This window comes from Capra hircus, chromosome 8, assembly GCF_001704415.2.
Source record: "Capra hircus breed San Clemente chromosome 8, ASM170441v1, whole genome shotgun sequence".
NCBI classification, from domain to species: Eukaryota; Metazoa; Chordata; class Mammalia; order Artiodactyla; family Bovidae; genus Capra; species Capra hircus.
Genome location: NC_030815.1, coordinates 86,156,468 through 86,228,556, shown reverse-complemented (window position 1 = coordinate 86,228,556; position 72,089 = coordinate 86,156,468). Strand labels below are relative to the sequence as shown.

Below are 72,089 nucleotides of genomic sequence, written 5' to 3'. Positions count from 1 at the left end.
GAGATCTCTTCAAGAAAATTAGAGATACCAAGGGAACATTTCATGCAAAGATGGGCTTGATAAAGGACAGAAATGGTCTGGACCTAACAGAAGCAGAAGATATTAAGAAGAGGTGGCAAGAATACACGGAAGAACTGTACAAAAAAGATCTTCATGACCCAGATAATCATGATGATGTGATCACTAATCTAGAACCAGACATCTTGGAATGTGAAGTCAAGTGGGCCTTGGAAAGCATCACTACGAACAAAGCTAGTGGAGGTGATGGAATTCCAGTTGAGCTGTTTCAATCCTGAAAGATGGTGCTGTGAAAGTGCTGCACTCAGTATGCCAGCAACTTTGGAAAACAGCAGTGGCCACAGGACTGGAAAAGATCAGTTTTCATTCCAATCTCAAACAAAGGCAATGCAAGAAAATGCTCAAACTACCACACAATTGTACTCATCTCACATACTAGTAAAGTAATGCTCAAAATTCTCCAAGCCAGGCTTCAGCAATATGTGAACCGTGAACTCCCTGATGTTCAAGCTGGTTTTAGAAAAGGCAGAGGAACCAGAGATCAAATTGCCAACATCCGCTGGATCATGGAAAAAGCAAGAGAGTTCCAGAAACACATCTATTTCTGCTTTATTGACTATGCCAAAGCCTTTGACTGTGTGGATCACAATAAACCCTGGAAAATTCTGAAGGAGATGGGAAGACCAGACCACCTGACCTGCCTCTTGAGAAATCTGTATGCAAGTCAGGAAGCAACAATTAGAACTGGACATGGAACAACAGACTGGTTCCAAATAGGAAAAGGAGTATGTCAAGGCTGTATATTGTCACCCTGCTTATTTAACTTCTATGCAGAGTACATCATGAGAAACGCTGGACTGGAAGAAACACAAGTTGGAATCAAGATTGCCGGGAGAAATATCAATAACCTCAGATATGCAGATGATACTACCCTTGTGGCAGAAAGTGAAGAGGAGCTCAAAAGCCTCTTGATGAAAGTGAAAGAGGAGAGTGAAAAAGTTGGCTTAAAGCTCAACATTCAGAAAACAAGGATCATGGCATCTGGTCCCATCACTTCATGGGAAATAGAGGGGGAAACAGTGGAAACAGTGTCAGACTTTATTTTGGGGGGCTCCAAAATCACCGCAGATGGTGACTGCAGCCATGAAATTAAAAGACGCTTACTCTTTGGAAGGAATGATGCTAAAGCTAAAGTTCCAGTACTTTGTCCACCTCATGCGAAGAGTTGACTCATTGGAAAATACTCTGATGCTGGGAGGGATTGGGGGCAGGAGGAGAAGGGGACGACACAGGATGAGATGTCTGGATGGTATCACAGACTCGATGGACGTGAGTCTGAGTGAACTCTGGGAGATGGTGATGGACAGGGAGGCCTGGCCTGCTGCGATTCATGAGGTCGCAAAGAGTTGGTCACGACTGAGCGACTGAACTGAACTGAACTCCTTGGAAGGAAAGTTGTGACCAACCTAGATAGCATATTCAAAAGCAGAGACATTACTTTGCCGACTAAGGTTCATCTAGTCAAGGCTATGGTTTTTCCTGTGGTCATGTATGGATGTGAGTGTTGGACTGTGAAGAAAGCTGAGCGCCGAAGAATTGATGCTTTTGAACTGTGGTTTTGGAGAAGACTCTTGAGAGTCCCTTGGACTGCAAGGAGATCCAGCCAGTCCATTCTGAAGGAGATCAACCCTGGGATTTCTTTGGAAGAAATGATACTAAAGCTGAAGCTCCTATGCTTTGGCCACCTCCTGCGAAGAGTTGACTCTTTGGAAAAGACTCTGATGCTGGGAGGGATTGGGGGCAGGAGTTGAAGGGGGCGACCGAGGATGAGATGGCTGGATGGCATCATGGACTCGATGGACATAAGTCTGAGTGAACTCCGGGAGATGGTGATGGACTGGGAGGCCTGGTGTGGTGCGATTCATGGGGTCGCAGAGTCGAACACAACTGAGTGACAGAACTAACTAACTAATTACATGATACTTAGAGATTCTTCTTTATATTTCTCTTTTGAAAAATTTAAAATCTACAGAAAAGTTGAAAGAAGAGTACAACAAAGACTTGAATATGCCGTTTACCAGGTAAAAGATATGTTCACCAGTTTTTTGCATTTGTTTTTCTAGGTAAATTACAGACATCATGACTCTTCATTGCTAAATGTTTCAACATGTATTCCTTAAGAATGAGAAAATTCTGTCTCCATATGTATACTCACTATCACATCTCAAACCTAAATACTGGTCCAAAGGATCATTTATACTTAGAATTTCTGAGAATGTCATCCATAGCTTTTTCCTACTTAAAATTCCTGTATTGCACTGGTGATTCCTCTTTCAGTTCAGTTCCGTTCAGTCGCTCAGTCATGTCCAACTCTTTGAGACCCCACGAATCACAGTACTCTAGGCCTCCCTGTCCATCACCAACTCCCAGAGTTCACCCAAACTCATGTGCATTGAGCCAGTGATGCCATCCAGCCATCTCATCCTCTGTCGTCCCCTTGTCTTCCTGCCCTCAATCCCTCCCAGGATCAGGGTCTTTTCCAATGAGTCAACTGTTGGCATGAGATGGCCAAAGTATTGGAGTTTCAGATGCCTCTTTAGTCTCTTTTAATTTAGAACATTATTGACTTTTTTAAAAGAGTTTGCCAGGCCAGTTGTCTTGTAGAATGTCTGGATTTCAGGTTTCACTGATTATTTCCTGAGGGTGAGGTCCAGGCCACATATTCACATCACATCAGAATTTCACTCTGCCTCATTCTGTTAACTGCTGTTTGATCACTTGACTATGGGAGGTTTGTACTTGCTTTTTTGTTGTGCTGCTAGATTGGCGTTCTTTTGATAGAAATGTAAACATTTCTGGTTGTTAAAACACTGGGATATAAAGAAAATAAGACAGCAGTACCATCAAGGGACAAAGATAGCAAATGTAGCTTCATTGAGAGGAGGCTGTATTTGCCACCTCCTGCTAGGTTGGGGGCAGGAAAGTGAGGAAGGGAGATGTGAGGATGTGGGATCTGCTGCTCCTGCCCACGGCATTGACACCTCCAAGATACCTGTGTTGAGTGACAGTGACTTGAGTAATGAGTATGCTGTGTGCTAAATAGCTTCAGTTGTGTCTGACTTTGAGACCCTATAGACTGTAGCCTGCCAGGCTCCTCTTGTCCATGGGATTCTCCAGGCAAGAACACTGGAGTGGGTTGCTCAACCCTCCTCTGGGAGGTCTTCTAGACCCAGGGATTGAACCCACATCTCTTATGTCTCCTGCATTGGTAGGTGGGCTCTCTACCACTAGCACCACCTGGTAATGAGAACACAAAGTAAAGTGAAAGTTGCTCGGTTATGTCCAAGCCCATGGACTGTATAGTCCATGGAATTCTCCAGGCCTGAATACTGGAGTGGCTAACTGTTCCCTTCTCCACGGGATCTTTCCAACCCAGGGACTGAACCCAGGTCCCCTGCATTGCAGGCAGATTCTTTACTAGCTGAGCTACCAGGGAAGCCCAATGAGAACATGTTCCAAATCAACTTGTCTTTCTCTTAATTTCATCCTCTGCATTGTCATAGCATCCAACAGATCATGGTAGTCCAACAGGCTTTCATATTCATTCTCTGGTGTGATACTCCAGTCATCACTGTGGTGGTCCAAGGGCACAGCATCCTTTTTCTCTTTCCTACAATATTGCTGCTTACGGCTCTCCCTACCAATCTCTTGCCCTTAACCACCACTCTAGTTTATCCCATGGGCTTGTATGGCTGGATCACTTCACTCTTCTGCTTAAAAGTCTTCACCAGCTCCTCATTTCTTACAGGGCAAATTCAAATATTTTCTTGGGACACAAACTTCCCATCCTGTTTTTCAGTGTAATGTCTTTATCAATAAACTTTGTTAGTTGAAATATAACACATGTACAGGAAAGTGCAGAATAATAAGTACACAGTTTGATCAGTCTTCACAAAGTGACCTGCCTGGTCAGGAAACAGAGCTTTGGCAACATCCCAGAAGCCCTCCTCAATTCTTCTCCCAGCTACCTCTCCCTCCCTAAAATTTACCAATATGCTCCTGACTTCTAACACTATAGGGTAGTTTTGCCCCTTTCAAAAAAACTGTATGCAAATAGAATTATATAGTGTGTATTTTTTAAGTCTGGTTTCTTTTGTGCAATATTATATTTGTAAATTTTACCCAGGTTGTTCATTGTCTTCATTGTGTGACTATACCAAGATTAATTGATCAATTAATTGATCTATTCTACTGTTGATGGATATTTGGGTTATTTTCAGTTTTTAGGTGTTAGGAGTAACATTGCTATACAAACATTTGTGTACAGGTTTTTTGGGTGGATGATGTCTTCATTTCCATAGGGGATGTATCTAGAAGCACAATTGCTGGTTATAAGGTACGCATATATCTATCTTTATCAGTAACTGACAAGTTGATTTCAAAGTAATTGTACTAATTTACAGTCCTACCAACAATGTATGAACATTTCACTTGCTCCATATCCTTGTCCAAACTTGGTATTTTAAGCTTTAAAGTTTTAGCCATTCTGGTGAGTATATAGTGTCCATTGTGGTTTTAATTTGTGTTTCTCATATAACTAAGAACATGAGCCAATTGGATATCCTCATTTGTGAAGTCTGTTCTTTTTCTTACAGATTTATACAAGTTCTTACAGATTTATACAACACATTTTATGACTCTCTTGTTGGTTATGCTGATAGAAATCCAATGTATTGTCAGTCCCTAGCTGTGGGTTGACAATACATTCACCTGGTATATTTTGATGAAGAGACCTTTCTCCTTTCAACATAGTCCAATTGCTGGGAAACTCTTCTTTTGGATGTCAGAGGATGTCTGTGGTTTTCTTGGCCCTCCCTCTGGGCCTGGCAGCCTCATGAGACTTTATCTAATGATAGAGAAAACCATTTGTAGACAGCTTTCCTCTTAGCAGGAGAAGAAACAGATCACTCTCAGCAGTATAAGTGAATTCCCTTATATTATGCTTACAAATCAGGTCACATCTCCCCTGCTAGCTGCAAGGGAGTCCACGAAAGTGAGCATCTATTTTGTTCCTATTTCTATATTCTGAGAAGGCCAGAGGGAAGGAATTAGAAATAGTTGTTAAGAGTCCAATGGGCAAGGTCTACACAAGAAAAGAATTGAGTGCTAGGGCTTTCTGCTATTATTGGCAAGTGGAAGTCATGTTATTTGCCCCTCCCCTCATTGAAAGGTGTTGATTATCTGTCAAGTTGAGTCGTTAAATGAATTCCACTGAAATTGCATTATGAAACTGGGATATTAAGATGGGTGACATGACTGATAAAAGTGAAATGGGTATGAAAATACCTCCATATGGAATCTCCATATGTGCATCTGTTTTAGTGTAAATTTTCACATCCAAGCCTTTTTAATATGAAAAAATACAAACTTAACATTGGTCATCTTAAGAGGATCACATTAGAAGAGGGAAGCCTTAAAATTTTTCTTCCTGTACTTCTATATTTCTCTTATATTTTTATAACTTGAAAAATATTGTGAAAATTGATACATTTGTATCATGTTAGAATCAAATCCCATTTACCAAGGATAAACTGTTTTGGTTCACCACTGTTAATTTAACATTGCCTTCATTTCTGAAATTACCCAGTGTTGTAAAAAAATTAGAAACAGACTTCCCTGGTGATCCAGCCTTTAAGAATATGCGTGCCAATGCAGGGGACACAGGTTTGATCCCTGGTCAGGGTAGATTCCGGAGAAGGCAATAGCAACCCACTGCAGTACTCTTGCCTGGAAAATAACATGGACAGAGTAGCCTGGAAGGCTGCAGTCCATGGGGTCACTGAGGGTTGGACACGACTGAGCGACTTTACTTTCACTTTTCACTTTCCTGCATTGGAGAAGGAAATGGCAACCCACTCCAGTGTTCTTGCCTGGAGAATCCCAGGGACGGTGGAGCCTGGTGGGCTGCTGTCTATGGGGTCGTACAGAGTCGGACACGACTGAAGTGACTTAGCAGTAGCAGTAGCAGTAGCAGTAGCAGGATAGATTCCACATGCCACCGGGCAACTAAGCCCACTCATCACAAATGTTGAGCCTGTGCCCTAGGGCCCATGCTCCACAATAAGAGAAGCCACCATAATGAGAATCCCATGCACAACTAGGGAGTAAGCCTTCCTTGCTGTTACTAGAGAAAGTGCATGTGCAGCAACCAAGACCCAGCACAGCCAAAAATAAATAAATAAAATTTTAAAAAAACTAGCAGGTTTTTGGAGTGGATAAACCACATAGGAGATACCTTAGCTTTATTCTTACTATGCAAAGTTAAATAATTACTTATAGGCTGAATGGTCTCATGTGCATATGCTGACGTTCTAACTCCTGACACCTCAGAATGTGACTGCGTTTGGAGATAGGACTTTTATAGAGGAAACAAGGTTAAAATGAGGTTATTAGAGTGAATGTGAATCCAATTAGTAATGGTTAGTAACTGGTTTCCCTACCTGAAAAGGAAATTAGGACACAGACATGGACAGAGAGAACCATGTGAAGCTGCAGGGAGAAGATGCCACCCATAAGCCAAGGAGAAGGGCCTCAGAAGAAACCAACCTTGCTGGCATCTTGACTCAGACTTCTAGCACCTAAAACTGTGAGAGAATAAATTTCTACTGTTCAGTCCACTCATGCTTTAGTATTTGTTATGCAACCTGCCCTAGTAACTAATGCAGTTACCTAATATTCATATATGGTATACTTTCAGTCCTTTATTTCCATCTTTACTGAGTTATGAAAGAAAGTGAAGTCGCTCAGTCGTGCCTGACTCTTTGAGACCCCATGGATAGTAGCCTGCACCAAGCTCCTCTGTCCATGGGATTTTCAAGGCAAGAGTACTGGAGTGGGTTGCCATTTCCTTCTCCAGGGAATCTTCCCAATCCAGGGGTCAGACCCAGGTCTCTCACATTGTAGACAGATGCTTTACCATCTGAGCCACCAGGGAAGTCCAATTGACAAAATTATAATATATTTAAAGTATGCAATGTAATGATTTGATATTCACATACATTTTAAAAGGATTCCCACCATCAAGTTCATTAACACACCCATCACCTTTCATATATACCTTTTTTTTTTGGTGAGAACACTTAAGTTCTACTCTCTTAGCAAATGTCAATTATACATTATAGTATTTTCAACTGTAGTTAAAATTATTAACTATTCTAATCAATCACATTATTCATTAGATCCTCAGACTTTATTCCTCTTATAACTGAAAGCATGTTCCCTTTTATCAGCCTCTATCTATATCTCCCAGCCTTCATCCCCAAACAACTACTTTTCTACTCTCTGTTTCTGTGCATTCAACTTTGGTATGTCTTCATTCTAGTGGGATGATAAAAGAGAAAGTATGGCCTCATACTTACACCTAATCTTTTGTTTAAGGTTTTAGCTTTCAACTTGATAAACTCTTTCATAAGTCCTTTCACTGTCAGGATAAATCAGTGAAGTAAAGTAAAGCAAGTGTTCTTGCCTTACAAATAAAGAAACTGAGACACCTACCAAATAAGACTCAGCCGAAGTCACATAATATGTGAGGGGCAAACTGAGACCAGATTTGGAGATTTAGTCATCTAGACCAGTAGCCCTTTCCATTGACTGTTTTCATTCTATCAAATAGAATATTTAATGATAACTATTTCAAACAGGGCTTACTTCCAAGTATGTCAAAGCCACTCAACAAATGCATATTGAGCATGTATGTGTGTGTGTGTGTGTGTGTGTGTGTGTCTTTCTCAGGAGCTGAGAAGACAGTGATAGAATGTGGTGTCTGTTTTTGAGGAGCATGCTGTCTAGATGTGTTGACTGACATCTAAACGAGCAATATTTTATGCAATGTGAAAAGCACTATAATAACAGTGTGAGCAAAGCATCATAGCAACACCCTTGAGGAGGACTTCACAGGTATAGACTTTGTGCTGGGCTTGAAGAAAGTAAAGAACTTGTCAGATGGAGGTCTGGTTTCCAGCAAAGGAACTTCACTCAAGGAGTCCAGAGCTGTGGGAGGTGAAGACTAAAACCTGGTGGCTGGAGAACTAAACGGAGGACAATGGTGGGGGATGGGGGCTGGAGGAGGGGTGACAGTTCTAAAGAGCATGTGAGGGACTTTGGCCTTTGCCATAGCAGATATTCTCAGATGATTGCATTTCTTTTACAAGGTAAAGAGTTAATAGCTGTCATAAGACTGTTGAATATTTTACTAAGTAAAATCCAAACTGCTATCATTTGAAATTAACATCATTTTTATAAGGAATAATGCCAAGAATGTAGGTGGGTCATATATCTACTAAAAAAAAAAAGCTGAATACATTAAGCTTTATGAAAAACTCACCATATTCTCCACTTTTCACTAATTTCAACACAACAGAGTTTGGTGGAGGCCACCCTACAGATCACATTTCTCAGACTTTAATGGGGATATGTGAATCACCTGAGGATCTTGTTAGAAGGCAGATTCTAATTCTGGGTGGAGCTAAGAGTCCATGATTCTAGAAGCTTTTATGTCAAGTCCTTGCTGCTGGAGTCTTGAACACACTTGAGTAGCAAAGGTTAGTCTACACAGCAAGATTGGCTCGACTGCATTTGTATTTTATAAAGTTAAACCAGAAAACTATGTGTGAAATTGGTTGCAAATGAATTGCTACTACAGTTAATCATACAACAAAAGTTCTGCAGACATTTGTCCCATACATTATGAAAAATTACTGTAACTTAGCTTTCTGGTCCCCTGATTCATTGCAGGAATTCTTCAAATGGCAAGAACTCCTCAAAGACTTGCAAAAAATTACATTCTTTGAATGCACTATATATGTTTCCCCTATTTAATAGTTTGGTCTTACTATAGAAATGGAATTTAGCAAAATTCTTATATGTTGTATATTTCAAGAAGAGAGCATCTACAGCCAAAAATAAAATGATTTTAAAATAGCATAAATTGAAACAGCAGTAGTTGATTTAGTGCCATCTTTTCTCAGGGATTCCAGCAATGATTGAGTCCTGTACACGGAGAACAGATTGTTCCATGTGAGGCCTATTAGAAGTTAACTCCAAAACAGATGTTTTTGAAGATTCTGTTACCATTATAGACAAGCTGTTCTCATTTTGCAGAAAAACAAATATGTAATAATAAATTATCATACTTACCTTAATGACTTAATAATGATTCTTTAGTAAACATTCACAAAAGGGGATAGGAAGTTTAAAAATGTACTATTTAAAATAATATTTTTATTACATTAGAAGCATAACATATAGTGAGCAATAACAGATGATGAATCTTACAAATATCTTACACTTATTGGGAAGGCTGCTGGAACCCAAGGCAGAAAACAGCAAAAGAGAATGACTTTGGGGTCAGTTGTCATTTTCAAGAAGCTCTAAGTTCAGAGACCAGATGGTATTCTTTAAAAGATTAATTTGCAAATGCTCCCCATAAAATCTTTAATAGGTGATTATTTTTCCAAAGCTATTTGAACTCTAGCCCTCAGAGAACTTACAATTTTTAAAGGGGGTCTTAATATTCTTTGGGCTTCCCTTATAGCTCAGTTGGTAAAGAATCTGCCTGCAATGCAGGAGACTCTGGTTCAATTCCTGGGTCAGGAAGGTCCCCTGGAGATGGGATAGGCTACTCAGTAGCCTATCCAGTCCAGTATTCTTGGGCTTCCCTTGTGGCTCAGCTGGTAAAGAATCAGCCGGCAATGCGGGAGACCTGAGTTCGATCCCTGGGTTGGGATCCTCTGGAGAAGGGAAAGGCTACCCACCTCCGTACTGTGGCCTGGAGAATTCCATGGTCTGTATAGTCCATGGGGTCACAAAGAGTCAGACATGACTAAATGACTTTCACTTAATATTCTTTGGTCTTTTGTCCCATAATTGGATACCCAGTACTTGAATAAACACAACTCCTGATGGATTCAAAGCTCAATGTTATGTAGTTCCCAATGCCTCAATAAATTTCGCTTAGTGATACAGCCTTTCCCTGAGCCCTGGGAGAGACTTAGGCAGGCCCATGACTCTCCTGCTCAGTTTAGTAACAGACAGTATTGGGCACCTTGTGAAACTAACCCAGCCTCAGTTCTGAAATATAGTATAGGCATTCAAAATCAGTTCAGTTCAGTCGCTCAGTCGTGTCCGACTCTTTGTGACCCCATGAATCACAGCACCCCAGACCTCCCTGTCCATCACCAACTCCCAGAGTTCACTCAGACTCACGTCCATCAAGTCAGTGATGCCATCCAGCCATCTCATTCTCTGTCGTCCCCTTCTCCTCCTGCCCCCAATCCCTCCCAGCATCAGAGTCTTTTCCAATGAGTCAACTCTTCGCATGAGGTGGCCAAAGTACTGGAGTTTCAGCTTTAGCATCATTCCTTCCAAAGAATTCCCAGGGCTGATCTCCTTCAGAATGGACTGGTTGGATCTCCTTGCAGTCCAAGGGACTCTCAAGAGTCTTCTCCAACACCACAGTTCAAAAGCATCAATTCTTCGGCGCTCAGCCTTCTTCACAGTCTAACTCTCACATCCATACATGACCACAGGAAAAACCATAGCCTTGACTAGACGGACCTTAGTCGGCAAAGTAATGTCTCTGCTTTTGAATATGCTATCTAGGTTGGTCATAACTTTTCTTCCAAGGAGTAAGCGTCTTTTAATTTCATGGCTGCAATCACCATCTGCAGTGATTTTGGAGCCCCCCAAAATAAAGTCTGACACTGTTAAAATAGTTGAAAATTTTAAAATATTTATATTACCTATAAATATTATGCACTAAAATCTTGGCTAGTGAGAAGAAATAGGAGGAATAAATAGGGATGTGTGTATATCTTTATAATTCAAAAATACTGAGGAGCTTTAAACTGAGGTCCTAAAATACACCTTAAACAAAATTACAAAGAAAGTCCCAATTGGTTCATCAAGTATATGAAGAGCAGTTATACCTCTACCTCTGTGCCCCCTATACAGAGCAGTGGTCTTTATGTGGGGTCATCATGTCCAGGATGTTACAAGATTATCCTCCTTGAAAAGGGAACCCTCTTACACTGTTGGTGGGAATGCAACCTAGTACAGCCACTATGGAGAACAGTGTGGAGATTCCTTAAAAAACTGGAAATAGAACTGCCTTACGACCCAGCGATCCCACTGTTGGGCATATACACTGAAGAAACCAGAACTGAAAGAGACACATGTACCCCAATGTTCATCACAGCATGTTTATAATAGCCAGGACATGGAAGCAACCTAGATGTCCATCAGCAGACGAATGAATAAGATAGCTGTGGTACATATACACAATGGAGTATTACTCAGCCATTAAAAAGAATACATTTGAATCAGTTCTAATGAAGTGGATGAAACTGGAGCCTATTATACAGAGTGAAGTAAACCAGAAAGAAAAACACCAATACAGTATACTAATGCATATATGTGGAATTTAGAAAGATGGTAACGATAACCCTGTATGCGAGACAGCAAAAGAGACACAGATGTATAGAACAGTCTTTTGGACTCTGTGGGAGAGGGCGAGGGTGGGATGATTTGGGAGAATGGCACTGAAACATATATATTATCATATGTGAAACGAATCTCCAGTCCAGGTTTGATGCATGATACAGGATGCTCGGGGCTGCACCGGGATGACCCAGAGGGATGGTATGGGGAGGAAGGAAGGAGGGGAGTTCAGGGTGGGGAATACATGTACACCCATGGTGGATTCATGTTGATGTATGGCAAAACCAATACAATATTGTAAAGTAATTAGTAATTAGTTATAAAATAACTTTATATTAAAAAAATAAAAAATAAAAAGAATGTATATATATATACACACACACACATACCTATCACTGAATAACTTTGCTGTACAGCAGAAATTAACACACTGTAAATCAACTATTCTTCAATAAAAAAATATTGATAAAGAGTGAAAAAAAAAGATTATCCTTCTTGATGCAGGGAAAATATTGGAATTTCTTTTTACATTTATTTCTCTAAAATCAGTACATAAAACCTCATTATCATTTAATGCTTTGACTCTAGTACACATACTGAGTGTGAGTGTGAGAACTGGGTGATGTGGATGGAGAGACAGATAAATGGATGGATGGATGTACTTTTTCTTGGTATAGCTAGAACTGTGTGATAAACAAATGAAAGTTGGAAATCTTTGGTCTAAAATACTAGAACAGTTTTCCTTTGCATTTTCAGAGACTCGTCAGGTGACTTAATTTATTCAAATTGTCCGTGAGGGGTGTAATATCAAATAATCTTTATCTTTTTTTACATAAAATTTATTTCTATTGAGATATAATTGACATATATCATTGTATTAGTTTTAAATGTACAATGTGAGAACAATTTTTAGATGGAAAAATCAGAAACATTATTTCTATTGAGATATAATTGACATATATCATTGTATTAGTTTTAAATGTACAATGTGAGAACAATTTTTAGATGGAAAAATCAGAAACACTAGTAATAATACATGGTGGTACTTTAGTTGCTAAGTCATGTCTGAGTCTCTGCCTCAAATCTGTGGGTAAAAGATAAGCCTGGAAAAATCAGTATTGGCCAAAATGTTGAGTGCCAAATAAAGGAGTTCGGCTTTTATTATTTATTAACAAGAGAACCTACTGAGGTTTTAAAAAAGTGAGTGGAGGTCATATATGTGGGCTTAGTCCCTCAGTTGTGTCCAGCTCTTTGTGATCCCATGGACAGTAGTCTGCCAGGCTCCTCTGTCCCTGGGGGTTCTCTAGGCAAGAATACTGGAGTGGGTTGCCATGCCCTCCTCCAGGGGATCTTCCCAACCCAGGGATCGAACCCAGGTCTCCTGCATTGCTGGCAGATTCTTAACCATTTGAGCCACCAGGGAAGCCCTTGTGTGTGTGTGTATATATATATAATATAATATACTATATATAGTACATACACAACACACACATACATGTGTATGTTTTTATTGAGATATAATTGACATATAATATTGTATTAGTTTTAAATATATAACAGAACAATTTTTAGATGGAAAATCAGAAATACCAGTAATAATACATGATGGTGGTTTAGTGTGTTAATACAAACACACACACATATACATATAGATGTATATACACAGACATATGTGTGTGTGGTGTGTGTGTATGTATACTGTATATAGCATAATATGTAATATAAGCACAAAGTAAAGAAGATTTGGGAGTTAAGGGACTGCTGTAGCATCCCACAGACATGAGGCAAATAGGCCTAAACCAAGAGGATAATATACTTATTGTCCTTTTTCTTTTTTTCTTTCTTCTTTCTGCTTTTTAAAGCACCGTTAGTTTGAATAAAAGGCAGTGTGGACCATAGTCAGGAACACGGCTCCTGAAATCACATCCTGACTCTGCTACCTGCCAGTTCTGTGAGCTTAGGCAGGTGTGATGGTTAATTTTATGTGTCGACTGACTGGCCACGGGGTGCCTAGATTAAACATGATTCTGGCTGTATTTGTGAGGGTATTTCTGGAGGAGATTAACATTTGAATCCATGGACTGAGTAAAGCAGGTTGCCCTTCCCAATGGGCAGGGCCTCATCCAATTTGAGGTGCTGACTAGAACAAAAGGTAGAGGAAGGGAGAATTCTCTCTCTCTCTCTCTCTCTCTCTGCCTTATTGCTTGAGCTGGGACATCTCCTCATTTTTTTCTGCCCTCGGACTGAGATTTGCACCATCTGCTCTCCTGGTTCTCAGGCCTTTGCACTCAGATGGTTATACAACTGGCTTGGCTTTCCTGGCTCTGCAGCTTACAGAAGCAGATTGTGGGCCTCTCAGGCCCCATATTTACATGAGCCAATTCCTCATAATAAATCTCAATCTCTCTCTCTCAATAGATGGAGAAGTAGATATAGATATCCTTAAATGCTATTGGTTTTGTTTCTCTAAACACACTTGACTAATACAGCTGGTTAAGTTCACACTTCCCTGACGGACACAAGAGCTCTCAGAAGTATAGACAGTACTGTTCACACTGTTGAAACTCAGCGCTCCCACATCCTTACACTGACCAGCTATATTTCCTAAGGCAAACAATTTCTGGCACTACAGGCAGAATATTCCTCTGAATGAAGTTTCAGAATCTGCTGTCACCAAACCCTGGTTTCCCCATCACTTTGTTCTCCAGTCATGTGGGAGTGAGGAAGTGGGGCGGGGATGAGAAAAGAGGGTGCAGAGGAAATGCTGCCTGTGTTCCCGACTTGATATACACAATAATTTTATATGTTTAAAGCCTTGAGTTCTTATAAAGGCATGCTCAGGAATATGACCTGTTATTAGTTCTCTATTATGCTTTCATCAAAAACATATATTACTGTATTTTTAAGGCAGACTTCAATTTTGGCACCCTGTTCATGTTTTTTAGGCATCAGAGAAATTGGCAAAAATGTTAGGCAGTGACAAACAAAAAGTAGTAGGTTCTAGTAATTGCTTGTATTTCCTTCTGCTTAGCCATTGTTTATTGCTTTCATCAGTTATTATATTACACTTTTCTCCATCACTGAACATTTTGGCCTCAAGTTAATTTACCTTCAAATTCAGTGAACACAAGAGTGACACTTTCTGCATTTCTGCTTTATTGCATGACTCTAAAGAGGTGCTAAGATGATTCCTTCTACCTAGCGAAAACACACTTTCTGAGTGTTTTGCAAGCTTTAGGCCTAATTTGCATATTCATAGCAAGGCAATTATCTTGATTTTTTTGAAAAAGATGTTCATTTACAGTATCAAAAATTTCAGAATCCTTTCACTTGAATTATCAAAATAATTATCACAATTTTGCACAGCAGTGATCTAGATGTGATCTCAGTTGCCACTTGGCCTACAGTACAAAAGCAACTACAAATCAAAGAAGCAAAACATCATTTACTGTGACATTTATCCTACTTTGTAGAAGACTAAGAATACGTTCACTCCAATCCACCTTCTCAGGAACCCTGGTTGGCTCAATTCATTACTGGTGAAGCGTCCAGAAAATGCTGATGCATGCCGGCATGTCAGAGCTTTTCAGCTAAATTTCACACCTGTATTTTTCATATTGTATGGTGACATGATTTTAAGGAGAGAAAAGAAGCAATCTTATGCACTGTCTGCTGGAAAAGGCTGGTTGTATGGCAACTTAGCAGTTCTCGGTAAGTTCCGAGAAGGAAAACTGCTGCATGACCTCTCTGATTCTGTGCCCAGGTGAGCCAGCCTCCTGTCCCATCAACTTCCTGGAGTTGCCCCCTTCTCCTGCCAGGAGCCTCCCTGTGGGTTTCTTCTTAGCAGGTTCAGTTCAGCACTGCCATGTTTTCTAACCTTTCTCCCCATCCTCTTTTCTGGAGAATTCAGTGCACGCCTGGACAGGTCTAGGGGACCTGCTGGGAGAAGCTCTGAGTCCAGACTTCAAGAGTAAGTGGAAGTGGGTGACTCCAGAGCACCCTTAGGAAATTTCCAACCTGGCAACATGGATGCGTGAAGATGCTCTGTCGCTTTTAATCTGCACCCAGGCCAGGCACAAGGGCGGCTCACGGCTATAGCGGAGGTCAGTGTCAGTGACTGTCCGGGCACAAGGAGAGCGCACACTGTCTGCTCACATTTGCCCAGTGGGTTGTGGGGCTCCTGGGATGAGCCCACACCCCAGCCCCACATGACTTCAACCCAGCCCCCCTCCCCAAAACTCTGGAGACCTCTGCTCGTGTGTCCACCCACAGCATCCTTTTCTGTTCACCCTTTGCACTCTGACCATGAATCTCTCTCCCTGATTCATCCCGGCCTTCCGCAAATCTTTCCCTTCACCCTTGCCCACCTGCTCTCCTGATCACACACTTGAATTTGTTTTTCAGCAGGCAGTTAGGAGACTGAGACTGTGTTTTCCTCTAGCCATTCCTAAATGAATCAGGGGTAATTTTTCAAACCAGGAACTCAAAGTTCTTAGACAACAGGTTCTACACTTACTTTTGAATTTTATTTCTTACCAATCTTCTGTCTTTTCAAATTTATTTTTAATTGGAAGATAATTGCTTTACAATATTGTTTTTGGTTTCTGCCATACATCAACCAAATACAGCATCATAAAGCAATTCTCCTCCAATTAAAAAAGAAGCAACCTAGATGTTCACTGGCATATGAATGGATAAGGAAGTTGTGGAACATACACACAGTCGATTATTATTTAGCTATAAGACGGAATGCATTTGAATCAGTTCTAATGAGGTGGATGAACCTGGAACCTATTATACAGAGTGAAGTAAGTCAGAAAGAGAAAGACAAATACTGTATATTAACTGCATATACATGGAATTTAGAAAGATGGTAGCAACAATCCTACATGCAGGGCAGCAAAGAAGACACATGTAAAGAAAATACTTTTGGACTCAGTGGGAGATGAGGATGGGATGATTTGAGAGAATAGCACTGAAACATGTACATTACCGTTTGTAAAACAGATGACCAGAGCAAGTTTGATGCATGAAGCAGGGCACCAAAGCCGGTGCTCTGGGACAACCCAGAGGAATAGGGTAGAGAGAGAAGGGAGGGGAGTTCAGGATGCGGTTGAGGGGAACACATGTATACCTGTGGCTGATGCATGTTGATGTGTGGCAAAAACCATCATAATATTATAAAGTAATTATCCCCCAATTAAAATAAATTAATTGGGAAAAAGAAAAGGTTTCTGCCATACATCAACGGGCTTCCCAGGTGGCACTAGTTGTAAAGATCCCATCTGCCAATGCAGGATACATAAGAGATACCAGATCAATCCCTGGGTTGGGAAGATCACTTGGAGGACAGCATCGCAACCCACTCCAGTATTCTTGCCTGGAGAATCCCATGAATAGAGAAGCCTGGCAGGCTATAGTTCATACGGTTGCACAGAGTCACACACGACTGAAGCAACTAATACGCTTGCATCCGTCAATATGAATCAGCCACAGGTATGTATATGTCCCCTCCCTCTTGAATCTTCCTCCCACCTCCCACTCATCCCACCCCTCTAGGTTGTCAGAGGGCACCAGGTGTGAGCTCCCTGCATCATATAGCAAATTCACACTGGCTATCTACTTTATATATGGCTTATCAATCTTCTAAATGAATTCACTTCTTCAGGGATCGAGAATACCTGCACTGCTCCTCAGCTCCTCTGTGAGGTCCAAGTGCTAATGCCCCTTGCAGCCCATTCTTTTCTTGCTGGAATGTCCCCCAGGTCCTTGCTACGGCTGCAGTCCACTCTTCATCTTCTCTTGCAGGCACACTTTTCCCCATACATTCTACCTCTTGGTAATGTCTACTGGCTGTTTCCACTTTTAGTGTCTTGGTCTTTCCATCACAAGCAAATTCAAAACTCTTCAAGAGGAGAGACTGTCCTTTTTTGCTGTTTCCTCCATAGCACACAGCACAAAGGCATCTAGAGGCAATTCTTAATAATGGGCAGGGCTTCCCTAAGCCCCCAAGATCCAGCTAAGGTGGTCTCCTAGCCTCAGTTACATGGGTGGTCAAGGTCCAGATGTGCATCTAGATTCTGCAGTTTCCTCTGGGTGCCAACCCTCACCACCCCTGCTCCCAGGCGAGTTGCCTTGCTCTGCCGAATGCCGACCCAGAGTCAGCAAACAAAAACCCACTCACAAAGCAGCTGAGCACCTTGTAGGACGTACCGAAAATTTGAGGAAATGTTATTAATGTATTTGCCACATACTCATTAGTGGCCTGCTTGGGCCTCCTCTCTCCTGTCTCTCTCCTCTTTTCTCTCTACCCTCATCCTTTCAAAAGTACCCTCCTGAACACAGCACAAACCACCCCACCCTCTTCTGCTCTCATTTTCTCTGCAAAGTAACCTACCTCTTTCTTATGGTGCCCAGCACCTGCTGACATCATTGTTTTCAGGGCTTCCCTTGTGACCCCAGTAGTACATCAAAGTTATTTTCTAAAAAAACAAAAGTCCCTTCTCATGGTATATCTGGTATATCTGTTAGAATAACTTTATTATTTTTTTTTTATTAACTGGGTCTTTTGTTGTTGTTGTTGTTGTTTAGTCACTCAGTCATGTCCAATTCTCTACGACCCCATAGACTATAGCTCGCCAAGTTCCTTCATCCTTGGGATTTCCTGGGCAAGAATGCCGGAGTGGGTTGGCATTTCCTTCTTCAGGGGATCTTCCTGACTCAGGAATTGAACCTGTGGTTCCTGCATCTTTTCCATTGTAGGCAGATTCTCTACCACTGAGCCACAAGGGAAGCCCCAGAATAACTTTTGGGAAGACTTGTTACATTGAAATATCTGCTCACTTCAAGGACGGTTCATTCTGAGGCTTCTGCTAGTCTCCCTTTGGTTAAATCACCATGTATTGTTACCAAATGATCTTCCTCTCTTTTCCTATCTTCAGAATTTTGTTCGTGTGCACTTTCAAGTGGGTCTTAATCTTGACTTCCAGAACCTTGGACTTTATTGAAGCACTTTCCCCAAAGTAACCTTTTCCTCCTCACGTGGCAAGGCTGACAAAATGGAAATATAAAAAATGGCAGTGGTATCTGTCTGGGTTGCTTCCCTTAGTTTACTTTATGAAGTACTTCTGTTTGTTGCCCGTAACACTATCAATGCTCAACAACAGCAATCACGCCTTGGCAATCTCCATCATGACTCAATGGAGATAGTGGCATGCCCTCCTGACTTTTAAGAAATGTTCTTTGTCACCGTCTAATGTTACCTGCTCTCCTTTGCCAAGACTGCTCCCACTTACCTCCACTAGCTCTTGAATTATTTTTTCCCTTATATTCATTAGAATCAGGAAAAGCTAGCTCTGCAGAAAATGCTGCCAAAGTCTTTAAACCAGTCATATTTTACTTCACCCTCCCATAAGACATCCTAGTTTACGTTTCTAACTCAACTGCAACTCATAATTCTAAAGTCTCTTTATTTCTCTATCTTCACTGGAAACTTGAGTATTCCTTATTTAAATTTTCCTGGTGTGAGTAGTTTGTGGACACCATAATGTCACTCCAGTGGTTGTACTACTTCCTAAACAAGCCCTAGCACCTGCCCCATGAAGTGCATGAACGCACATGCACACACATACACACACACATAAATGGGTGCTGCTAGTGATTCTCACTTTTGAGAAATAATTTTTAGTTTTCAAAAATAAGCTCAATAGCTACCATTAAAAAAAACTAACATGGTTTTTTAGACCTACCCAGATGTTAGTGGTTTTTATTTGGGACTATTCGCTCCTTGAAGATGAAAATGAGTCATTACACAACTATGATGTCACTCAAAAGGAGATGCTTACATAGCACTTCCACTAATTTGCAAAGAAAGGGTACTTATAGCTTGGACACCTCCTTAGAGTCCCCCCTTCTTTGCTGCAGATTAGAGAGACTGTCTAGTCTCATCTCCCTGGATTATTTTAGGGGAAAACTAAAGTGTCAGATGATACTTGTCTGGCCTGCCTTGTCCTGGTCCTGTGGGGCCTGGGTTCTGGCTGCTGTGAGAAATCTTGGCAAGTTAACCTCTGAGAGTCCAGGTATTTTCCTTTATAAAGTGGGCACAATAATAATGAGATACTGCTGAACACAGGAGGGATGTGCTAACAGGGGACACGTATCTGTGTTCTATACATTGGCCCCGCGACACTGCCTGTCTGTCTTGACTTCCCCACCCACCCACCACATTCCTTGCTCACCTCGTCCTGGGGCAGGTAGAGGGGAAATCCAGTTGTTTCTGCTGCAGCCTCCCTCTTAGCTCCACTGCTGACCATTCAGGTTTCCCTCTCTCTGCTCGTGGCCAGTGACTGACATGGGGCCTCTGTGTTTTCCTGGCTGCCACTTTCTGCCTGATAGCCATCTTTCTGGGAATTCCTAAGAATTTTGGTGCTCTGAGGCTTCCCTCTCTTACTTTTTGAGTGTAGTTAGAGAATTATTTGGCTTCCCAGGTGGCACCAGTGGTAAAGAACCCACCTGCCAATGCAGAAGACATAAGAGATCCCTGGGTTTGATCCCCTGGATGGGGAAGATCCCCCTGGAGTAGGAAACAGCAACCCACTCTAGTATTCTTGCCTGGAGAATCCCATGGACAGAGGAGCCTGGTGGGCTAGTCTATAGGGTCACAAAGAGTCAGACACGACTGAAGCGACTTAGTACACTCAGATTCATTTGGCTTTAAACACATTTTATACCACTGTTTTGAACCTTGTGAGTGGGACAGAGAAGCGGTAGCATTTCCTCAGCTGACACTGTAGAGCAAAAGTATCACAGTGTTATCTGACTTGATCTCTCTTTGGTTCCTAGTGAGTCTGGAATTCCTTATTTCAACTTTTATTTCTTTTAAGCTTTTTATTTTGTTTTGGGGTATAGCCAATTAGGGGTTCCCTGGTAGCTGAGCTGGTAAAGAATCCGCCTGCAATGCAGGAGACTCTGGTTCGATTCCTGGGTCAGGAAGATCCCTAGAGAAGATACAGGCTATCCACTCCAGTATTCTTGACCTTCCCTGGTGGCTCAGATGATAAAGAACTCCCCATGTAATGTGGGAGACCTGGGTTCAGTCCCTGGGTTGGGAAGATCCCCTGGAGGAGGGCATGACAACCCACTTCTGTAATATTGCCCAGAGAATCCCATGGACAGCGGAGCCTGGCTTGCTACAGTCCATGGGGTCGCAAAGAGTTGACACAACTGAATGACTAAGCATAACACATAGCTGATTAACAGTGTGACAATTTCAGGTGAAAAGTGAAGGGACTCATCCACACATATACATACATCCATTCTCCCCCAAACTCCCCTCCCATCTATGTTAACATTGAGCAGAGTTCCATGTGCTATACAATAGGTCCTTGTTGTCCTCCTCTATGCTTAAGAAGTACCATTTTAAATATCCTAGCCATGTCTTCAGTTCAGTCGCTCAGTCGTGTCCAACTCTTTAGGACCCCATGGACTGCAGCATGCCAGTCTTCCCTGTCCATCACCAAACTCACGTCCATCGAATCTTAGATGCTTGAAATTATAAGACAAAATGACTAGGGAGGGGGGCGTCCAGATGCAATATAGTTACCACAATAGCTAACGTTAGCAATTCACAGGGGAGGTAACACAGCCTCAAGTAGGCAGGGTGCTTTGCTCCTGATCTGACAGTCATATTTCAATTCTTCCTGAAAACAACTCAAGATTTACCTTTTTTGCTATTATCCACTTGGACACTTACATAGTAAATACCACACAGTCTATGGTTCATCCCTTTTGGGGGCAATTTATCAACAGGTTTCTTAATATTTTCTATTTCATAGCTGCAAAATCTCCCTGGGAGCCTACTACTGACTCTCTTGGCAGGCATGCCCCCAGGACAGCAGGGCCGCTGTCCCTTTGTCTGGACACTGCGTTGACACAGCCCAGCACTCCACTGGGCGTGCTGAAGGGAACTAGAGCTTTTTTTCTTCCATGTGGAGTTATTGTTTTCTCCCCAGTTGTGAACTTGGACAGCCTTTTGTTTTCCCACTTAACACAGGAACCTGACTTTACACCCTGTCCTATTTTGATTCATGTTGTTATAGTCATTCCATCCATTCTAGGCTGTGAAATGCTTTTGGAGGTCGACTACCATCCAGTATCTTAACCCTCCTCTGCCCTGTAACATTTGCAGATGATATAGGTGTCCCTCTGGGCCTCATTCAGTCACTAAAAACTGCTGAAAAGACAAGTCCAAGGGCTGAGACTGGCAACACATTCCCTAAGCGTCAGGAGATTTCAGAGCAAACTGGTCACTGTGTCCAAGGGGACAAAGTGGATGGCCTGTGTATGTGTCCCAGCATTCCCTTTAACTCAAAGGATCTCTTTTTAAAATATAAAAGTGTAGGAAGTTTAAAATACTAAAAATCAGGCAGTCAAAAGAGCAGGGGCCCTCTAAACTGGGATGTTATAATTGGGAGATATGCGTAACAGAGTGAGGGCTAAGTCATCCTTCACATGTATTATGAAGCCTCAAGACCCCCTCCCTATGCCCCCGGCATACACACATAATTCTAGGATGAAAAAGAAGGCAGCATGGGAACAGTTCTGGAGAGGCTTTGGTGAGGAGAACAGCTCTGGAGGAAGCTGTTCTTAACCAACATCCACTCACCCCTTCCAGCCTACCCAGAAGCCAGTCCCACCTTGCAACAGAAAACACACTTGTCTGTATTTAAGGACACTTACTTCTATGGGACGATTGAGGATCCTGGACCAATCATCAGTCATGATCTTGTCATTGGTTTACTTAGTATGATGCTTTCTTCTGGATGTCTATATTATAATTTCCAAACTGGAGCTATTATTTATAGTCATCATTAACAAACTGTAAAAAGCCAAGTCATTACATATATTCAGGTTGAATATGATGAAATGTGATCATTGATGTGTTCTTTGAAATTTTGGAAACTAAATAAAAACAGTATTTCACTAGCTTAATTTCCTAGACTGTTATACTCTGGAACTGTTAAGATTTACAATAACATAAAAATGACTTCATCCTTAGTCTTTAATCCACTCTTTTAATAGAACCTCTAAATAACAAAGTGGGTCAATGACTCAACTATTCACTTCCATGTGTCATACTTAAAAGAGATGACTAAAGACATGCTGATGCTAAACAACTTGGGTTTTTCTACTTAAAAACAAAAAGGATATAGAAAATGAAACCTTAAAGAAAAATATATAACAGGGAGTAATTTAGTAAATTACTAGGCTCAAATGCAAGAAAATGCATTCCCCACCCCCTTTTCTCTACTGTCCTCCTATGGAAGGTTTTCAAACTTACCATACCCTGGACCAAACTAGAAAAAGAAAATTATGTGTTGAACTTATGTTTTAGTTTTCCCTCAGACAGTAAAGAATCCACCTGCAGTGTGGAAGACCTGGGTTCGATCCCTGGGTTGGGAAGATCCCCTGAAGGGAACAGCTACTCACTTCAATGTTCTGGCCTGGAGAATTCCATTGACAGAGGAGCTTGTTAGGTTACAGTCCATGGGGTCACAAAGAGTGACTTTCATTTACTACAGGTGGGAGAAAACTCTTCCAAATAAGTAAAATGCAGAGTATCTTAACACAGTATCCACTTTGTTATTTAAATTGCTTTCTTTCCCATAAAACTAAGTGCAATGGAGCAAAAGTTCTGTGTTTGTCACCAATCCTTTATTGAAACTGGTAACTTACACACTTTATAATAGAACAACAAAAATAATGTTCAATATATACAGCCTTTGCGATGGACTATTTGACTATACACAAGGCAGAGTGATAACACAGTCTAATCTTCATAATAATTTGTGCACAAAAAGACACCCAACAGACAACATGTGAATGTTATACAGTGAAATGACATCACAGGTCCAGTGAAAATTCAGCCTAATACAAAACGTACTCATCTATTGCAAATGACATCTCTAAAGGCCCAGAGCTTGTTCAGTAGTAATTTTACCCAGAGTCTGAAGCAGAGATTTGGTGTGTGGCTATAAGTCTTTTAAGTGAGACCACCTCTGCAGACAAGTTTGCTATCCCCTGCTTCAGAAACAAATTCTCTGGGTCAGAGACTTTGTAACCACTGTCTTTCACTTCCACCACTCCAGTTTTGAAACTATTCTGAATTTTGCCATTAAGTTCTTTTTGATGCCAGTGTTCAGATTTGAGAGACCAATCTTGAATGTTAGTCACTTGGACTGAAAAGGGAGTGAGAGAAGAATGTACCAGGTTGGGGGTGGTATGCTTCTCGAGTTCGAAATGTCTCTTCGACGTCATGTCAACAGGAGAGGAAAGTTTTTGCGTGCCCTCAAATTCATGATCGAAGGCTTCCACTTTTATCTGCATGGCTTTGCCTTTAATCCGAAGCTTGTGTGGCAAGGCAGAGGAATTCACTTCTGGAACTTTAACCACTGTGGCGTGGACACGCTGAAGTTCGACGGGAGAGTGGATCGGGCCCTTGGGAACCTGCTGCTCATCTTCTCCATCGGATGACTTTCCTACTGCACCTTCATCAGTTTCCGATGTCCTCGGAGAGTTACTGGAGGACCGGTTGACCTGCAGCAGAGGGGGAGAGTGCGAGTATCCGGGAAAGGAATTCCCCATGTAGTTCTGATACACGGCCCCCCGGTAGGCACCCCGGTCATCTCTGGGTTCCCTGGCATAGCTCTCCAGTTCCATTGGCTCTTGCTTGATGACCTGGAACTTGCTTTCTGGGCTTCTGCAGCCACTCTGCACAGGGCCCTCCTGTGAATGTTCTAGCGAGGATACTTCTGAAACATCAGACAGAGAACTCTGAGGAGAGTGCTTGATGACAGAAATGCAACTGCTGGCCACCATCGAGGGCTCATGCTCATCCACAAAGGCGCTCACAGTGGATTTGGAAGTCTGGTAGTCTTGAAAGTACACAGCTGTAGAATTACTGAGTTTCTGAATCTCCTGGGCGTAGGCTGTTGAGCTAATTAAACCAAACTTTAATTTTAGGGAAAGCAGTTCAGCTTTTAAAGTGGCGTTTTCTTCTCCCAGTGCAATGAGTTTGTTCTCCAAAACCAGGTCATTCAGTCGACGTTTCTCCCGGGACCTCTTGGCAGCTTCGTTATTTTTCCGCCGCTTTTCCCAATACATGGCATCTTTCTTCTCGTCGGGAATGAATTCCCGTTTCCTCCGACATGCTGAGGACTTGTTTTTCCCCACACTTCCTTCACTGAGAAGGAGTTCTTCCCCTGTCGTCAAGTCTTCGGAGACTTCGGTCAAGGCAGAATTAAGCACCATCATCTTGTCCACACTGGTACCAGCATCAAGAGATGCCTGCTCCTTCTTGATGCTCTGCATTTTTCTCAGCTGCATCAGCTGCACCTTAACGTATATATGCAGTGCAGGAGAAGAAGTTATTTCCTCAGTATTCTCAAGTGCTTTAAAAACTGCAGTTTAAAATCCATCAATATTCTTCCTTTTGTTCTACCATCCAGAATAAATCTCTCCCGCTCCTCTCGCTGAATGAAGTAGGGGTCTTCTAGATGACCTGCAATACACAAAGAGAAATAGTTATCTATTTGGTAAATATTTATTACCAGCTATGTACAAGAAACTACACGAAGCATTGAGGGGCAATAGTTCTGTCCTTCAAAGAGTTTACAAGTTTGAAAAGAAAGTAAGTACCCAAATACCTATACTGTAAAGTTGTAAAGGACAAGTCCCCACTGAGAACGGTCAGCAGGGGAATATGTGGTCCAGGGGAGTGAGAAAAAAGAACAGATCTGCCCTGGGGAGAAATAGAAGGCGGCTGTGTTTCAGGAGAAAAAACAGTGGGGTGGGGCATGTGGGGATAGGACATTACAGGAAGGAAATGACAGATCACCTCTGGTTAGTACATTTTTAAATAGTACTTGCATCTTGTGGGGCTTCTGAATACCTTTAGATAGCATTTATATGACTGCCAAGCAAACCAGTTCACCTCATAAAAGGAACTTTTCCAAGAAAACCCTTTTAATGTCAGTAGACAGATTCTGTAATTATATGGAAAACAGAAATGGAGCTAGATTTTTATTTCCACAGAAACAAAAATAAAAGTCACACAAACAACTGAGTTGTAGTTGTTTAATTCTTATGTGGTTTATGTCACGGTCATTCTGCCAAGTGACTCAGCACACCTGAAAAGGACTCTTCTCAATAAAGCTGTCTCTTTGACACATTTGTGCTATGAGAAAATGCTTTACTCCCCCCTGGTTCCCTCAAATTCATTTATCACACATTCACTTAAAGTTGTAGCATCTACAATGCCTTTTTTGATCCCGATAATTCTGTCATAATAGATTTCACTGATATAGTAGTTTCAGCCTAAAACAAATGGTTACTATTCAAAGGGATTTTTTTTTTTTTTAAGTACAGTGCCTTCTTGAAACTTAAAATTATTTTAAACTGAGAGCATTTAATTATGGAAAGAATTTCTTTCCATTTTACCAATTAGTTTCAAACAAGATATAAGAACTCGAAAACAGGACTATCAACTAGCTTCCTTTTCCACTGATGACAAATTTATAATCTGAATTTGGCCTGACAGGAGATAATAAATCCATATTAGGCTCCAATAACAATCTTTTCATGGTGGTTTCGGATCTGTGTTTCTGGACAGGGTTTCTCTGCCTAGTTTTCCAGTAGGTTATACTTTCATGAAGGAGATATGGTAAAAAACTGTTTATTCAGCACTATCTGTATATAGCACTCTCTCCTGCCCCATTAGAAAAGATTTAATGTTTTCATGTCCCTCTTTCTTTCTTGTGCATAGTTTTATATTGACTAATGAAGTTTAATTTTATCAGTTGGAAAAGCCTGCCAGCTTCTTGTGTCTTTTCAAGAAGGAATAGAAGGAATGATGTAATCACTTCAGGATCATCAAGGATAAGGTTTAATGCCACATTTTCGTCCATCAAACTGAGCCAATGCAAACAGTGAGTTGCAATTCAGCAAAACTTAATGGTTATGAATACTGAGCTTCTGTTTGTCTTTGATAATATCTTTTAGCGGGAAATGAAGGCAACAAGTCTGCCACAGCAGGCAGTGATGGTGTGAGAAAGGGAGCTTCCTAGTTATCACTTAGTAAACAACACTACTTCCTATATTTGCACTTAACACTTCTTGGTCTGACATGAAAACTCCTTTTCCTTCTACATACTGAATGGATTATTTTCTTCTGTCAATAATTTGTATTTCTTAAATCTGTTAAGTCCTCCCCACTAAAATCAAATCAATGCTGAAGCAAGAGTAAAAATTCCAACTCCAGGAAGATAACTATATTGAAATTTTCCAAGATACATTTCAAATCTCCACTGTACCCCCAGGTACTACTATTTATTTCCTTGTACACTATGATTCTAAGTATTGTTTTCACTTGACAATCTTTCTCTTCCATGCATTTTTAAATTTATCCTTTCCTTGGAAAAAAATTAAATTCCTTCTACATTTCATCTAACCTATGAACTGTTACAGTTATGCTTTTGAAATGCCCCACCATTCTGTCTGTATTACTCTTTCTAAACTTTTTGTTCTTTCATCATTTCATATCCGTTTCATCATTTCAAACCTACGTTGAGTGAGTTGAGGCTCTGATTTCAATCTCTTGTTCCAAAGAATCACGCTGAGTCTAGTGTGAGTGAGGGCAGGCAGGCAGCCCTTGCCACACCACATAGAGAAAATAATCCTACTTCTGTTTAACAAAAATATCTCACTCACTCGAAAATCTCTTAACCCACTTCCATGTGTCTAAGTACTGTATGTCCATTTTTTCATCTCTATAACTTTGTTTGGTATGTTCAAAACCTGCAGAAAAATCTCATTTCTTTTCAGTTAATCTTCTTCCAATTTCAATTTCACTAGGTATACTAGAATCTGGATTCTTCCCTCATCTGCACATAATAACTGCCTCTATGATTCCACCAGCAAATCACCACATACTACATAAGGATATTTTCTATAATATTATTTATCAAATAACTTTGCTGTATTGAAAAGAATTTATTAGCAGTTCAAGATACTATAGAGAGAGGTGCTGATTTTGTACAATGTTTATCTTCCTACATGTTTGTTTTGTATGCCCAACTAGAATACCGATTAGTTCAGGGAGCAAATTAATATATTTGTATCCTAGCAACAAACTGAACCTCTTAGGTGCTCGTCATTTGACTGACACTTATTTGCCTTACGTAAGAGAGCTTTGTAACAAAAACTTGCTGATACATTCTTTTAAATTTGATATTATTACATAAATTATAAAAGTTTGTTTTACTTGTTAAGAGAGAACTTCTCTTATTCATTACTTGTCTTATGCAACAGATATGGAGCACCTACTGTATATCTGGCACTGAGCCAGACTTGGGGCAGATAAAGATGGAAAGAAGAATCAAACTCCCAAGAATCAAGGGACCCCTTAAGTCTTTGGTGAGAGGCAGGCTCATGAATACAGATGAGCACTGTACTCACGCGTGGGTGTGGCAAGAACGTTGCCAACATGGGGAGTCAGTGTACGTATCACGTTGTTTCTAGCCACGCGGATTTTTTCTTGGTATGGTGACAATAAAAACAATCATTACAGGTGCCATTTACTCAATACTGACTATGCAACAGGCACCCTGAGCCTGGCCTGTCATTATTTCACTGCCCTCATAATAATAACCACTTTCAGATGAGAAAACTAAGGCTGGGAGAAGTTAAGCAACTTGCCCAGTGTCACACAGCTAGTTAGGTGGAAGAGCTAAGATTCTCAGTTCTGTTCTTCTCATTTCTGTGTAATATATACCCATTTACTAAGTGATTTGGGGGCAGCAAAGCACTATTAGATGTCGCCAGAACTTCTTTCAGACAACAAAAGTACCATCTGGAACTTTTCTCCATCTTCCTCAAAGTTGTTCTATATCCTGTGATTATTTAGTGAATTGAGAAAGCATTCTAAATTTTCATCTCTCTCTAAAATTTTAATCTCCTGGCAGTCCTATATGCTAAAATAAATGAGAAGAAAAGAAAAGTCACAGCTGTTGGCATTGTCATCTGCGATTTTTTTTTTCCCACAAACCCAAAATATATCAATTTTCAACATGGGGATAGGGTACAGTTAAAACAAAGACGACTGAGCGACTTCCCCAAGATCATGAAGCACTAGAAGGCAGAGATGTTGAGGGGAGAGAGCTATCTGTGCCTCAACAATAAATTTAAAGAGCATGCAAAGGTGGATTGCAGTGCTTTCTAAAAACATCAGTATTTATGTTCAACTAATACCTTTATTTCAGATTCCAGTGTTTTCCCTTATGATTAATTTAACAGTCATTTCACCTCTGCCTCAAGTTTTCAGATCACCACTAACGCTGTGTTGTATCAGTCACCGCTAGTTTCCTTTCTAGTGAGTAACTGACATTAAATGCCAATTCTATGATGCTGGTGTGTTCAGCACGATCGGTTTCATTACACCCATTAGATAATATGGCTGCTTCTTAAAAACACAAATAAAAGAGAAATTAAGAGCAGGAGTCATCACATTCCAATGACACATTTTCCCACACCTAACACGGACGTGCCATTGCTAATTAATGCTTTTTCATAGTACATCACAAGATTTCTATAGCCAGGAGTTGTTTCGTAAGCCCAGATTTAAAATTCTACTTAAGTCAGATGACCTAAATATTGTTTTTAATTAAGATTAAATTTGGTTTAGAAAATTCTCTAAACAAATAAAGCTTTACAACACAAATTCTAGCCCTAGCTTCTTTTTGAGGAGGGACCTTATGACTTATGTTTACAGTAACAGACCTTTATCTTCCCTGGCCTCCAACACATCTCTCAGGGAAATACTAGTGGACAATTTAAACTTATTTCAAAACAAGAAAAGAAACATTTTGTTTCAAGCATCTAAAATCTGACTAATAGCTTAGACATTAAAACCTACTTTGAAAAAATTTTATTATCTCTTTAAAGAGACTGCAAATTGCTTCTACTCTATACTCTGATTTTAACATTCTGTCAATACAAGATGAAATACTATTTGGTATGCCCAATGATTTGGAAATATTTTGACAGAATTACCTCATTTTTCCTCTACTCTCTGAATGTACTATTTACACTCTCAGAGATATAGTATAGATACCATTAAAGAAAAAAAATCTTTTATGTTAAACTACATCTCTCCACTAGGAAGACAACGGCTTAGTCTTGAGATAAGTGCCATTTTAGTGAAAAAAGATAAAGTTAATGAATCAATTCACAGTTCTTTAAACTAGTAATACTAGCAAATATTAACCTACATTTTCTTCCTGTGGGTAAAATTCATGACGTGATTGTTTCAATAAAATGCTTTACTTTCTTTTCCTGGATGAAAATAAACTCTGGGGGGAGGGATGAAAAAACTAAGGAAACACTGAAGTTGCACGAGGATCTTCTAATCAGGCTGAAAAATAAAATGTTTTTTTCAATTAAGAAAACTATGTTAACCCTCATAAATGCCTCCCATTAATAATATAATTCTGTCTCTAGTAACATAGACTTCAACCCTGAAGTCAGAGAGAAATGTATACTTGATCAAGATATGAATACACACATAAACAGATTCTCACACTCTGCCAAAATCTATCCTATAATAGCAACAAACTGACCAACATTTTCTATTCAGGTACTTCTGTAAATGAATGTGTCAAAACCAGAGAAAGTTTATGATAAATGAAAATACTTCAAATTCCTTGCTCTCTCATCTTCAACAAAGGGCTACTTGAAAATTAGATTTAAACTTAATAAGTACAATGACAACATTGCATTTTACTATAGCACTGATATAATTTACGGGATTGAAATACGAAATAGTATAGTATAACCTGACTTTTTTTTTTTTTTTTTTTTAATAAAAAGAGTCCACTATTTGTAACCGAGCTCTTAATGGAAATATTCTGAAGACTACTGGGGGTAAATGTATAGATGCTAACACAACCAAACAACTTCAAGGCTTGAGGGAGGGGAACTAGAAGGGTGGGGGTGATGAAATACTAATACATTAACAGCAACAAAAACATGTGCAGTCACTTCAAAATGGGGGCCATCTGCTTTCTTGAAACTTTCAAAAAGATAACTTCTCATTAACTAGCAACTAATCTGAAATCCTAAGGGACACCAATAATCATGAAGTAACCCAGTTATAGGAAATTTCTGCAACAGGTAAGTAATGCCAGAATACATGCAACATGTGGCAATGATGGGGAAAACAGGGCGCGTGCGGGGCTGGGTGAGAAAAGGGTATGAAAGGGCAAGGTTTTGAATGTTCCTAATTAAACTGAGGAGTCATTCCAGTTTTCCTCAGCTTGACTTTTTGATTTCTTGTTCACTTTCTTTCCCAGTGAACAGACGATTACACATGTCATTTGCTATGTGCCTCATGAGCAGAACAGATTATTTTAAATGTTTATTTTTAGTGTTTATTTGAAGGCTACTTAATTCCAGTTTTAGATCCCTAGAAAGTTAATTAATAAAAGACACCATGTTCTGAGAACTAAAAGGCTTATAAACACCATTCTGCTTCCAAGGAAAATGAATGCTGAAAGCACAGATTATTACAAAAGGTATCTAGTAAATCTCTACTAAACTTTCTTATCATAAAAACTAGCTAGCATACTCTAATTAAAACCATATGAGAAACAGTGTTTTTTTAACTACAAGAAAGTTATTTGTAATGAAATTTGAGAGATAATTGGGGTGGTGGTAATATAACTTCATTTTGAAACTGAAAAGCTCTTATGTAATGTCTGTGATCAAAGGTCAATGTCTTTCGACATTCTCACACAAGTCCAATCTGGATAAAAATCAACTCAAATGTAATTTAGAAAAATAACAGGATATCAAACAATGTGTTAACCCTGTGAAATACAGGCATACCTTACAAAAACAAGAAATGAATATTAAAGGAAACTTCAATTACATTGTTTCTGTCATATTTTGAATTGAATCCCAAGTGTGCTCTCATTCCTTAATACAAATTAAAAATAAACAACTCTGAACAGCATCAATGCCATCTGGATTACAATGGAAATAATGAAGTATGTGTGATTTTACTTGGGTAAAAATAAAGTCTCGGCAATATGACTGTACCTTTTCCATTCTATGCTGCAATCACATTCACATCTCGGAACTGACTCTATGGACCAAAGCAAGGTCAACTAGAAATATCCACTCAGCTGGTGAGTCAAGCATATTGCTCAACATGGGAAAGGGCCCAAACAAAGGGTTTTAATTTTCAGGTTGTTGCATCACAGTGATGTTATAATTGCACTTAGCAAAGATAAGTCTTTAACACAGAAAAGGAAATTGTTTCAAAAACTCCAGTGAGCTTGCACTCATACTCAGGGAAGAGACAGAGGCCCCGCCCACCCCCCTCGCCTCCCCCGCAAACCCATTTTTCAGGTTCCTGGCCTGGACTGCTAATCAATTTCTCCTAAGGTCCACTTTCTTAAGTCTAAACTGGGGATGATAATAGAACAGTCAGCACAGTGCCTGGCACAGGCAGGGTCCATGTTTAGTAAATACTAGCTTATCATCTCATTTCTGAAGAATAAGCAGCATCAAGGCAACGATTATGATTAGTTCCAGGCCTAATTTTTGCCTCTTGCAATTCTTAGTGAAGCACTGTTCTATGTTACAAGGATAAACCAAATGAAATTTAATTCTACGTTAATCGGTCAACCACTGACAGTTTCATGGGGCATATCCTAGGGTTTTAACCATAAAGGATGCACACACTCCCTCCCAGGATAGCTCATCTGTGAGGTCTAACCAGCCTGTGATCTCAGACTGGAATTTTAGATCCAGAGATTATCCAGGCCCAGGAAAACCATCAAAAGAAGTCAAGGGAACTGGAAAAAGACAGCTGTTTGGCCCTTTTTACGCCATTAATGCTACCATCAACTCACCTCTCTCTCCTTTAAACAGTTCCCCCAAACATTAATCCAATGACTTGGGAAGTATGAGGTTCTGCAATCCTGTCAAGAATTTCCTTCAAACTAAAATTACCATTAAATGAAATACCAAATAGTTTTGAGAGAAAAATTAATCAATACTAGAACAACAACAACAAAAGCACAGTATTTCAAGAAGAATCTTTAACTTTAGGCTTAGTTCAAACTTCAACCCTTATTGCAGAGACTTAGTGAAAAATAAAGATGAATATTAAAATACACACACACACACACATATCTGCTTCCTGGTCACTTAAATCACTTAGACAGGAAGCATTTACTGAGCTCCCCACAACTCTCCAGCTAATTAAACAGGTTTTAGTCCCTCAGTTTACCTCGGAGGCCTATCAGGGCAGTGCCCAAGACTGGGGCCTGGGACCCAGCTCTTCTGAGCCCAGAGCCCGTATTCCTAGGTAGCACTTCACTGTTTCCTAGCTACTGACCTGCCTGAAACTCAAGAAAAACCATTAGGGACGGGGGTGTAGGATTTGATCCCATAGAAGCCAACTTTTTAAACAATACACTTTTCGCTGATGGCTTTTAGAGAACCGTGACGCTGCCCTGAATTTACCGCCATTTATTGCATGAGCACAGTCTCAGAAGACTTATTGCCAGGATGAAAGTACCGTAGTCTTACTCAGCAAGACAGCGGTATCCCATCCACACAAGTGTTGTGATTTTTTAAAATATTTAACTCGGGGGGATTCGAGTTCTCTCTACTCTAGCCACATAACTAATGTTCAAAATATATATATATCGACACAAAATATATATATATATATATATATATATATACACTTGACAGTCAAGTTGGGGTCCTCCTTGTCATTATCAATACTAAAGCGACCCCCCACCCCCACCCCCAATTTTTGTGGTCTGTTGACATTTGGTGGTTTTCTTAGGTCTTTTTCATTTTACAAGAATCGGAAGCGCTCCTCTCGGACACACAATGACGCTTTCTCGAACAAAGGTGTCGGTGGTGCTCAGGGGCTCAGCGCGCAAAAAGAGCAAGAAGGCAGGCCCCTGGAGCAGCCCGGGCCGCGGCGCTGAAGCGCTCAGGGGGCCGGGCAGCCCTCTCCGCGCGGAGCAGCCTCGCCCTGGGTCCCTCCAGCTCGCCCGGCTCCGCTCCCCCAGCTCCAGCTGCCCTCTTCTCTCTCCCTCCTCCCTTCCCCTTTCCCTCTTTCCGCGCAAGCGAGCCTAGGGAGCACTGCACTCCCCGGCAGCGGACGGTCCCTCGGCGGCCCCCGCCCGTCCCCCGCGCCACGCCCCCCCCCCGGGCCCGCCCCCGCCGGGTGGGCGGCGCAGCGGGGCCTCGGTGCAGCCTAGACCCCCGCGCCAGAACAAAGGAATGTGGGGAGGGGGCGAGAAGGAGGAGCGCAGGCCGCCTTGCAGCCCGGGTCCAAGCGCCGCCCAAGGGCGCTCCCTGCCGTTGACCGAGGTCCGCGCCCGCCACCCCCACACCTCCCCCCCCAACCCCCAGACCCGAAGGGGCCGCAGTTGGGAGGAACGCGCTGGGAGGAAGGGAGCACCCCTAAGGTCGCGATCGGAAGGTGGCGCTACGCGGCCCCTTCAGGCCCAGGGCTCCCAACCCGAGCTCCTGAGTAGGTCGGGGGTCTGACACTGGGGCCCTGGAGCAATATTAGCTTCTAGGAAAGCGACTTCAATTACTTGGGGCAATAAATTTGTTCCAGAGGTGAATCTCCGTAATCTTTGTCCCCTTCTCTGCCCGCTCCCCGCCCCTGAAAAACCCTCCACAACCCTGCTCTTTAATTATTTTACTATTACATTAAGGGGAAACGATCTGGCATATACACACGATCGTACACACATATTCACACACACACTACATAAGAGTCCAGGAATAAATTTAAAATCTGAGTATATTACATAGTCACATAATTCTCACATGAATAAAAATGGGACATCCATTTAAAAAAATACAATCTACTAACCTATATCTGTTTCCCATAAATCATATCTGGTCTGGACGAAAAAAAAATGTGAAATAATACTGTGGCCTCATTCGCTGTTATTTACAAAAGCCAAGACCAAAAGATGACACTCGGTCATCCCCTGCTGTTCTCAGGGAACAGCACTTTCCTAAAGTGTCCTTTAAAAAGATAAATGGGAGTCAGCATCCAGCAAATCACCGGGCTCTGCGAAATGCCTTCCTAAAAATACAATCTTATCAAAGGTCTCTCGGAAGGCGTGGAGTTAAAACTACAGCAAATGGCCTTGAACTTGTATTTGCACACAGCCCTGGAGAAAACACCAGAAATAGCGCTGTGAGGCCACAATTGTTAAAATGCGATAGTTAGGGCTAAATTTAGAAGAACGCACATTTCATTTAGGGCAAAAGACGCACATTCGGCAACAGGGGCAAACTCAATGCTTACCCAGTTGTCTACTTGCTTGTTTAAAATATCCTTTTAAAAAACTGTTACAGTGACATTTTAAAGGCTGAGATTGTCCTACTTTCTTTGTAGCAAGATTATAAAATCACGTAATTAGCTCCCTCTTCCTATGCTCACTGCCAGCAAATTCGTCAGTTACATAATGCAACATTTCCAGGAAACTATTATGTGCTGTCTTGTCGTGTCTGAAAAAAGCAATGACAATAAGGTGAAAAAAAGGGCTGATCGAACGGAATGCATTAAAATTAGGAAGGTGGGGAGGTGAACGTCACAATGGTTTGTCCCAGATTTAAAAAGAATAGTTCAGAACACCAAAGGGACGAGCTCGGGTAGTATCCAAGATCAGAATGCAACCCGAGGAATTCTTCCTTTTCTGTTTTGTCGGAGTGTTAAAAAAAAAAAAAAAGACACATCCTTTTCGTTTGGGACGTAATATACAGGCAAATAATGATCTAATATCCAACGCTGCACTACAATTACCAAATCATTGCCCACGTACGCGCACATTCCCACATTAACCCTTAATCCTTGCCAGTATTTCACCGTGGGCAGATTATGCAATGTATGCAAGGACAAATCCCACAACCTCCCCGAGCGCTGGTAAAACACGCTGACGACAAACAGGGTGGAAAACGTCTGTGCAGACTCAGCCGCGGACACAAACAAACGCAGCGCAGGCATTCTCTGAATGCCGTCACCGTTCACGCTACCGACGCTCTTTCTCAACGAGAAAATCAAGACTATTCCCCACTACTCAGCCCCCTTCCTCTCCTCCGCTGCCAGTCCCACTGAAGGGACCAGAAAGGAGAGAGCGCAGCCCTTCCCCACGAGATGGCTCAGCCTCCCCGGCGCTCTTCTCTACCAAAACATCAATTTTCCTGAAATCAGGAGACATTATGCAACAGCAGCGGGGGGAGCGCAAGCCAGCCCGGACTACGTGCCGGAGCGAGGGTGCTGCAATCAAAGCAGCCACCTTAAGGTGGCGAGTCCCCTCCTGACAAGGCAGCAAAAGTTTATGTAATGAATGCCCCGCGCACACTCGCAGCCGCGGGCCAGCCCCGCGCACAGCCGGGCCCCACGCACAGCCCGCCCCGCGCCCAGCGCCCGCCGGCCGCGCGCCTCAGGAGCCCGCGGGGAGCCGGGCGCCGGGCCCCGGCCAGCGGTGGGCGGAGCGCTTACCGTGATCCTGCTCTCCGGCTGGCGAGTCGGGGCGGCGGGAAGAAAGAACGGGGGCCAGGAGCCGAGCCGACGGCGTTCGGAGACCGGGGTTCGGCCGGGCCTCCGGGGCGGCAGGCGGCGGTGAGGGCGCGGCGCGGGAGGCAGGCGGCGCGCCTGGTCCGCGGGCGCCGTGGCCGCGCCGGGAGATGTGTGTTAGTAGGTCAGTTCCGAGCGCGGCGCTACGTCGCCACCCGCCAGCCCCGCCGTGACGGGCGGCCCCAGCCCCAATCGCCGCGCCCGCACCCGCCCCCAGCCCGCCGCCAATGGCCGCAGACGGCGGGGGCGGGCTCTCCGATGCTCCGCCCCACTCCGCCCCCGCCCACTCCTCCTCCCGGCAGCGCCACCAGCACCCGGCCCGCGTCCCTTCCCGGCCGTGGTCACCACCGCCGCTTGAGTACCGGGAGGACCAGCGCTCCGCGCCCCGCGCCCTGCTCCAGGGTTGCGCAACGGCCGGCGAGGCCGCCTCGGTTGGGGCGAGCCTGGGAAGGGGCCGGAGACCTCCGCCTCGCCGTCCGGTTCCCCTCACCGCTGTCTTCACCCTCGCGGTCACCGAGGTGCCTCCCTGAGCCCAGCGACCCTTGCTCGCTCGCCGAGGCGCGTTTTGTTTCCCCGCACGCCGGCCTAGCTACCTGTTGCTGACCGAGTACCGGGGCTGAGAGCCGCAGGCCTCTTCGGCCGGGGCGTGGCAGGGACCTCCGCCGCCTCCTCCGCGCACACTCCTGGAGGACCCCTCCTCCTGGAGGTGGGCGAGAGGGAAGGCGGGGGCCGCTGGCGAGCGGCCAGGACTCCGGGCGGGCCGCGGAGGGGAGAGGGCCAGGCAGCGGATCAGAGCCCAGGGTTGCTGCGTAGGCAGCGGTTACAATGCTCCGCGCGCGTCTCCACTGAGAGCGCGACGGCCGGGAGCGAGGGGTTGGCTAGGTGGGGAAGCGCAACGCACGAATAAATGTCGTTCGCTACACAATTAGGACGAAGATGACGGCTGCGAAGTTTTTCCATAATATGACTGGGAAACCAAGCTGGCGGAGGTCCATCTGCCACTCCCCCAATCCCCCTGGCCACGCCGAGAGTGGCTGCCCGGGATGCGGTTTCCCGGGCCCGGTGCGCCCAGCTGATACGCCCGCTGGCGTTTGCTGCTGGGGCTTGAGACGGCCGTTCACGGCCTCCTTGATCTTGAAGCTAGGAGCAAGTCTGGCTTTCTGCCTCTAAGTGGTTGTGGTTGGCTTTTCCCTCAAATTCTCTGGCTACGTAAGAGACATAAAGTGATAGGAGAAAGGGCACCTCGCAACGAGTTAAGTCATGGAGCTACATACTGAAAAGGCACGTGACCTACACAGGGCTCATTTGCACATAGAGCCGCAGTGCCTGCCTTTGCGAAGGGAGCCATATTCCTGATGGTGATGCACAGACTTGCCCAAACAGAGAATGTGGCAGGTGCAGAAGGGTCTCCTGGTCTGCTTGGACTATGTGGGAGTTGGGCTAAATGCCTTTCACGAGTGCCCACTTATTTTTTCCTATGATAAAAACTCACTTTTTAGAAAAATAAAAATCCGAACTAAACACCAAAGAGTAGAGTGAACACCCCCCTTCCTCCAGTTACCATCACCGACCTCCATCATCAATAGAAATTCTGCTTGCTGCTTGTCTGTTTTCTGTCTTCCCCATTCTCATATTACAAAATTATAAGTACCCGAAGACTGATGCTTAAACATGCTTATTACATAGCAGTTAGGTTTTCGGAAGGCTTTACATTTCAAACTATTCTCCAAGGGCAATATTGTGGTTCAGAACACACACATGTTCACAATTCATTTGGTCAAGTGTAGACTTACCAACAGGGCCCTGTCAACGCAGACATTCGGTAGGGGTTTTAGCATCTTCCCCAAATTCACCTTTTCAGATGCTCACCAATTCGAGAAGCACATCTGTGTGTGGCTTTTGAGTCAGCTACCTATATTAGACATCTATTTCAAAGAGTTGACTCCCATGATGAAAATGAATCCTGATTTTAGTTTGTATTTTCCACTTCTTTCACTTTTACTAATACATTTCTTTTTTTCCAAATTCTCATAATGCCCATTGTAGCTTTGAAAATCTCTTAGATGAAATTAAAACCATATGCATGTCAGTTACCTTTTTCAGGGTTATAAATGCATCTAGTCCCTAGAAGTCCAGAGACACTAAGAGCATATCACCCCAACCCCAATCTACAAACATGTCCACATTGTTCTGTTTTTTAAATAGTTTTGCAGAATTCCAAAGCTGTCCTAGAATGGGTAGTGTAGTGTTAGTTGCTCAGTCACGTCTGACTTTACTTCTGCATGGGCTGTAACCCACCAGGCTCCTCTGTCCATGGAATTCTCCAGGCAAGTGGGGAGCCTTTCCCTTCTCCATGGGATATTCCCCACCCAGGAATCGAACCCAGGTCTCCTGCCTTGCAGGTGGATTCTTTCCTGTCTGAGCCACCAGGGATGCCCAGGATGGGTAGTAAGTAGCCTTATAGAAAAACAGCTTAGAAATTCAAGAAAGGTAGGGGAAATGCTTGGAGTCATCCCAATTGGTAATAGAGGAGGAATTCTCTGAATCTGGTAACTGGTTCTTTATGCTGAATTTTGAAAACTTTTGTTCCTCTAATTACTTGAATATATTTGAGATTGTGCCTGCATCATTTTTAATTGCCATCTTACCTGGAAATCATATGAAGCATAAAAGATATCTGTGATACCAGCTTAGAAAATAACTCTTTAGCTCCTCCTGGTGATTAAGAAACCACTAAAGAATATAATGAAGGATCTGTCCCCATGACTCAAGAGGTGATGTGTCCAATGTTATACCCTAGAACATTCACATACTAGGCAAGCACTTGCAGATTAACAGGAGTAAATGGAGCATACAAACTGAAACATTGGAAACAAATTGCTCAGGTTGGGGAAGCTTCCAGAAAGTCAGCATGAGCCAGAGTGTAGAACAGGCTTGCTACTAGGTCCTTGAGAAGAGGAGGAAGAGGGGTCTGATTGAAGTAGTGAAGTCAAAACTTCCTTTCCCTCAGTTCCTTTCAGTGCTGGGGAGGAATGAGGGAAGAGAAGATCAGGACTGTGATGAGAACTTCTGGCAGAAGACAATGAACCAGCCTCATCTGCTTATACTACCAACATGCTTTCTGACTGAGTAAATATAACAGCAGACGGGAATGACTAAGAATGTGACCTTTTCTTTCTGAAATGGGAAGCACCCTACAATAGCATGTGTTTTGAGGGAGAACATACCTAACAGGACATATGTATTGAGAAGTTTTTACCTGGGGCCCCTTCACACAGGGATAGCAGCTGCAAACTGGGCTATCTAATGAGAATTCAGGTTTCCTGTGTGTGGACCATGGCAGAGAAAAAGAAAATGCCCCATCTAAAGGAAATGGGGGCTGGATGTTCTCCCCTCTGATGGAGGAGTTCTGAAGAGATGCCCCAGGGAAAAGGAGCTTTGGAAGCTGAAAGACAGGCACCCTACCCAGCGATCCAGATTGGACAGCTCCACCTTATGTGTTCTAGATATTGGCTTCTGGCTTTCTTTGCAGAAAACTTTTCATAACTAAAAATCCTTTGGGGACCTCAGGGCCCCACAGCCAGCATTTTGTGTCCAGAACCCTTGTCCTTCCACTGCACTGTGTTTTTTTAAGTCTCTTGTGTCCTTTTATTAAACTTTATGGACAGAAGGTGAAACAATTTCTGGGAATCCATAGGTTATAGTTTTGTTTAGCTTTTGCATTGAGGCTTTAAAATGTGAGATAGTGTGGAAGCAATGGTCAATGCTGGTCACCCACAGGAGGCCTGCCCACACCCATCAGTATGCAATTTATGCTGATGTTTTGACCTAATGAGTCATTGAGTATTCAGGCAGAAACTTCCTGGAATGGCTTTTTTTTATTTCCCTCGTGTACTTTGTTTTATTTCTACACTTCATGTTATTTCCAGTCCTTAGCCTTGCTCTGCTCCTTCCCTTTCCATTCATCCACCGTTGTTGACCTTTATTCTTTCTGCTTTTTTTTCTTTTTGCATTTTTTCTCTTGATTTATTTGATTCATCCTTATTTTTTCCCTTGACCTTTACTCAATCGTCAAATCCTCATTACTTCTTTGGATTCTTTCCTCTACCAACTTTCCACCCCCTCTTTTCTGTTGCCCTCTACCTGGCCCAGCCACAACCCAGATATTGTGAGCGTTCAAAATTTCCACTCTGTCTTCCAGCCTCAGCTGCTCAGTCCCCCTGCTTCTGCCACATGGTTCCATTAGTATACTTGGCCTTATTCTTCAAAAGCTAGTTTTTGTGGGAAATTGAGTAATAGAAGATGGTCAAATAACACTCACCATGGAAGTACAGTCTTTATGGTAAGTTGAAATGTGTCCTATTAAATGGCGCTTGCTCAAGCTAAGAAAGAAATTGGATCTCTACAGTGATTATATGATTTCCCCAGACAAAAGCAGCTGATGGTCTGAATATGTTTCAAAGCATTTATTTCCAAAAAGACCCAGGAAAAGATCAGAAAGAGGTGATTTTGCAAACGAAGAGAGAATGTTGCAAGTATACCATTACAGAAATTGAAATACGTCTTCAAATTCAGCCGCCACAGATGGCACGCATTTCAATTAGCATTTTTGTTCACTCAGATTCAATGGTCTATGTGAGTAAAGGTGTCAAAATAAAGGAAACTAACAAAAAAGTAGAAGAGAGACAAGCAAATGTACTAAAAATGATCAAGACTTGGGAAGCAGCTAATTGTGTTCATTGCAAAACCTGCAGTGATGGAGCAAGCATGTAGCAGCAGTTAGCTGGTGACTGGGACACAGTTAGCTGGGTTACAAGAGTGTGAAATATAAAATTGTGAAATGTGTTCTAACAAAAGTCATTTTACTAAGAATAAGAGATGACACGTCCACTTTGCAATGCAGCTCCAGCCACTGAGGCAAACCTTATCTAAACATTTCTGCAAAGTCACACAGAGTCGTTCGCTGGAAAGAGCCAAGGCTGCAACTGAGGAGGCTGGGGTTCTAATGCATTCCTTACCCCAGACTCGCTAAGGGAATCATCCTGTCTTTCTGAACCTGCTTTCTTCATATGAGGCCCGAGGGAGTTGGGCAGATTCTCTGTAGCATGCCTTCTGGCACGGCAACGGGGATGATTCTTCAACAGAAGCCACAGGCATGCAGTGCAGAAAGGAAACCTTGCAAATCTGGCATTTTCAGAGACGCTGCCCCAGGTTAATGCTGGCTCACCCGCAACCTTTACTTTTCCTAACTGTAGCATGCACCAGAGGAGACGGCACTGTGAAATGTATACGATGGATTTAGAGACAAAAATTGTCCTCTGCAGGTGTGGTTTGTTTCAACAAGAGATTAAAATGAATGTTATCAGTTTGGTAGATGCACTAGAAGCCCGGAAATTGGGTGCTTGACCACATTTCTGGTCTTCTGAGAAACTTCCAGTTTAATAGACTCTGAGCAACTCAGCAGAAGTGCGTGAGACGTTAGCTCAGCCCCTGCTGTGTGATGATCTCTGTAAGCGGTACACACACAAGTGTGGAGGGTTTTGCTGGGCTGGTGGCCTGTTGGGATGACAGGAAAGCAGACACTGAGCCAGTCATCCAGACCAACAGGCAATAGAGCCCAGAAGTGAGAAGCAGACAGTGGTGTGTCAGAGTCGCAGCCCCACCGCTTGCAGGCTATATGGCTGGGGCCAGATACTTTCCTTAACTGCGTTGAGCCTTGGTTTCTCCTTTTGGCAGCCATTGATAATAATATAATCAATCTCATCAAATTTTTCTGAGGATAAGCTGAGCTAAGATATGCTAACTGCTTAGGAAAGTATCCAATATGAGGTAGTGATTCATGTTAGGTATGATTGTTATTACCCCGATCAAAATTTGTCTGCATTAGGAAAATGGTATCATCAACTGAAGATGTGTGTGTATATATGTAGGACTCCACACATATATGTGAGTGTGTGTGCAGAGTGTGGATCCCTATTGATTGAATATGGACAATGAATTCTGAGGGATAGTCAGTCCCTTATTCAATTCACTTCAACAAGTGCTTGGTTACATCTTTTTTTAAAAATATATATATATATTTATTTTTAGTTGATTGATGGTTGCTTTACAATATTGGTTTGATTTCTGCTATACATCAATGTGAATTAGCCATGGGTGTACTTATATCCCCTCCCTCTTGGACCTTCCTCTCACCTCCCACCTTTCCCACCCCTCTGGTTGTTACAGAGCCCTGGTTTGAGATTCCTGAGTCATACAGCAAGTTTCCTTTGGCTATCTATTTTACATATGATAGTGTATATACTTCCATGCTACTGTCTCCATTGATCTCACCCTCTCTTTCATCTCCCCAACCCTGGTCCATAAGTTGGCTAACTATATCTGCATCTCCATTGCTGTCCTGTGAATAGGTTCATCGGTACCATCTTCCTGGATTCCATATATATGTGTGCTTGGCTCCATCTTGAAGAGAGTATACCAGAGGTGGATAGGGACAGAAGTTCATTCATTCTTCCATTTAATTGACCATCTTTTGTTGAGGCATTCCTGGAAAAGATGAAAGAGGAAATCTGGCAGTGGGAGAGCAGGTGAGGAAGGCAGACCAGGTCCAGGCCTGGGGAACCCCAAGTGGTCATGCCAATGAGGCTTGTGTGTTGTTCAGGCAGGTAGAGCACGAATAGCTTGAGAAACAAGGTCTACCAAAGAGACACTGTTGTACAGCAGAAACCGACACAACATTGTAAAGCAATTATCCTCCAATTAAAAATAAATTTAAAAAAATTTTTAAAGAGACACAAATGTTTTAAACATATTTTTATGTAAAATGTCATACAGAAGAATCAGTGTGAGGGAGGGGTTGAAAGGCTGGTTTCCAGAGCTCAACAGCCCTGGATTCCATAGATCTCTACCTCATGCTAAACAATCCTGGGTAAGTCACGTGAAACCCTGGTGCCTGTTTCCTCATCTAGAAAGTAGTATGATAATGACCTTATACTTGATCCTAACATTGTTGAGAGGAGAATGTGAGGGGATTTCTGGAAAGCCCTGAGTGAAGTGCATGGCAGACGGGCCACTAGCATTGGTCAGGATGGAAGTAACTTCAGACATATAGAGACAGAATGCCCAGCCACGGGGCTGTGTTTACATACTAGTTTTCTTACCCAAGTGTGATAGAGGACCTGTAGGCCTCGCTGCTCCCTGGGTAGCCTTGCAGACATTCAGAGCCGGCTGTAGTTCTAAAGGAAACAAAGGGCTGGGTGTTTTCTCAGAGCTGTCTGCTAGGCAGGGCCAGCTGGGAGTGGCAAACAGGGTGAATGCTGACAGGAGAGAACTAGAAACGAGTTCTTCATTCAGGTGTAAAGAGCCGAGGTGGCAAGGCATGGGAAGAGGGGACAAAGAAGATGACAAAGAGGCCCTAGAGGAGACAGGCAAGGAGGCAGAGACCCATGGAGTGGGGCCAGGTGAGCATGATAACCCCCAATGACCAGGGAGTGCCAGATGTTGGGTGTCCTGGGGCTTTGAGCTGTGGGCCTCCCTCCCACGTGAGGTCTCCCCTGAGATGCTCCCCTTTTGCTCCAGAGAAGGAAGCTGTGTGGTTTCTGGAGGGTGAGTGCAGGTGTCAGCATCAGGGCAGGGAAGTGGTCCCCTTAAGGATTTGTGTGAGTGCCAGCCATCCAGTGAGATGTCTTGTGAATGCCAGGCAAGTGTTTCCATCCCTCCCAAGTGCACCATAATAATGGATTCCTCTAAGGCACCACAAGGGCTTCCCCAGCGGCTCAGCGGGTAAAGAATGCAAAGCAGGAGACACAGGAGATGCAGATTAGATCTCTGAGTTAGGAAGATCCCCTGGAAAAGGGGAATGGCTACCCACTCCGGTCTTCTTGCCTGGAAAACCCCATGGACAGAGGAGCCTGGCGGCCTACAGTCCAACGTGTCACAAAGAGTCAGATACAACTGAGCAGCTAAGCACAAGGGCTAAGGCACCACATTGTTTGATGGGTGTTGTCTGTTTTAAGGCGTTTCACCCATGCAGAGGTGAGAGGTGTTGGGGCCAGGAGTCAGACTTGAAAGGTTGTTGCTGAACCACAAAAAGACACTGGGATTCTTGGCTTCCGGAGAAGTATTCAATCTGGGGCCAGAGACGATGCTTGATTGCTCAGAGCTTTTTGTGCAAGAGTTTTATTAAAGTATAAAAGGGATAGAGAAAGCTTCTGACATAGACATCAGAAGGGAGCAGAAAGAGTACCCCCTTGCTAGTGTTAGCAATGAAGTTATATACTCCCCAATTAGTTATTACAATGAATAATCAAAAGAATATCTGGAGGTTGTAAAGACCTCACTAGACCTATTCCCATAATTTACATTTTAAGATAACAGGATTAGCCAGAAGGTTTTTTCCAGAGACTGTCCTCGAGCAGGATACAGTATTGTTATGTAATCCTAAGGAATGTAGAGGGGGAAAAAAAGTTTGTCCTTTCTGCCTCCATGAGAATTCCAGACCCCTCTCTCCTTGGAGACCCCTGGACTTCTTATCAACCTGTCTAGGAAATGACTCTCTCAGACTCAGGCTGCCCCTTTTTGACTGCCCGAGGGCTCAGTGCCACACGGGAAACCCGCCATCCTGTGCAGTTACATGCTATGTGACTTCTTCACCCAACCTGGGGACACAGCTCAGCTTGACACTCTATGGTGTGGAACTGGGCATGAAAGGGTTAACTGGGCAGGAAGCTGAGGCCCATGTGACTTGTGACTTCTGCCTCCAGGTGGTGTTCTTACCTGGAGTGCTGCCCCTTGGCCTGTTTGCTCCCAGCCATCTGTGAGTGGTTCCTGAAGCAGGACTCATGCTACCCCATGACTTGTGCCACACAGGATTTTCCCCTAAAGTACAAGAGGATATCCACTCCCCTTAGAAAAACAGCAGCTGTACAAGCCCTAGCGTGGGCTCCTTCTGGATTCCCTCAGCCTCAGCTAGCCTCGGCCTCGACTGCTTGCCAAGTGGAGAGACCTAGTCTGGGAGACCTTCACCGCTCCGGGTATCTCTGATCCCTGTGGGAGTGTGGCTGGCTACCTTCTGGCTTTCATGCACCAGGTCCGGCAGATCCTGTAGATGTTTGGGCTCCATCACTTAGGAACTCGAACAAACACAAAAGCTGGGGACTGGCCTTTCCCAAAAGCTGCTTATGGGGCAGGTGACACCACCCCAAACCGCAGAGTATTTGGTGCATCTTATGGTGGAATTCTGAGCAGTGAGAGGCAGGAGATGGTACCCACAATGCTTATCAGCATGGTGATCCACATCACTGAGCAAGGGCAGGGTTTGCTTAGGAAGCCCTAGTCAGCTTGGTGACACATCACTGCCTATTATTTTCCCTGCTTCTATGCATCCCTTTCCCCCACCCCCTTGCAGTTCGAGGGTTGGACCTCCCAAGAAAGCCTTTGTGCTCCATTTTCTTAGAAATCCAGGCCCAGACACCTTGTTTTTTCTCTCTTCCAGAAACTGCAGAAGATACAAAAGGCAGTAATATTCTCAAAGATAGGTTTCTTGATAATATATACCTCATTTAAAGGAGCAAACAGAGAAGAACAACATCCCTGGTGGCTCAGCGGTTAAAGTGTCTGCCTGGAATGCAGGAGACCCGGGTTCGATCCCTGGGTCGGGAAGATCCCCTGGAGAAGGAAATGGCAACCCACTCCAATACTATTGCCTGGAGAATCCCATGGAGGGAGGAGCCTGGTAGGCTACAGTCCATGGGGTCGCAGAGTTGGACACGACTGAGCAACTTCACTTTCACTTTCACTTTTCACATTTAAAGTAGCAAACAGAAAAGAACAACATTTTTAAGTCTTGCAGAGAAATTGGTGTCCAGTTTTCTTATATGTCACAGGACTGGAAGGGTCCTCTGCTTTATACCCCAGAAATGTTGTTTTGTTTCTTGCCAAGAGGTAATGCTAGTACAAGTAATAGGGCTTAAACAAAAAAAGCATGAGGTTGTCAGAAAAGTGTCAGGCAAGTCCTCTCCAGCACTCTTTTTGGGTATGATATGCGTTTGTTAAAAGACAATTGCTTCTTTCAAGGAAAGCTATGACAATCCTAGAGCTGCAAACTAAAGAGGTTTGTGTATTGAAAAGCAAAGACATCACTTTGCTGACAAACGTCTGTATAGTCAAAGCTATGGTCTTTTCAGTAGAAATGTACCAATGTGTGAGCTGGACCATAAAGAAGGCAGAGCACTGAAGAACTGATGCTTTTGAACTGTGGTGCTGGAGAAGACTCTTGAGAGTCCCTTGGAAAGCAAGGACATCAAACCAATCAATACTAAAGGAAATGAACTCTGAATATTCATTAGAAGGACTGATACTGAAGCTGAAGCGCCAATACTTTGGTCACCTGATGCAAATAATGGACTCATTGGAAAAGACCCTGATGTTGGGAAAGATTGAAGGCAGAAGGAGAAGAGGCTAACAGAGGGATGAGACGGTTGGATGGCAGCACCGTTTCAGTGGACATGAACTTGCAAAAACTCCAGGATATGGTGAGGGACAGGGAGGCCTGGCATGCTGCAGTCCATAGGTTGCAGAGTTGGACACGACTTGGAAACTGACCAAAACCAAATGCATTTGTTAAGTTTACTGGAAACTAGTCAGATAAATGGATATTTGTTGTTATAAAAGGAAAACGTTTTAAAGTTATCAACTAAAAAAGATGTCTTATAACTAAAAAATATCTGTGTTTGCTATAGACTATTTGAAGAGTATTCCTTTTCAGGATAATTTTAACCATTACCTCACAGTGGAACAATAAAGACGTTCAGTTTAAATAGAAAAATAAAAAAGAATAACCATTATTACCTGAAAACAGCAATGAGCAACAAAACATACTCTCACTGTTACAAGGAAGCTGTTATTTAACACGTCTGTTAATCTAAAGTATGTAGGCAAACTAAAGCTTGTAGAAATAAAAGGAGAGTTCCTGCCTAGAAAGTGCTTAATAAACGTGAAACTCTTTCACTATATTTAAAATGTTATATTTAAGTATATTCAAAATATAACTGAGGAAAGGTAGTATTTATAATAAGAATATAATTTATAATAAAAAGTGGTTAAATAATCAAAAATACTACATCTGCTAGAAAAGTACAAGCTGATCTATGTAAAGGAAACTATTAAACACTGAATAAAGACATGAAAGGAGATGTATACATGAAGAGACTGAACACATTTCTGGATTAAAAGAGTCAATGTTATTAAGATTACAGTTATCCCCAAATTAACCAATAAGTCCAAGTGCACCTACTCAAAATTCCAATGGATATTTTGAGAAACTTGAAAAGTTGATTCTCATTTTCCAGTGGATGGTTAAATATTCTAAAATAATGGAACTGACTTTGAAAAAGAAGAAATACGATGAACTTATTTGATTTATGAAACCGGATATTAGAACTGCACTAATTAAAACAATGTGGCATCAGTGAAATACAAATTGATCAATGAAATGGAACTGAAATTCAAAAAAATAGATTCATTTCACATCTAAATGTAAAATCATAAATGATAAAGAAGGTCATTGCCATCAAAGACCATATCAGTGCTGGAAATACAAGTTGTTCTTGGTATTTTGGACAGAAGGTGATTTAATATAGGAAATTAGATGTTTACAACACTGTTGGGAGAGCTATGGGAACATGTTCAAGGCTGGGTCTCCTGGAGTAAGGATAAGAAGGGCTGATACAGTGGGAGCCATAGGAGCTAAATGAGACACTGTCACCAAAGCTGTGTCAGAAATAAGAAGCCTTGCCTTTGCAACTGTCTGTCACATTTAGGAAACTGGACTGTGGTGTCCAAAACTTAGTCTGGGAATTAAAAGTGACATTAAGAAGCTGTCCTTATCATATTACTTTTGGATTCCCAGGAAGCTGGCAGATGGGCCCTGGAGGACTAATGCTAATGGCAACGTACAAGAGCCATAGGAAGATGATTGTCTTCTGCCTTCCAAAATCTCTCATGAGTTCATTTAAGTGATGGAACATAGTTTCCTTCCAGAACCTCAGTTCTGGGGGAGTCTAGAAAATGTTTTCTTTACTGTTCCATTCTCTCCAAGTAGAAGCCAGATAAAGTGGCCGTTGAGAGAACTGGTCTAAAGTATCTACTAGTAACAGGAAAGTGCCTCATACTGGGATCACTGGTTATTCCCTCACCTAGTTCTGAACTTAAGAATATTCTCATGTGATTAAAGACTTAACTGTTAAAATTACACATAAAATTACTAAAACAAACTATGGGAGAAAAGGTTTATAATCTTGGGATAGGGTACAAAGTAAAACCCAAAAGATAAGCATATTTAATTAAGTGAAAGTCAAGCAGGTTTTGTTTGATGAAGGACAAACAAAATTAAAAGCAAAAAGTTGGGGAAAATATAATTTTTATTCTAGATAAAGGATGAATATTTTTAATATGTTGAGTTCTTATACAGCCAAAGGAAAAAAATCAATGTCTAATGGTACAATAGGTAAGAGATACGAACACAAATAACTCGCTTCTGAAAAAAATCAAATGTAAATTACTTTGAACCATAATGAGTCACTTCATTATTAATAATAATGAAGAAAATAGCATTAAAATGAAATTTTTTTTACTTATCCTTCTGGAAATGATGGAGTGGGATACAATCCATTGTTGGGAGGAGTGTTAGGGAAATCTGGTGCTGCTGCTGCTGCTAAGTTGCTTCAGTCGTGTCCAACCCTGTGCGACCCCACAGACGGCAGCCCACCAGGCTCCCCCGTCCCTGGGATTCTCCAGGCAAGAACACTGGAGTGGGTTGCCATTTCCTTCTCCAGTGCATAAAAGTGAAAAGGGAAAGTGAAGTCGTTCAGTCCTGTCTGACTCCTAGCTACCCCACGAACTGCAGCCTACCAGGCTCCTCTGTCCATGGGATTTTCCAGGCAAGAGTACTGGAGTGGGTTGCCATTGCCTTCTCCGAAATCTAGTGCAAATGAATATAGATTTTAAAAGTGAATTTTGACAAGTGTGTATCAGCTTTTAAAATGTCCCTGCCTTTTAACCTAGACACTTCCTAGAATTTGTCTTACAGAACTAGCAACACACTTCTCAGAATCTGTCCCACAGAAATAATCACATAAATGAGCAAAGACAAGCGGCACAAGGATATTGACTGCAGTGATATTTGTACGAGGAAAAATTGAAAACAACTTTTAGAGCTAGTCATCAGGTCATTAGCTAAATAAATAATGATACACTCCTACAATGAGCTACTTAGTAGCTATTAAAAAGAAGTAGCTCTATTTATACTGATATTGAAAGATGGCAATATTGTAGTAAGTCAAGTAGATCAGTATAGGTAACATAATCCCACTTGTTCCTAAAGATAAAACGTGTGTATTATGTATGCAGAAACCCTGGAGGGAGGCACACCCAATTGTTCATGGTGGTCATTTCTGGGCTACAAAGGTAGGGGTTCATGTAGGTAAAACATTCGCTTTTCTATATGTACTTCAAAATTTAACATCATTTGACTAGTTTCAAAAAGACTATTTTGTATACTGTCATGTAAGAATTGAATCGCCAGTCCATGTCTGACGTAGGGTGCAGCATGCTTGGGGCTGGTGCATGGGGATGACCCAGAGAGATGTTGTGGGGAGGGAGGTGGGAGGTGGGAGCTTCATGTTTGGGAAAGCATGTAAGAATTAAAGATTTTAAAATTAAAAAAATAAAAATTAAAAAAAAAAAGCAAAAAATAAAAAATAAAAAATAATAAAAAAATGAAGCTCTGTAAACAAGCAAAATTCCAAATTCAGTCATTTGACATATAAGCAGGGCAGCACAGCCTCTGACCCCCATTAAAGCCAAAAGGAGTTTAGAGCTCACTTGTTGACAGATGCGAAAACTGTGGCTCAAACCTCATTGGTCCCAAGCCTAAATGGAAGGACTTGCATTATTTCCTGAGACCATATTTCTGAATTCTAAAACCAGAATCAAAGAATGCTTTAGCATTTTAAAGTTGCATTGCACCTTTCCCTAGAGAAGCTGCTGCTCCTAGCTTAGGGTGGTCAACTTTTCTTGCCAAGGTTGTCCTGTCTGTAAGATATCTGCCAGGCAACCTTGAGCTGTATGCAGAATTTTTCTTCTCCTTAACACCTGCAGTTACTGCCTCTGGCACTTATTGTCTGCCTCTTGCCTGTCCAATCTGCATATTATGTTTTTGCTTAAACTTAGTCACCTTATCTTGGCTTGCTGCTTGCCCCTGCAAGCTGTTGTAATTGGCTGATTGCTGTAATTTCCTGAATACAATCATAGATGTTACATTGCTTAAAAATTTCCTTTGAAATTTTGTACTTGAACCCTTATTCTCAACCCAGTGTCTTCTATAAACCTAATCTTTGGTTCTTTTTTACAAATGGCTCAGTATCCAATGTGTTTCAGTTTTTTAAGATCATCAAAAAATTTTTAAATTTATTTTATTGAGGTATAGTTGATTTACAGTTCTGTGTTAATTTCTGCTGTACAGCAAAGTGATTCAGTTATACACATATATACACTCTTTTTCATATTCTTTTGCATTATGGTCTATCATGGGATATTAAATATAGTTCCCTGTGCTATATAGGAGTATCTTGCTTATCCATTCTACATGCAATAGTTTGTATCTGATAACCCTGAACCCCCAATCCACCGCCCCCTCCACTCCCCTTGGCAGTCACATGTCTGTTCTCTGTCTGTGAGTCTGTTTCTGTTCCATAGATAAGTTCGCTTGTGTCATATTTTAGATTCCACATATAAGTGATATCACATGATCTTTGTCTTTTTCTTTTTGACCTACTTCACTTAGGATGCCAATCTCTAGTTTCACCCATGTTGCTGCAAATGGCATTATTGCATTCTTTTTTTAGGACTGAGAAGTATTCCATTTATATATTACCACATCTTCTTTGTTTGTTCATCTGTTGATGGACATTTAGGTTGCTTCCATGTGTTGTGTTATTGTAAATAGTGCTGCTATGAATTTGGAGTGAGTGTGTCTTCTTGAATTATGGTTTTGTCCAGATATTTGCTCAGGAGTGGGACTGCTGGATCATACAGCAACTCTATAATTTTAGTTTTTTGAGGAACCTACATATTGTTCGTAGTGGCTGCACCAGCTTCCATTTCCACCAACAGTTGTTTGAAGTTTCCCTTCTCTCCTCATCCTCTCTGGTGTTTATTACTTGTAGACCCTTTAATGATGGCCATTCTGACTAGTGTGAGGTGGTACCTCACTGTAGTTTTTGATTTGCATTTCTCTAAAGGTCCATCTAGTCAAAGCTATGGTTTTTCCAGTAGTCATGTATGGATGTGAGAGTTGGACTGTGAAGAAGGCTGAGCACCGAAGAATTGATGCTTTTGAACTGTGGTGTTGGAGAAGACTCTTGAGAGTCCCTTGGACTGCAAGCAGATCCAACCAGTCCATTCTGAAGGAGATCAACCCTGGGATTTCTTTGGAAGGAATGATGCTAAAGCTGAAACTCCAGTACTTTGGCCACCTCATGTGAAGAGTTGACTCATTGGAAAAGACTGATGCTGGGAGGGATTGGGGGCAGGAGGAGAAGGGGATGACAGAGGATGAGATGGCTGGATGGCATCACTGACTCGATGGACGTGAGTCTGAGTGAACTCCAGGAGTTGGTGATGGACAGGGAGGCCTGGCGTGCTGCGATTCATGGGGTCACAAAGAGTCGGACACGACTGAGCGACTAAACTGAACCGAATGATTAGGAATATTGAACATCTTTTCATGCACCTGTTTGCCATCTCTATGTTTTCTTTTGAGAAATGTTTATCTAGGTCTTCTGTCCATTTTCAGTTGAGTTTGTTGTTGTTACTGAATTGCATAGGCTGTTTGTACAAAAAAGGCATTTATTTTAAAATTGTCAAAATGGCTGAATTTGGTATGTGGAGAGAGGTAACAGTGTATTGATTGAGAGCATGCATTGGAGCTGCTGTGGCTGTGCCAGTAACCAGCTATGTGGCCCCAGGCACATCGTTTAACCTCTCTGGGCTTCAGTTGCCTCATATATAAATCCTATTTTGAGTGCTTATTACATTAAATAAAACAATATTATGGTTGTTGCTGTTATGGTAGTTTTTGCTTAATTTTCTGATCAATAAAGCACCTGTATATCATAACGTCATTCATTCAACAAACATTACCTGATTAACAATTAAGGAGAGCCTCCTGTCTGTTAGGGGTTTCCCTGGTGGCTCAGATGGTAAAGAATCTGTCTGAAATGAGGAGACATGGGTTTGACCCCTGGATCTGGGAGGTCCCCTGGAGGAGGGCATGGCAATTCACACCAGTATTCTTGCCTGGAGAATCCCATGGATGGAGCACCCTGGCAGGCTATAGTCCATAGGGTCTCAAAGAGTTGGACATGACTGAAGCGACTGAGCACGCACACATGCTTTGATTGTTGGGTAATGACAGTTTTTAAAGGGGTCCAGGTATAGCAGGAAGACCTCCAAAACACATCTCTTATCTAGCCATGTCCTCCCATCTTCATTGCCACCACCTTGGTCCAAGCCACTTTCATCTTCACAACAACCTAACTTCATACAGCATAAAAAAGTGGGCTCTGGTCAGCCCTGATTCAGTGGATTCTCATTATACTCAGGAAAGAAACCACACCCTAACTGTGATCCTGGTCCCTTCTGCCTTTCAAATTCATCTCACACTTTTCTTCTTGGTCCTTAGTCATCACAAACACTTTCCCTCCTTCAGTTTTAAAATATTTTAATCTCTTTCCCACACCAGGGCCTTTGTATATGCTATTCCCTCTGCCTGAAACATTCTTCTCAATGCTTTGTATGGCTTTCTCCTTCTCTTTCTTTAGGTTTAAATATTACTCCCAGTGATAGATAGGTGTTTTCTGCTCAGTACCCACTCCTATTTCCATTTTTTGTGTAGTAAGCCCCCCAAATTTCCTTTATAGAAATGTCCTTCCCAGACTCTCCATGGCACTTACACATGATAAGTCACACAAGGTGCAGCAAATATGAAGATATGAAAGTCTTTCTTTTAGGTTTTCCAGAGAAGAATCCTTCAGGCATCCTGGTGTTGGGGCAGGAAGAAGCCTGAAGGATAAAAATTACTTTATATCCAGACTTTCAACCAATACTGTCAGACAATAGCTCCCTACATCACCCCCACATGCCTACTGGTCCCACATCTCCTGGCACCTGAGAAGGGAAACTGAGTCCCTTTTCACTGAACTCCCTTCTCAGGGCCCCTGTGGGGTAGCCACCTCCACTCTGCAAGACCAATTCCTCTTGCTACTAAGTTTGCTGAATTATTTTATCCCTGGATGGTTCCTTTCCCTTATTCTTTGTCTTGGAGGTTAATACCTTTAGAAACTTATCCCTCTCACTATTTTCCTGCAGTCTAGGGAAGGGAAGAATACTTAAGGAGAATGACTGTATATAACCAGATCTAACTTCAGGTGGGTCCCTAAAAACTTCTCATTTTCTTCTGTCAGGAGATGACTGTAAACCTTTTCTGCTTTCCGCAGACTTCATTACCTCCTTCCTCAGGCCCAGGAAATGACCTCATGTCTTGCAGTCTCACAACGAAAAAATGAATAAACTCCCTCCATTTCTTACCACTTTTCAACACTGCAAGGTTACCCAAGTACACACACTCCTTTATGCTTCTCCATCACCAAGGAAGAGATGCCTCCCCTAAGGCTGATAACTGTTCTTTTCTCAAGCTCTGTCTCAGTACCCCCATCTTCCTAGAACCTTGCTTAGTAACCAGGTGTCCCTCTCTTTGCATTCAGTATTAATAGATGGTATAACTAGCATCTGAATTTAGAATGACCAACCATCATGTTTACTGGGAAATGAGAGGGTTTCCTGGGCTCATGAGACCCTTTGTGTGAAAACCAGAATGAATTTGTGACCTATTTCATCCCATAGTTTGAATTAATCCTCCCTCAACCATACACTCTCTCTTCATCCGGTTTCCTTAATCTCTCCTACTCTCACAACCAAGCTTCTCAAAACAGGTAGTCCGGATAGATTGCTCACCTCCTACTCACTTCAATAAAAGAGGAACATAATCATGACATGACTGAAAGAGAAGCTTCAGGAATCCGCCAGCCATCCTTGCTGTAGGTTGCCCTGGTGTCCTGCAGAGCTTCAGATGGGATTTCTTTCATCCTATCCCACTGCACACTGCCTTCAGCCTCACCATTTCTCCGGGAGTGTTCCTGGCAGGGTTAGCAGCACATACGCAGGTATACATCCCATCATCATCCCACTGGATGTTCAGTCAGTGATGCTCAACACACGTGAGCCTTGACTTCTGTGCCCGTACATAATCTTAGTGTCTATTGATTTTGCATCTTTCTTGCAAGGTCCATCATCGAATCATAGAATTCCTAGGCCCTCTTCTCATTATATACACTTACCCTGGAGAAGTCATACACTTGCCAGGCTCTACTTTGCCCTCTATATGCTGGTGAATCCAAATCTATGTCCAGTTCAAATCTCTTTTCTGTGGATGAGATTGGTATATCCAGTGCTTACTGGAACTGTCCATTTGGATTGCTCCAAGTAAACTCATGCTCAATTTGTTCAAAATTAATCTCACCATCACCCACTACTTAAACCTGCAGCAATTCCTGTGTATCCATCTCAGACAATGGGACCACTATCTACCAGGTTGCATGGTCCACTGGATATCTAACTTTCATCCCTGACTCTTCCCTCACATACTATATCAGGAAGTGTTCTGAGTTGCTGGCCAGGGAAAGCAACATTGGGTAATCTAAGTTGGAAGGATTTTGGTGAAAGGATTTTCAGTATCTCACAGATTCCACAGCAAGATTAGAAAACAAACGTGCATCTTAGCAGCCACAGAGCCGAAGTGAATCAACCAGTAGAACTGCCACAGATACTTGTTTGCATCACTAGCATTTCTGACCCTAGAACAGGGATGCTACTGCTAAAATTACAACTGATTCCAGTGTTAACACCTTCACTAGAATAGAGTCTGTGTGTTGTTGCTGTTGTTCAGTTACCCAGTTGTGTCCGACTCTTTGTGACCCCATGGCCTGCAGCAGGCCAGGCCTCCCTGTCCCTCACCATGTCCCAAAGTTTGCTCAAGCTCATGTCCATTATATCGGTAATGCCATCGAGCCATCTTATCCTCTGATTCTGCCTTCTCATTCTGACCTCAATCTTTGCCTGAGTCAGGGACTTTCCCAATGAGTTGGCTGTTCCCATCAGGTGACCAAAGTACTGGAGCTTCGGCTTCAGCATCAGTCCTTCCAATGAATATTCAGACTTGATTTCCTTTAAAATGACTGGTTGGATCTCTTTGCTGTCCAAGGGACTCTCAGGAGTCTTCTCCAGCATCACAGTTCAAAGGCATCAATTCTTTGGTGCTGTGCTTCTTTATGGTCCAGCTCTCACAACCGTGCATGATCACTGGGAAGACCATTAACTTGACTATATGGATGTTTGCCAGCAGAGTAATGTTTCGGTTTTTCAACACACTATCTAAGTTTGTCATAACTTTCCTGCCAAGAAGCAGCTGTCTTCTGATTTCATGGCTGCAGTCACCATACGCAGTGATTTTAGAGCCCAAGAAGAGGAAATCTGTCACTGCTTCCACCTTTTCCCCTTCTATTTGCCATGAAGCAATGGGGTCAGATGCCATGATCTTAGTTTTTGTTTTTGTTTTTAATATTTAGCTTTAAGCTGGCTTTTTTGCTCTCTTTCTTCATCCTTGTCAAGAGGTTCTTTAGTTCCTCTTTATTTTCTGCCATTAGAGTGGTATCATCTGCAGATCTGAGGTTGTTGATGTTTCTCCAACCTATCTTGATTTCAGCTTGTGACTCATCCAGCCTGGCATTTCCCATGATGTGCTCAGTGTATAGGTTAAATAAACAGAGTGACAACAGACAGCGCTGTCATACTCCTTCCTCAATACTGAACCAATCAGTTGTTCCATACAGGGTTCTAACTGTTATTTCTTGACCCACATACAGGTTTCTCAGGAGACAGATAGACAATCTTGTATTTCCATTTCTTTAAGAGTTTTCCGCAGTTTGGTATGGTCCTCACAGTCAAAGGCTTGAGTAATATCAATGAAACAGGTACATGTTTTTTTTGGAATTCCCTTGCTTTCTCTATGATCCAGTGAATGCTGGCAATTTGATCTCTGGTTCCTTTGCCTTTTCTAAACCCAGCTTGGAAATCTGGTAGTTCTTGGTTCACATAATGTTGAAGACTAGCATGCAAGATTTTAAGCATGACCTTACTAGCATGGGAGATGAGTGTAATTGTCCAATGGTTTAAGCATTCTTTAGTACTACACTTCTTGGAAAATGGGATGAGGACTGACATTATCCAGTCCCATGGCCACTTCTGGGTCTTCCAGACTTGCTGACATATTGAGTGCAACACTTTGATAGTATCATCTTTTAGGGTTTTGAGCAGCTCTACTGGAATCCCATTGCACCCACTAGCTTTATTGACAGCAGTGCTTCCAAAGGCCCACTTGAGTTCACATTCCAGAATGTCTGGCTGTGGGTGACTGACTTAATTTGATTCATTAAGATCTTTTTTTGTACAGCTCTTCTGTGTATTCTTTCCGTCTCTTCTTGATCTTTTCTGTGTCTACTAGGTCTCTACCATTTCTGTCTTTTATTGTGCCCATCTTTGGACGAAATGTTCCCTTGATATTTCCAATTCTCCTGAAGACATCTCTAGTCTTTCTCCTTCTGTTGTTTTCCTCTCTCTCTTTTTTTTAAAATGCATTGTTCATTGAAGACAGCCTGCTTGTCTCTCCTTGCTATTCTTTGGAACTCTGCATTTAGTTGGGTGTACCTTTCCTTTCTCTTTTGGTTTTTGCTTCTCTTCTTTCTTCAGCTATTTGTAAAGCCTCCTCAGACAACCACTTTGCCTTCTTGCTTTTCTTTTCCTTTGGCGTGATTTTGCTTGCTGCTTCCTGTGCAATATCATGGGTCTCCATCCATAGTTATCCACTTTGTTTACTAGATCTAATCCCTTGAATCTATTCATCACCTCCACTGCAAATTCATAGGGGATTTGATTTAAGTCATACCTGGCTGGCCTAGTGGTTTTCTCTGCTTTATTTAAGTCTGAAATTTTGCTATGGAAGCTGATGATTTGAGCCACAGTCAGCTCCATGTCTTGTTTCTGCTGACGGTATACAACTTCTCCATCTTTGGCTATGAAGAATGTAATCAATCTGATTTCAATATTGACCATTTAGTGACATCCATGTGTAAAGTCATCTCTTGTGTTGTTGGAAAAGGGTGTTTGCTATGACCAGTGGGCTCTTTTGGCAGAATTCAGTTAGCCTTTGCCCTGCTTCATTTTGTTTTCCAAGGCCAAACTTGCCGATTATTCCAGGTATCTCATGACTTCCTACTTTTGCATTCAAATCCCCAATGATGAACAGAACATCTTTTTTTTAATGCTAATTTTAGGAGGTCTTCTAGGTCTTCTTAGAACTGATCAACTTTACCTCTTTGGCATCAGTGGTAAGGGCATAGACCTGAATTATTGTGATGTTGAATTGTTTGCCTTGGAAATGAACCAAGTTCATTCCATCATTTTTGAGGTCGCACCCAGTAAAGTATTGCATTTTGGACTCTTTTGTTGAGTATGAGGGCTATGCCATCTTCTATGGGGTTTCAACCCACAGTAGTAGATACAATGGTCATCTGAATTAAATTCACCCATTCCTGTCCATTTTAGTTCACTGATTCCTAAGACGTCAATGTAATTTACCATTTCCTGCTTGACCACGTCCAATTTACTTTGATTCATGGACCTAACATTCCAGGCTCCTATGCAATACTATTCTTTGCAGCGTCGGATTTTACTTTCATCAGCCGACATAGCCACAACTGAGGGTCATTTCCGTTTTGGCTCAGTTGCTTCCTTCTTTCTGGGGCTATTAGTAGTTTTCTTCCACTCTTCCCCAGTAGCATGTTGGACACCTTCCAACCTGGGGACCTCATTTTTCGGTGTCATATCTTTTTGTCTTTTTATACAGCTCATGAGGTTCTCACAGCAAGTATACTGGAGTGGTTTGCCATTCCCTCCTCCAGTGGATCACATTTTGTCAGAACTCTCCACTATGACGTGTCTTTCTTGGGTGGGCGTGAAGAGGAGAATCTGCGTAGTACCTGATTATTTTAATTTGCTAATTTATAACCAGGAAATGGGGGGAGGGATGGGGGGAAATCAATGCATTTGACTAACACATGTAAGTGACCTATACTACAAAGAGAGTTGGGAAGTAGGTATCTGGGGTTTTTGACTTTAGGGTTGAGAGTAGTGGTCTGTATCAAAAGATGGTAGATTCTCCAAACATAGGAATGACGCTCGGATGCCAGGTGACCAGAAAGAATTAATATATTCCTATTCACAGTCCATCCCTTGACTGTTCAATATACCCTCTTTACATTTTTACAAAATGTTTCTTAAAAAATGCTTCTTCCTAGCATAGTGCAACACTGCCTCATTAAAAACACACACGTTTATTGTCTCTCCATCTAATCTTTTACTGCATACAGTGCCAAGTACAGGATACTTAGATAATGACCATTTCTGATCTATTTCTAAAATGACCACATCTCTCTTTTGTGTAATCTAAGGACTAAATAGAGCACCAACATGTCCTTTGTAGTTTGGAAGAAGAAGATAGAAAAGAGAAAAATTTCACAATATACGTAAGTTGAGTCATTATGCTGTATAACTTGAGCTTATACATTGTCCATTATATCTCAGTAAAACAGAAAAAGCCTTCTTTTTAAAGGCTTTAAAAGAAAAATTATCTAAAACGATTTTGTTTATACTTGAAATGTAAGGAAGAAAATGCAGGAAACTTTTATGGTCATTGTTTTTGCAATCATTTTAAAGTTCTAATAATCATATCTACCAAGTGATTCTTTGAATTCCTATTCCCTTTCTATTGTCATTCCTCAGTTAATCTTGTGGGTTAAGGCAAACAGTCATCTCTGAAAGATCTGAGACAGGATTTGGTGATCCTGTCATCATAAACTTTCAGACTTTCTTTTCTATACTATTGGAAAAGAAGTCAGGAGTTATTAGGGATCCCCAGAAAATCCCTTGAGTCCCTCCATACTCTCCACCCTCCTCCCATGTGTGAAACCATTCTTCTCTCCCCTTGATAATTGAAACCAGTCCTTGCATCTAACGGCATGGTTTCTCACTTATTACCTTTTGACTGAACATCATATGAAGTCATAAAATGGCCAGATGGCAATTTCACTTCCGATATAAATACACAATTGCAGTGCCAACTGGTGGAAGCATTTCCCTCTTGGATATTTAGTCCTTTAAATGATCAGAGTCTAGAGTTATGAGGATTGGAATAAAATATTTTGATGCAGCTGAATGATAGATTAGTACAAGTGTCAGGCCCTTGGAGATGCTGCCACAGAAAAACCCAATGTCTCTATGACCTTTTTCCTGCTGCGGTTGTTAAATCCACAGGAAGATGAGCCTCACCCCTCCTGCACCATCAAATTTTCTCTCAATTTGCATCCAAAACCCCAGCTGCAAGAGAAGCTAATAAAGGGAGGGGGGGAATTCAGCTTCTGTGGGTACATGAAACGACTCTTTAAGGAGATTGGAGTGGGGCCTGAGTGCCAATTCACCATGGCCCTGCCTCTGAGGCCCAATCTAATTGATCTGCTACAAGGGAGCTGCATAGCCACTCTGGTAGTGGCTCAATTATAGTCACTGCTGCAGGCTATAGTCCATAGCATTGCAAAAAGTTGGACATGCCTGAAGCAACTTAGAGTGTACACACCTTGGCAAACTGGAGACTAGTTTGTCTTATGGGGTAAGGACTAGGATTTTACCATGTCTCCAAGCTTATTATTCTATCCCTTGACAGTGGTTATTCAGACCACTTGGTCAGCTTTCAGTGAGTACTGTATTCCAGGGTCCACAGTTGATAACCTAGTTCACCATTCACCTATACACGCCAGATGCTATTAGTCCTCCTATCTCTAACACTAGCTGGATTTTTGCTCCTTTCAGTTATATATTGTTCAGAAAAATCCATCCCATATTTCACTCAACTTCCTGAGGACCTGGGACAAATTTTTACATCATTCAGCATACTTGGTTGCATGCAACACCGACCATTTCTGACTAAAGCAAGCAGAACAGCCATTTATTCTAAAAACACCAGGCAACTCATAGAACCTATGCACTGGTTGGCAAACCAGGTGTGAAGGCCATGGAGCCAGAAGCCATCCTCCAAAACAGACTGCAGAAATGGTCCCCTGAAAGCATTGCCATCTCCCTGTTGGTGCTGCCACCAGATTCAATGCCCCTGCAAATGGGATGCAGCCAACTTCACAGGCACTACCCCCATGGGGAAGCAACCTGCATGACTCTACTGTTTCAAATCATCTTCTGATTAGGAGGTGGGGATGAGGAGCTATAAAGAGAGTAGGTATTTCTGATTGTCAGAGATCATGTGCCAGAGCTGTGGCTACCAGGAGGCTGGGAAAACGAACAGATGCTTTTTCAACTTCTGTGATAGGAGGCAGGCTATGTTCTTAAACATAAGAAGAGGTTCAGCTGCTGAGTGGCCAGAAAGAACGACAAATATTTTTTACATCCTCATTTATAGTAAATTACAGTTTCTTACTGATTCTACCTCCTAAATCTCTCCTTTTCTAAACAGCTTTATTGAGATACAAGTCGCATGCCATAAAACCTACCAATTTAAAGTGTACAATTCAGTGGGATTTGATATGTAACATCAGGTTGTTCATGTATGTAAACTGTGGTAAAATATAGCTCAACATTCAGAAACTAAGATCGTGGCATCCAGTTCCATCACTTCATGGCAAATAGATGGGGAAACAGTGGAAACAGTGGCTGGCTTTATTTTTCTGGGCTCCAAAATCACTGAAGATGGTGATTGCAGCCATGAAATTAAAAGACACTCCTTGGAAGGAAAGTTATGACCAACCCAGACAGCATATTAAAAAGCAGAGACATTATTTTGTCAACAAAGGTCGTCTAGTCAAGGCTATGGTTTTTCCAGTGGTCATGTATGAATGTGAGAGTTGGACTATAAAGAAAGCTGAGGGCTGAAAAATTGATGCTTTTGAACTGTGATGTTGGAGAAGACTCTTGAGAGTCCCTTGGACTGCAAGGAGATCCAACCAGTCCATCCTAAAGCAGATCAGTCTTGGATGTTCATTGGAAGGACTGATGTTGAAGCTGAAACTCCCACACTTCAGCCACCTGATGTGAAGAGCTGATTCATTTGAAAAGACCCAGATTCTGGGAAAGATTGAGGGCAGGAGGAGAAGGGGAAGACAGAGGATAAGACGGTTGGATAGCATCACCAACTCAATGGACATGGGTTTGGGTGGACTTCAGGAGTTGGTGATGGACAGGGAGGCCTGATGTGCTGCAGTTCATGGGGTTGCAAAGACTTAGACACAACTGAGTGACTGAACTGAACTGAACTGATATAGCATATTTAATTTTGACATTTTAACCATTTTAAGCATATAATTTCGTGGCATTGACTACATTCATGATGTATAACCATTATCACTATTTCTAATTTTTTTTCATCATCCCAAACAGAATCTGTGTAACCAAAGGAATAACTCTCTACTCCCCTTCTCCTAGGCCCCTGATAAACTCCAATATACTTTCTGTCTCCATGAACTTGCCCATATTAGAGATTTCATGTAAGTATAAATATATATGTATATAGATATATGTTTCATATTTCCAGTTACACCGATCTCTTTCTTGCCTCCTGGCCTTTGCTTTAATTTTTTATGCTGGTTAGAACTGCCTCTCAGTCTTCTTCTCTAGCACTTCACATATAAAATTCTTATTGATCCTTTAAGTGTCAATTAAGCTATCAAATCTTACAGGAAACACATATTGACTTCCTTATACAAAATCAGGTAGTCTCTTCATCCTTTTAAAAAAATTCCAAGCTTCTATGTATTTTGACACTTTTCATACCACCTAATATTCCATATTGGAATTATCTTTTGGCTTGTTGCTCTCCATCACTAGAGCCTCTAGCATTGTGCCTGGCACATAATAACTCTGTTGAAGAGGCAAGCCACAGTTGATCCTGAGTATTTTTGCATGTTCTTGCTGAGTATACCAAGTGGCACTCTCTTTGGGCCACTTCTCAGAGTTGTTTGCACTGAGTAATCTTGAAAGATGAGCTCGTGTCTCTTCACAGATAAAGAGGAGGCCTCGTTCCATCTACTATAATAGGGATGATTCTCCTAAGGTTGTGTGCTCCTGTCCTGTAACACAACTCATTGCGCTTACAGGCACTCATCATGGAACCTTTGTTTTGGCCCTGTGGGATATGCAGGCAATAGGGAACCCATGCACACTTGCTGCTTTTGCCATCAGTAACGAAGTCCTATTTCTGACCCAGGAACCTCATGCCTTCTGCTGGCAGTCAAGAAGCATTAACAGGCTAAATATTTAGCTCGGAAGTAGAGTAAAATCCTAGAATATTCACAGTCCTTGATATGATCAAGAGATATTTATTGGCTGTAAGAATGAGAACTGGAATTAACACCTGTTTTAGTTTTCTTGGGCTGCCTTAACAAAGAACCGGAGACTAGGTATATACAACAGAAATTTATTTTCTCACAGTTCTATGAAGCGAGACATCTGTGATTGAAGAGTTAGAAGGTTTATTTCCTTCTGAGGGCTGTAAAGGAGTATCTGCTCCAAATGTCCCTCCTTGGCTGGTAGATGGCCATCTTCTTGTGTTTACACATTGTGTTTTATGTCCAAACTTCTTAGTAGGACACCAGTCATATTTGATTGTTGTTTTTTGCTAGGTTATGTCTGACTCTTGTGACCTCTTGGACTGTGTAGCCCGCCAGGCTCGTCTGTCCATGGGATTTCCCAGGCAAGAATACTGCAGTGGGTTGCCATTTCCTTTTCCAGAGGATCTTCCCAACCCAGGGATTGAATCTGTGTCTCCTACTTGGCAGGTGGGTTCTTTACCCACTGAGTCACCTAGGAATGATCTCATATAACTGAATTATCTCTGTAAAGATCCAATCTCCAAATATGGTCACATTCTGATATTGGATTCAAACATATGAATTTAGAGAATAATATAATTCTGCCCATAACAGCATTATAAACAAAACCAGCATGCAAACATTCATCAGGTTTTATGGCCTAACATCCTTTTTTATATATAATAACCTATTAACAAAAAAATTTAAAAATAATCTTGATGGTTTCAAGATTATTTTGGATTGATACAAACTTAATTTTTGCCTAGATATTTCAAAAACTGTTCTTAAATCCTTGCAATTTGGCATTTTCCTCAAGTGGTTTTACCAATAGATCTTTTTGATAATTTGAAACTATTTTAAAGCAGGGGCATTTCTGACAATACACTAAAACAGTCATTTATTACACATATTAGTCTGAATTATTCTCTGAAATTAAAACATAAGAATAGAGTGAACTTTGCATTGCTAGATATCTAATTAAGAGAACTGATAGAATTAAACCACTATAAGTAGTCATAAAATGAGGACAGTCTATATTGACTTGAGATTTATCTTTATAGTTTACAGTATCTCATCTCTTGCTTTGTTTATTTGATAGAATTAAGCATAAGCTTTTGATGTGGAAAAGAGATTTCAAGTGAATGAGCCTTGAGGAATACAATTAAAGAACAGAATAAATACAATAACTCATAACTTATATTTCCTAAGTATAAGCAAACAAGACAGTTTTAAATGAAAAATTATTCCTATTCCATGGAAAATATCTTTTAGGAAGGCTTTTTATCCCAACAGCATTTGATGCTTTGTTTGTTTGTTTACAAAACACAAGGTCTTTGTCTCTGAAAAATACTATCATAGAACCATGGTGCCTTGATTTTGTAGAAGATCCATACATTTTCTATAGAGGGCCATAATAATAATAATACCAATCAAATTTTACTTTCTAAAAGCTTCCATAAGAAACATCACAATTCAGGAGAGACCCAAGATAATGGACAACTAGGAAGAACCTGAGCTTGCCTCCTCCCACAAACACAACACATCTACACCTACATATAGAGAAATTTTTCCTGAAGAAGACCTGAGGGCTAACTGAACAGCTACTGCGCAGAATAGAAATGGGTGGGAAAAAGAGAGACACAGTATCCACAGGAACGCAACTCCTGATGCAAGAAACTACAGGACAGAGGGATACAACGGAGAGGTCCTAGCACACACTGGCCTGCCTGGAGACACAGCAATAAACCCCCGGAGTTTATAGGGCATTTTGACTATACAGGAAGGATATCCATTTACTAACCTTAGACTTCCTGCCAAATAGGAAGGAAATTGCTGGAGGCTTTCTGGGGGTTGGAGGCACTGTTGAGTGCTTTTGAGTTCCTCCAGGACTCTGCCCAGACTAAGCCCATTCTAACTTAAGCTGCCCCTTAGTGTGGCACTCTGCAAGGACTGTCCCTAGGCAGGATCCACTCCAGCTCCAGCCCCGATGCGAAGATGGCCTTAGGTTCTGTGCTTCTCAGGGACTGCCCGTGGCCTATGGCCATGCTGGCTCAGCCAGCTGGCCAGAACTGTCAGGTGCAGGTCGTCTACACAGGGAATGTTCCTCACAAGACCACTCCTTCAAGATCAGGAGATGTAGCTCTTTCACTTAACTCACAGAAACAAACATGGAAAGTCAAACAAATGAGGAGATGAGGAAATACGTTCCAAATGAAAGAACAAAACAAGGAATCCCCACACTGTCTTCCGTAGTGGTTATATCAATTTACATTCCCACCAACAGTGCAAGAGGGTTCCCTTTTCTCCACTCTCTCTCCAGCATTTATTGTTTGTAGATTTTCTGATGATGGCCACTCTGATTAAAAGTAAGGTGACACCTCATTGTAGTATTGATTTGCATTTCTCTAATAATGAGTGATGGTGAGCATCTTTTCATGTGTTTATTAGCCATCTGTATGTCTTCTTTGGAGAAATGTCTGGTTAGGTCTTTTGCCTACTTTTGGTTGGGTTTTTTATTTTTCTGGTCTTGAGTTACATGATCAGTTTGTATATTTTTGCAATTAATACTTTGTCAGTTGTTTCATTTTCTATTATTTTGAAAGAACAAAATAAAACCCCAGAAAAACCCCAATGAAATGGAGATAATTAATTTACCTGTTAAAGAATTTTTTAAAAGTGGTAATAAGATGCTCACTAAACTCAAGAGAAGAATAGAGGAACGCAGTGAGAACTTCAACAAAGATTTAAAAAGTTAAAAAGAATCAACCATAAGTGAAGAATATAATCACTAAAATTAAAAAAAATACATAGAGGGAATAAGCAGCAGATAAGATGTAGAGAAGAAGAGATAAGTGGTATAGAAGGTAGAATAATGGAAATCATAGGAAAAGGAAGAAAGACATTTTTAAATTGAGGAGTATTTAAGGAACCTCTGAGACAACATCAAGCATGCTAGCATTCACATTATGGGAATCCCAGAAAGAGAACAGAGAGAGAGACAGAAAACTTATTTGAAGAATTAATGACTGAAAGCTTCCCTAACCTGTGAAAGAGAACAGACATTAGGAACAGGAAGGGAGCACAGAGAGTTCCAAACAAGATGATCCCCAGAAGAGCCATACCAACCTACACTGTAGTTAAAGTGAGTGAGTGAGTGAGTGAGTGAAGTTGCTCAGTCGTGTCCGACTCTTTGCGACCTCATGGACTGTAGCCTACCAGGCTCCTCTGTCCATGGGATTTTCCAGGCAATAGTACTGGAGTGGATTGCCATTTCCTTCTCCAGGGAATCTTCCTGACCCAGGGATCAAACCCGGGCCTCCTGCATTGTAGACAGACACTTTACCGTCTGAGCCACCTGGGAAGTCCATAGTTAAAATGGGGGAAGTTAAAGAGAAAATCTTAAAGACAGCAAGAGAAAAACAACTAATCTCATACAAGGGGAACTCTATAAAAATATGAATTGACTTTTCAGCAGGAACTTTACAAGCCAGAAGGAAGTGGCAGAATATATTTAAAGTGCTGAAAGGAAAAAACTTACAACCTGGAATAGTCTATCTGGAAAGATTATCATCAAGATTTGAGAGAGAGATAAAGAGCTTTCCAGACAAGCAGAAATCAAAGGATATCATCACCACTAAACTGGTATCCAAAGAAATGTTTAAAGATTTTCTTTAAGCAGAAATACCACATTTAAAAATAAGAAAATATATGAAAGAAAAAATCTCATTGGTATAGGCAAATATATGGTAAAGACAGTGCATAAGGCATTTAAAAAGCTAATATGAAGGTTAAAAGATAAAAATGTAGTACTTTCAGAAAGCCTTTGAACTTAAGTGACTGTCAGTTTAAAATAGATAGCTATATATAAGGGTATATATAAATGCATGCATGCATACCAAGTTGCTTCAGTCGTATCTGACTCTTTGTGACACCAAGGACTGTGGCCTGCCAGGCTCCTCTGTCTGTAGGATTCTCCAGGCAGGAATACTGGAGTGGGTTGCCATGCCCTCCTTTAGGGGATCTTCCCAGACCAAGGGATTGAACCCGTGTCTCTTACGTCTCCTGCTTTGGCAGATGGGTTTCTTACCTCTAGAGCCACCTGGGAAGCCTATATATACACCTCATGGTAACCACAAATCAAAAACCTACAATGGACATATGAAAAATAAAGAGCAATCCTAACATAACACTAAAGGAATGCATTAAACAATGAAGGATGGATCCAAGGAAAAAAAAGACAAGAACAGAGAAGAATTACCAAAACGACCGAAACACGATAAACAAAATGGCAATAAGTGTATACCTGTCAGTACTTACTTCAAACGTAAGTGGACTAAGTGCTCTAATCAAAAGACGTAGTATAGCTGGATGGATAAAAATCCAAAACCCATATGCATGCTGTTTACAAGAGACTCAGCTCAGATCTAAAGACACACATAGACTGAATGTGAAGAGATGGAAAAGGATATTCCATGCAAATAGAAAAGAAAACAAAACTGGGTAGCAATGCTCGTATCAACCATGATAGACTTTAAAACACAGACTATAACAAAAGAAAAAGGGTATTGCGATAATGATAAAGGGGTCAATCCAACAAAGGATTTTCAATCATGTATGTACTCCACAGAGGAGTACCCAAAGTACGATATTGTTGTTCAGTCACTAAGTCATATCTGACTTTTTGTGACCCCATGAACTGCAGCACACTGGGCTTCCCTGTCCTTCACTATCTCCCAGAATTTGCTCAAACTCATGTCCATGGAGTCAGTGATGCCATTCAACCATCCCATCCTCTGTTGCCCTCTTCTTTTCCTGCTCTTAGTCTTTCCCAGCACCAGGGTATTTTCTAATGAGTCAGCTTTTTGCATCAGGTGGCCAAAGTATTGGAACATCAGCTTTGGCATCAACCCTTCCAATGAATATTCACAGTTGATTTTCTGTAGGATTGGCTGGTTTGATCTCCTTGCAGTCCAAGGGACACTCAAGAGTCTTCTCCAACGCCACAGTTCAAACGCATTAATTCCTCAGTGCTCAACCTTCTTTATGGTCCAACTCTCACATCTGTGCATGACTACTGGAAAAGTTACAGCTTTGACTCGTTGGACTTTTGTTGGCAAAGCAATGTCTCTGCTTTTTAATATGCTGTCTAGGTTTGTCATAGTTTTTCTTTCAGTGGGCAAATATCATTTAATTTCATGGCTGCAGTCATTGTCCACAGTGATTTTGGAGTCCAAGAAAATAAAATCTGCCACTGTTTCCATTTTGTCCCCTTCTATTTGCCATGAAGTGATGGGACCAGATGCCATGGAATGCTGAGTTTTAAGTTAACTTTTTCACTCTCCTCTTTCACCTTCAAGAGGCTCTTTAGTTCCTCTTGACTTTCTGCCATTAGGGTGGTTATCATCTGCATATCTGAGATTGTTGATACTTCTCCTGGCCTGGCAATCTTGATTCCAACTTGTGAGTCATTCAGCCTGGCATTTCTTGTAATGTACTCTGCATAGAAGTTAAATAAGCAAATGACAGTATACATCCTTAACATATTCCTTTCCCAATTTTGAACCAGCCCAATTTTCCAGCTCCAGTTCTAATTGTTTTTGACCTACATACAGGTTTCTCAGGAGGCAGATAAGGTGATCTGATATTCCCATCTCTTTAAGAATTTTCCACAATTTGTTGTGATCCACACAATCAAAAGCTTTATGGTAGTCAATGAAACAGAAGTAGGTGTTTTTCTGGGATTCTCTTGCTTTTTCTATGATCCAGTAGATGTTGGCAACTTGATCTCTAGTGCCTTTACCTTTTCTAATCCAGCTTATACATCTGGAAGTTTTTGGTTTATGTACTGCTGAAGCCTGGCTTGAAAGATTTTGAGCATTACCTTGCTAGCATGTGAAATGAGCACAATTGTATGGTAGTTTGAACACTGTTTCTCATTGCCTGTCTTTGGCATTGGAATGAAAATGGACATTTTCCAGTCCCCTGTCCAATGCTGAGTTTTCCAAATTTACTGACATAATGAGTGCAGCACTTTAACAGCATCATCTTTCAGGATTTGAAATAACTCAGTTAGAATTCCATCACCTCCACTAGCTTTGTTTCCAGTAATGCTTCCTAAGGCCCACTTGACTTCACACTCCAGGATGTCAGGCTCTAAGTGAGTGACCACACCATTGCGGTTATCCAGGTCATTAAGATCTTTTCTGTACAATTCTTCTGTGTATTCTTGCCACCTCTTCTTAATATATTCTACTTCTGTTAGGTAGTTATGGTTTCTGCCCTTTATTGTGCCCATCTTTGCATGAAATGTTCCCTTGGGATTTCTAATTTTCTTGAAGAGATCTCTAGTCTTTCCCATTCTCCTGTTTTTTTCTATTTCTTTGCATTGTTCACTTAAGAAGGCTTTCTTATCTCTCCTTGCTATTCTCCAGAAATCTGCATTCATTTCAGTATATCTTTCCTTTTCTCCTTTGCCTTTTGTTTCTCTCTTCTTTTCTCATCTATTTGTAAGGCTTCCTCAGACAACCATTTTGCCTTTTTGCATTTCCTTTTTTTGGGGATGGTTTCTGTCACTGCTCCTCAGGGGAACAGAGACTTGACTCTTGGAGAGTGCATACAAGGTTTCATATGCACTGGGATCTAGCACAATGCAGTACCTCCACGGAATCTGGGGTACATCTACCTAGGGATCTTGGAAGTTCTCCTGAGGAGGTGAATGTAGACTCTTCCTGACTGTGGGTACAGGACACTTGTAGCAGAAGCTCCAGGGAAAATTTATCAAAATGAGCACTCCTGGTATTCTACATTTCAGCACCAAGACCCAGCTCTACCCAACAACCTACAGGCTCCAATGCTGGAAAGCCTCAGGCCAAACAACCAATAGATAGGAAGACACCCCATCCATCAGGAGATAGGCTGCCAAACATACACCTTGATACAGCTCTGCGCATTCTTTTCAAGTGTACATGGAGCATTCTTGAGGATAGAATTAATGTTAGGACACCAAAAAAGACTCAACAAATTTAAGAAGGTTAAAATCATATCAAGCATCTTTTCCTACCACAGTGGTATAGAAATAAACTACAGGAAGAAAATGGGAAAAACAATAAACATGTAAAGACTAAAAACTTGCTACCCAGCAATCAATGACCAACAAAAAAAAAAATCAAAGCGGAAAGTGAAAAATACCTTGAGACAAATGACAATGGAAAACAGCTGTCCAAAATCAATGAGATGCAGCAAACACAGTTTTAAGAGGGAAGTACAGGCCTACCTCAAGAAAGAAGAAAAATCTCAAATAAACAATCTAAATTTATATTTAAAGGAACTAGAAAAAGAAGAACAAAGTCCAAAGTTAGTAGAAGGAAGAAAGTGATAAGAATCAGAGAGGAAATAAATGAAATAAACACTAAAAAAATAGGAAAGTGCTCTAAGTGCTGATTCTTTGAAAATATTAACAAATCAAAAACCCTTAAGGAGTCTCCTCAAGAAAAAAAAGAACTCAAATGAATAAAATCAGAAATGAGAGAAAAGAAATTACAACAAACACCACAGAAACACAAAGGATCATAAAAGTATACAAGGCATAATTTTATGTCAAGACGTTAGACAACTTGGAGAAATGGATAAGCTCCTAGAAATATACAATTTCCGAGAATGAATAATGGAGAAATAGAAAATAGGAAAAGACCAATGACTTAAAATGAAATTGAATCAGTAATTTAAAATTCCCCCAAAGTAAAAGTTCAGGTCCAGATGTCTTTACAGGTTAACTCTACCAAACATTTTAAGAGGAGTTAATACCTATTATTCTCAAATTATTTCCAAAAATTGGAAGGAACACATACAAGTTCATTTTATGAGACTACTATTACCTTGATATAAAGCCAAACCAAAGAATAAAAAAGAAAAGAAAAAATTTACAGCCCAAAATCTCTGATGAAAATAGACGAAAAATCCTCAACAAAATATTGGCCAACTGTACTTTACCATACATTAAAAAATACACCATGATCAAGTGAGATTCATTCCAGAGATGCAGAAATGATTTAACAGCTGTCAAGTCAATCAATGTGATGTACCACACTAACAAAATGAAGAATAAAAAATCATATAATCATCTCAATAGATTCAGAAAAAGCATTTGACAAACTTCAACATCCACTATGATAAAAATTCTTGGAAAGTGGATATAGAAGAAACATCTGCTGCTGCTGTTGCTAAGTCACTTCAGTTGTGTCTGACTCTGTGTGAACCCATAGAAGGCAGCCCATCAGGCTCCTCTGTCCCTGGGATTCTCCAGGCAAGAATACTGGGGTGGGTTGCCATTTTCTTCTCCAACAAGAAATATACATCAGCATCATAAAGGCTATGTATGACAAACCCACAGCTAGCAATACATCTAATAGTCAAAAGCTGAAAGTTTTTCCTCTAAGATAAAGAACAAGGCAAGGATGCCTTACCACTTTTATTTAACATAGTATTGAAAGTCCTAGCCCTAGAAATTAAGCAAAAAAAAGAAAGAAAAGGCATCCAAATTGGAAAGGAAGATGTAAAAATGTCCCTGTTTGTGGATGACATGATTCTATATGTTAGAAAAAAGCCTCAAATATTTCATCAAAAAATTGCTAGAACTAATAAATGAATTCAGTAAAGTTGCAAGAGGATACAAAAATGATATAAAGAAATCTGTTGCATTCCTATACACTAAAATGAACTATAAGAAAAAGAAGTTAAGGAAGCAACTTCATTTATAATCATATCATAAAATAGTAAAATACCAAGGAATCAATTTAACTAAGGAGGTGAAAGATCTGTATTCTGGAAACTGTAAGATATTGTGGAAGGAAATTGAAGACAATACAAATAAATGAGAAGATTAACTATACTCACAGACTGGAAGTATTAATATTTTTAAATATCTCTATTACCCAATGAAATCTACAGATTCAAGGCAATTATTATTCAAAATACAAATGGAATTTTTCATAGAAATAGTACAGAAAGTTTTAAATTTATTTGGAACCACAAAAGACCCCAAATTGCCAAAGCAATCTTGAGAAAAGAGAACAAAGATGGATGCATCATGCTTTTAGCCTTGAAACTATACTAGAAAGCTATAGTAATTAAAACTATATGGTACTGGCACAAAAACAGACAGACACATGGATCAAGAAGACTAGGGAGTTTAGAAGTAAAAACCACTATCATATGTTCAATTAACCTATGACAAAGGAAAACATCTATTTCAGAAAATAATCTACTTCTGCTTCACTGACTACATTAAACCCTTT

General features: G+C 41.5%; 1 protein-coding gene and 1 non-coding gene across 2 annotated transcripts; one reads left to right on the top strand and one right to left on the bottom strand.

The window, feature by feature from the left end:
* NFIL3 (nuclear factor, interleukin 3 regulated) lies at positions 23,205 to 36,336 on the bottom strand. The gene is made up of 2 exons (XM_018052510.1): positions 36,122 to 36,336; positions 23,205 to 25,072 (listed from the first exon to the last, which is right to left on the bottom strand). The coding sequence occupies exon 2, from the start codon at positions 24,895 to 24,897 to the stop codon at positions 23,509 to 23,511; it is 1,389 nt and encodes a 462-aa protein (XP_017907999.1). The 5' UTR covers positions 24,898 to 25,072; positions 36,122 to 36,336; the 3' UTR covers positions 23,205 to 23,508.
* Positions 45,785 to 45,856, top strand: TRNAS-GGA. The gene has a single exon. It is a non-coding gene; the product is annotated as a tRNA-Ser (tRNA).

What these genes read in the sequence shown, in the direction of transcription:
- NFIL3 (XM_018052510.1), bottom strand. Translation starts at nt 24,897, where the DNA reads ATGCAGCTGAGAAAAATGCAGAGCATCAAGAAGGAGCAGGCATCTCTT.